We start from the raw sequence: 72,089 nt of genomic DNA, 5'->3' as shown, positions 1-72,089 counted from the left end.
ATCCTTTTAGATACATTAATTAATTCATGTTAAAGAATTATACTGGTGTGTAGTGAAGGATGGACTTTGGCATTTAGTTAGAGTCACATTCTGTAGAGAAGCAATGGTAGAAGTTTTTTAGTTATTCAGCAAATAAATGTTATTTTTAAAATTTTTTACAATTGTTTTATTTTTATAAACTTAATTAAAGAGTTAGTTTATTTATTTATTCAGCACATAACTCTTTTTTAATTGCTAGGTTGAAAAGATTAAGAATAGCTGCAAGTGATTTTAGTGGCATAAAGTTATTTATTATCCATCCGATCACCACTTTAAAAGGAAAAGTGTTAGTTTTTACCTCTCCAAATTTCAAATCCAATTGGTTAGTTAATGTGCTTTACCGGTCTTCTGGTCTATTTATTATTGGAAAATAGAATTGTTTTGTTTTACATTTGTTATGGAATTGGCTACATGTCTATTCCTGAAGCCTTCATGCCAGTTTAATTGTTTAAACTTACAACAAATTTTGGTTTCACAATCACTATCAGTGTAGTTGAAGCACTTTTTGAGCTATTTAAGTGCATAAGTAATTTGGTTGTTCATAAAGGACTAATAAGTAATGAACTATATAGCAAATTTATTTTTTTCCTAGTCTCAAATGTAGTTGTATTTATGACATTTATTTTGTGATCTTCATTTTGTTAAGATATATTAGGTGTGCTTTTTTATTTGTTGATATGAATGATCAAGGTGGGGTAGTTGTTTGTATAGGGTGGGTTTTTCCGATGATGATGTAGTGAGTGTAAAGTATTCCTGGAAGCATTGAAATTGGAGTAGAAGGTCTGCGTTTCCTATGTTAACATGTTACAATAAGTTTCTTTGTTAACAGTGTTGCATCAATTGGCCAGATTGTGACGGCAAGACTGGATATTATTGTTGCCTATGCAATTGTTGAAGTTCTTAGGAATCACAAGTGAGGGGATCCTCTAGAAGAAGCAGCTGCTGCCTATTAGGAAATAGATGAACAACATGAATCATGAGTCGATATCAACATCAACCAATCGTGAATCGGCGATGCTAGACCCGGAGGACGGGCTTTTGAATGAGGTATATGATAGGGTAGAACTTGCAGATTCGGATTATATTAGTTTTTTGTCATTCTGAAGATGAATAGTATAAGTTAATGTAAAATTGGGTGATCGTAGCATTGTTAATTGTTGTGCAGGAGACACTTTTTGACATGAGCATCTTAGGGGACGAAGCAGGGTTTCGAATATGACGCAGACAGACATAGAGCCTCAATCTGCTCAGGTACCAAGTCATGTCAACATTGAAGATGTGCTAAAGATGGAGTTCTGTACCCCTGGGGAAGCAAGAGAATTCTACACGAGTTATAGTAGGCTAAAAGGTTTTGCAATAAGGAAGAGTAAGAGGGTAAAAAATGCCAGAGGAGAGATTGTTCGATACAATTTTGTTTGCAACAGACAAGGGTTTAGGCACAAGAAGTGGTTAGATAAGCTGGATAGGAAAAGAGAGCACAAGCCTATAATGCGATGCGGGTGTGTAGCAGAGATGAGGATAAAGAAGAATCATACTAATAGAAAATGGTTTGTTTCACAGTTTATGGAAGATCATAACTACACCCTACTCTCTAAAAGGTTTATTGGATATCTGCCTTCACACAGGAATATGTCTGATGTAGAAATTGCTCAAATGAATAGCATGAGGCAAGTTGGGATAAGCATTCCAAAGATATACCAGTCATTTGCGATGCAAGTTGGGGGCTTTAACTTAGTAAGATTTACTAAGCAAGATATGCACAACGAGGTTCGAAAGCAACGTGCATTGCAGAACGGAGATGTAAATGCCGCACTGCATTTTTTCGATTATGCTGCCAGAAACGATGAGAAACTGTTTTGGAGGTATGAGGTAGCGGCTGGTTCTCGTATGTGTGACATTATATGGAGTGATGGTCGAAGCCAGGAAGATTATGAGGCGTTCGGTGATGTCCTCGCCTTTGATGCGACGTTTGGGAGGAACAAGTATAACCTTTCTATCATTGTTTTGTCCGAGGTTAATCACCATAATCAGACATGCGTGTTTGCAGCAGTAATGGTTTTATGTGAGTCACAGGATTCGTACAAATGGGTGCTGAGACGGTTTATGGAATGCATGCGGGGAAAGGCCCCGAAGGCAGTGATAACTGATGGGGATCCTTCTATGAGGCTAGCTATTATGCATGTTTTTCCAGATGCTCATCACAAACTTTGCGTGTGGCGCCTACTAAGGAATGCCACTGCTCATGTCTCACAACCATGTTTCACCCAATTATTCAAATAGTGCATGCTCGCTGACATAGAGGTTGATGAATTTGAAATGCAGTGGGAGGCGATGGTTGACGAGTGTGGTGTTCGAGAGGTTGAATGGGTGATGGACCTCTATAGAAAGAAGTTGTCATGGACCACCGCATACATATGGGGCAGAGGTAAATTACTTAGGTGAACCTTATGGAAACACCTATAACTCAACATGGAGAAATCATCCAAATTTCTCATGGAAGGATCAAAAGCCCCAACAAGGCTTTAATAATGGTGGAAGAAACAGGTTTAGCAATAGCAAACCTTTTCCATCATCAACTCAGCAACAGACAGAGAACTCTGAACAAAATGCTTCTAATTTAGCAAATCTAGTCTCTGATCTATCTAAGGCCACTGTAAGTTTCATGAATGAAACAAGGTCTTCCATTAGAAATCTGGAAGCACAAGTGGGCCAGCTGAGTAAAAGGATCACTGATATCCCTCCTAGTACTCTCCTAAGCAATACAGAAGAGAACCCAAAAGGAGAGTGCAAGGCCATTGACATAAGTGCCCTGGCCGAACCTGTGAGGAGAGGAGAGGACGTGAATCCCAAGGAGGAAGACCCCCTGGGACGTCCAGTGGTTAATAAGGAGCTTCCCTCTGAGGAACCAAAGGACTCTGAGGCTCATCTAGAGACCATAGAGATTCCATTGAACCTCCTTATGCCCTTCATGAGCTCTGATGAGTATTCCTCTTCTGAAGAGAATGAGGATGTCACTGAAGAGCAAACTGCCAAGTTTCTTGGTGCAATCATGAAGTTGAATGCCAAATTGTTTGGCATTGATACTTGGGAAGTTGAACCTCCCTTGTTCATCAATGAACTAAGTGATCTGGATCAACTGACATTGCTTCAGAAGAGACAGGATCCTGGAAAGTTCATAATACCCTGTACCATAGGCACCATGATCTTTAAGGCTCTGTGTGACCTTGGTTCAGGAATAAACCTCATGCCCCTCTCTGTAATAGAGAAACTGGGAATCTATGGGGTGCAAGCTGCTAAAATCTCACTGGAGATGGCAGACAGCTCAAGAAAATAGGCTTATGGACAAGTAGAAGATGTATTAGTAAAGGTTGAGGGCCTTTACATACCTACTGATTTCATAGTCCTGGATACTGGAAAGGAAGAGGATGAATCCATCATCCTAGGAAGACCTTTCCTGGCCACAGCAAGAGCTGTGATTAATGTTGACAGAGGTGAAATATTCCTTCACTGGAATGAGAACTCCCTTGTATTCAAATCTCAAGGATCTCCCTCTGCAACCATGGAGAGGAAGCAGGAAAAGCTTCTCTCCAAGCAGAGTCAACCAGAGCCCCCACAGTCAAACTCTAAGTTTGGTGTTGGGAGGCCACAACCAAACTCTAAGTTTGGTGTTGAACTCCCATATCCAAACTCTAAGTTTGGTGTTGGAGAGTCTCAACAAAGCTCTGCACATCTGTGAGGCTCCATGAGAGCCCACTGTCAAGCTATTGACATTAAAGAAGCGCTTGTTGGGAGGCAACCCAATGTTTATCTAACTCTATTATTATTATTTTTCATGTTTTCTTATGTTCATGATCATGTGGAGTCACAAAATAAATATAAAAATTGAAAACGGAATCAAAAACAGCAGAAGAAAAATCACACCCTGGAGGAGCATCTGTCTGGCGTTCAAACGCCAGAACAGAGCATAGTTCTGGCGCTGAACGCCCAGAACAAGCATGGTTCTGGCGTTCAACGCCAGAAATGGCAGCAAATGGGCGTTGAACGCCCAAAATGGGCACCAACCTGGCGCTGAACGCCCAGAGTTGTGTGCAAGGGCATTTTGCATGCCTAAATTGGTGCAGGGATGTAAATGCCTTGACACCTCAAGATCTGTGGACACCACAGGATCATCTCAGGATCTGTGAACCCCACAGGATCCCCACCTTACCTCCTCATAATCCTAGTTTTTATTTCCACATCTTCTTCTTCATCTATTCCTTCTTCTTTTGCTCGAGGGCGAGCAACATTCTAAGTTTAGTGTGGTAAAACAATTATGTAAAGGATCTATAGCTCAGTGGTAGAACATTTGACTGCAAATCAAGAGATCCCTGAGATACCTCAGGGGATACATTTTCTTCCACACAATTATTGAAAGCAACTAAGGGTGGAACATCAAGAGCACTCCATCATCCTTCATGAAATCAGAGAAGATCTAAAAGCAATGAAGGAGGAGCAGCAAAGACAAGGAAGAGACATAGAAGAGCTCAAGGACATCACCAAGGTGAACTCATTCCTTGTTCTTACTTTCTCTGTTTTTCTCGTTTTCTATCTGCTTATCTGTGTTTGTGTCTTCATTACATGATCATTAGTAGTTAGTAACTCTGTCTTAAAGATATGAATGTCCTATGAATCCATCACCTCTCTTAAATGAAAAATGTTTTAATTCAAAAGAACAAGAAGTACATGAGTTTCGGATTTATCCTTGAACTTAGTTTAATTATATTGATGTGGTGACAATGCTTCTTGTTTTCTGAATGTATGCTTGAACAGTGCATATGTCTTTTGAAGTTGTTGTTCAAGAATGTTAAATATGTTGGCTCTTGAAAGAATGATGACTAGGAGACATGTTATTTGATAATCTGAAAAATCATAAAAATGATTCTTGAAGTAAGAAAAAGCAGCAAAGAACAAAGCTTGCAGAAAAAAAAAATAGGAGAAAAAAAATAGAAAGAAAAAGAAAAAGCAAGCAGAAAAAGCCAATAACCCTTAAAACCAAAAGGCAAGGGCAAATAAAAAGGATCCCAAGGCTTTGAGCATCAGTGGATAGGAGGGCCTAAAGGAATAAAATCCTGGTCTAAGCGGCTAAACCAAGCTGTCCCTAACCATGTGCTTGTGGCGTGTAGGTGTCAAGTGAAAACTTGAGACTGAGCGGTTAAAGTCAAGGTCCAAAGCAAAAACAAAGAGTGTGCTTAAGAACCCTGGACACCTCTAATTGGGGACTTTAGCAAAGCTGAGTCACAATCTGAAAAGGTTCACCCAATTATGTGTCTATGGCATTTATGTATCCGGTGGTAATACTGGAAAACAAAGTGCTTAGGGCCACGGCCAAGACTCATAAAGAAGCTGTGTTCAAGAATCATCATATTGAACTAAGAGAGTCAATAACACTATTCAAAATCTGAAGTTCCTATAGATGCCAATCATTCTGAACCTCAATGGATAAAGTGAGATGCCAAAACTATTCAAGAGGCAAAAAGCTATAAGTCCCGCTCATATGATTGAAGCTATGTTTCACTGATAGTTTGGAATTTATAGTATATTCTCTTCTTTTTATCCTATTTGATTTTCAGTTGCTTGGGGACAAGCAACAATTTAAGTTTGGTGTTGTGATGAGCGGATAATTTATACGCTTTTTGACATTGTTTTTAGTATGTTTTTAGTAGGATCTAGTTACTTTTAGGGATGTTTTCATTAGTTTTTATGTTAAATTCACATTTCTGGACTTTACTATGAGTTTGTGTGTTTTTCTGTGATTTCAGGTATTTTCTGGCTGAAATTGAGGGACTTGAGCAGAAATCAGATTCAGAGGTTGAAAAAGGACCGCTGATGCTGTTGGATTCTGACCTCCCTGCACTCAAAGTGGATTTTCTGGAGCTACAGAATTAGAAATGGCGCGCTTCCAATTGCGTTGGAAAGTAGACATCCAGGGCTTTCCAGCAATATATAATAGTCCATACTTTGGCCAAGAATTGACGACGTAAACTGGCGTTCAACGCCAGCCTTCTGCCCAAATCTGGCGTCCAGCGCCAGAAAAGGATCCAAAACCAGAGTTGAACGCCCAAACTGGCACAGAAACTGGTGTTCAACTCCACAAATGGTCTCTGCATGTGCTACACTTAGGCTCAGCCCAAACACACACCAAGTGGGCCCCGGAAGTGGATTTATGCATCAATTACTTACTCATGTAAACCCTAGTAGCTAGTTTATTATAAATAGGACCTTTTACTATTGTATTAGGCATCCTGGATTGTATTTTGATCCTGTGATCTCGTTTTGGGGGCTGGCCATCTCGGCCATGCCTGGACCTTTCACTTATGTATTTTCATACGGTAGAGTTTCTACACTCCATAGATTAAGGTGTGGAGCTCTGCTGTTCCTCAAAGATTAATGCAAAGTACTACTGTTTTCTATTCAATTCTTCTTATTTCGCTTCTAAGATATCCATTCGCACCCAAGAACGTGATAAAGGTGATGATTATGTGTGACGCTCATCATCCTTCTCCCTTATGAACGCGTGTCTGACAAACACTTCTGTTCTACATGAATTAAGCTAGAATGAATATCTCTTAGATCTCCTAATCAGAATCTTCGTGGCGTAAGCTAGAATGATGGCGGCATTCAAGAGAATCCGGAAAGTCTAAACCTTGTCTGTGGTATTCCGAGTAGGATTCAATGATTGAATGACTGTGACGAGCTTCAAACTCGCGATTGTTGGGCGTTAGTGACAGACGCAAAAGGAGGGTGAATCCTATTCCAGCATGATCGAGAACCGACAGATGAATAGCCGTGCCGTGACAGGGTGCGTGAGCATATTATTCACTGAGAGGAGGGGATGTAGCCACTGACAACGGTGATGCCCTTGCATACAGCCAGCCATGGAAAGGAGTAAGACAGATTGGATGAAGATAGCAGGAAAGCAGAGGTTCAGGGGAACGAAAAGCATCCCCATTCACTTATCTGAACTTCCTACCAATGATTTACATAAGTATTTCTATCCCCACTCTATGTTTTATTTACATAATATATTGTAACCCATATGAGTCAACTTAACTGAGATTTACAAGGTGACCATAGCTTGCTTCATACCAACAATCTCCGTGGGATTCGACCCTTACTCACGTAAGGTATTACTTGGACGACCCAGTGCACTTGCTGGTTAGTTGTATCGAAGTTGTGACAATTATGAATTAAGATCAGAGCACCAAGCTCTGGAGCCATTACCAGGATTTGTTCGAGCCTGGAGATCACAATTTCGTGCACCAGGTACCCCGGTGCTTCAAACACAGTTCCCAGAGATTGAGAGGTCAACGACAACCCTGTATACCTGTGAACTTTTTTATAGATTTCGAGAGTCCCTAAAGTGGGCCGTTAGATTTTACATTGTCGACCACCAGGATTGTAAAAATGGATGTTGCTATGTGATACAGAAGTATCGCCGACCGGAGTCAACCTGACAAGTCTTGCACCAGCCGCATAATGGAACCTTTCAATGTAATTGCCGCATGATGGAGTCATATGGGATCCCTTGTGTTCACATAATTGTAGTTCAGGTTGGTATTGATATCGGTTCTTTGCCAGAGACTCTGGTCCTCAAAAGGTGGTGCAAAAATGTCAAGAACAATGTGACTTCTGTTAGACAAGTTACAGAAACGGGTGATGTTGCATCCCGGTACCGTAGCAGACTTGGTGCATTTGTAGACCAATGTAAGCGTTTTGCCAAGGTGGCTTGTCTAAGGGACGAGGACTACAAGGTCTTTAGTAAAAAAATGGCACGGGATGCTATCATGTTGGAGGTCAAGAATGGGTTGCGTGTGGCCCCAGATGTGAATCCACAGCTTAACGGTGATGGGGGTGGTGGGATAAATGATCTAGTCTGTGTCCGGACAAAAGGCACTGGCAGAGGAAACGATTCTCATGTTACAAAGGGACCAAAGAAGAGAAAATGCAGTGCCTGTAGAAAACTGGGTCATCGCCAAACTCGCTGCCCCAGTGCGCCTGCCCCGCGACAGGGATGTTGTGGATCGCTACCGGTTCTCGAGGGTTGCCAAGCTCAACCTCAAGTTAGAACCATATGCTGTGTGTCAGTTATAATTCATGTGATTTTTAGGGTGGTCATCATATTTTTCAAACTTTGAATGATTAATGATAACCTAATTAGGACATGCCATATGTGAGTAGATCCCAAAACAAGTAGCTGATAAAATGAAGTTGAACTTGATAAAATTGTTAAATTTAGGTAGATCTTCACAATTGGTCATAAAACAAATAGCATCATTATTTTATGAGGATGCAACATGTCAAACAGGGTAGAAGCATCATCAAAGTATAAATAGAACATGAGCCATTCACAAAGTAGGAGAAGCATAAATGTATAAATCTATGAATGTCAATATAGGCAATTCAAGCTCTTAGGGGTAGATGCATATGTTTTCTGTGAAATCAATTAATCGTATTGGGAGGATTCATTAATATTAGAAGTGGTTTCTTTTGTCAGATCTGGATCCACAAAGAATTCAAATCCATTAAGAAGTCAAATCCATTAGAATTTAAGTTGGAAACATTTTATTTACAACCGGACTTGCCTCTTTTTACTTTGTGCAGACGACACCGTCACAGACAACTCGACAAGAGAACTCGACTTTTTTTGCCTCTGAACTTGCTACAAGTTATGTAAGTGCCAATATTGTCCCGTAACTATTTATTGACTTATGACGCGCGTTTTGTTTAGATTTCCATCAGTAGGTTTGCTATTTGTGGGCAAGCACCCTAATCTTTACAAATATAAATGTAAATTGTAGCAGGAATTGCAGATGGGCGCGGGCACGAGGAAGAGGAAATTGAGGGTTGAACTTCTAAACACATTCCCGCAATTCATGTCATAAGAGGATAGCATAGATAGATAGACTTGTAACGGCTTTAATTATTCCTCTAAGTGTGGTGAATTATTTTTAAAGTTTACCTAGTGAGTGGCAAGCCACCAACCATGTTGTATAGTTGAAACTAGCACAAGAACACTTTGTTTGACTATGTTGGGTTGTTATGAAATATCCTCTTCTGGTAACAACTTTGTTTTGTTACATTGGCTTCTTAGTGTCCTATAACATGTGGGCGAATTTACAGAATTTTTTTTAAAACACCGTGTGTAATAATTAATAGGGTAAAGTATACTTTTTGTCTCTGAAGTTTGACAAAAGTTTCAAAAATACCCCTAAGTTTTATTTTGTTTCAATTTTGTCCCAAAAGTTTTTGATTTGCATCAAATATACCCTTGGTGGCTAATTTTTTAAAAAATTTAAGACCAATTCAACAATAATTTCATAAGAACAACCCTCAACACAAGTAAATCAAGCATCATTTTCATACATTATTGTTAGATTGGTCTTAAATTTTTTGAAAATTTAGCTGTCGGGGGTATATTTGATGCAAATCAAAAATTTTTGGGACAAAATTGAAACAAAATAAAACTTAAGGGTATTTTTGAAACTTTTACCAAACTTCAGGGACAAAAAATATACTTTACCCTAATTAATATGTTGCCTTGTTAGGTGATGCATAGCTTGCTCCTGTAGGGCAGCACGTAACCAAGAAAGAAACGATGGAGTAGTGGCAATATATCTTGACCAGTATATTGAGTATCAATATATCCTGGGCAGTACACAATCTCTTTGGGGCAAAACCTGATTAAAACACTCACCACACATGCAACTTTAAAAAAAAGTCGTTATGAGAAATGAAAAATTGATCATGCAAGCTGACTAATACATATTCATACATAGGAAAACCATTTACAACTGGACTTCCACCCGGATAATACAAGCTAAGTAGTTAGATATTAAAGTCTAGAATTAGCAATATATAACAGCAACAACTAACTTCAAAATATATGGACCTTGTTAATGGTTCCCACTTACATTCTTTAACAAGTCATAATGCAAGTTAACTATAACCGGTGCATACATAGTCAGACCATTTGCAACCCGGGTGGGTGCATATCCAATGTCGACCACCGGGATAATACAAGTAGAGTAAAAATACTAAAGTATGGAATTAGCAATATTTAACAGCAACGAGTAATTTCAAAATATTTGGGCCTTGTAAATGGTTCCCAATTTTATTCATATATAAGCATGTAAATAGAGTAGTAATTAAGGAAGGAACGAGAGACTACGGCACACCGTCTCTGCCTTGAGGTCCACAAGAGCCTTAAGCTCACTGTAGTCAGATGCGACAATCCTGATTGCTGTTTTCATCCTCAATGTGGCCTCATCACCCTGTGAAATATATATATATATATATATATATATATATATATATATATATAAATAGTTAAGTGGTAATATCATCAAGGCCAACTTAATTTGCATAAACCTATAACGATGACGGTGTTCTTACCAGGTTGCCTAGGATAGCTGGGGAGAATCAGCCATTGTGAGACATCCACCAGATGCACCATATTTCAGATTCATCTTTATCCAATGAAAATTGTCATAGCAATAAACGAGTGAGATAAAAGGCATACAATTTGCCACAATATTTAAAATTATGTTCCCAACAATTTGGTTTGTGGGGTGTAGTTTTAGATTGTATCAAGTCTAAAAAAGTGTGTACAAACTAATTATGTGAGAGAAAAATTGCGGAGGCATCATAAACTGACTTACGCGCCTAGCCTGCTAGGAATGCTCATGGGGTATTCAATGCGTCCCCAGGTGTTTGGATCTGGCGAACCATGTTTAAAGTTGGGCAGATTCGGCTCAAGTTTGAAAATGTTCTCGAGGACAGCCATCTGCTGTTCCCGTCACCATGGCAAGCATATAAAATTCAGAAGAAAGAGTTGCACGATAATTAAATATACTGTGTACAAAATGCCTTGTGGGTTACGTACTATAAGGCACATGTTGCGCTCACACCTGGGAACGGACTCCATGCTTGTGCAAACATCAAGGGCATAAACAGAAGGTCTCTTTACATCCATCAATAGCATTTACCAAGTCTCAGGTGGCTCGCAAATGGGTACAAAGACCTATTCAGGCGAGCAGCAAAATACAACATCAGTTAAAATATATCCATATTGTGTGTGAATGCCGGATCTCTAATAAGTTAATGATAAACTTGGAGCAATTATGGAGAGACGATAACTTGAATGTTTCTTACATGCTCAAGTTCTTGAGTTGGTGGCATCCAGCGTCTCGCATAGCTCTCTATTACATGTTCCATCAGAGTTTGGAACAAGATCTCAGCGGCAAATGCTGACGGAAAGAACCAGCAACGGGGCACAGGGTTTGCCTTGGCTTGAAGATAGGAAAGCATTGCAACAGTTTTGACGACCTACATATTTCAAGTGTCTTAGCTTTGAACTGCGAAATTTTTCAATCAAATACTATTGTTATTTAGGGGAGAGTATTAAGTCAAGTTCGAATGGTATTACATCAAAGTGGGGCATGCATTCGGGCCTAAGGGATAAGAACTTTCCGTGAGGCAGGGTTAGCTCGTAATGCTTAAATAAGTTCTCTGTTTCCCTGGAAAGACAACAAACATGAACAGGGATTTAGTTTGAATCCTGGAGATATAAGATCAAACCCGAAACAACTATTGAGTGTGTTCCAATTTTGCACATTGTAACCTCATTTCTTCATTTTTGGCAAATATATACGTCCCAAGGTGGCACTCGTCCCTAGTCAGACTCATATCGGCAATGGGCCTGAACCACATGGCAAAATTCTGCATCGAAAACATTTGAAGTGATTATCATAGAAACTACACAGTGTATCTGTATAATAAAGAGTTTGAACCCAACAGTGAAATGCAATCATCCATAGGGTTAATCACAGGGGTAATGTTACGTGACTTGCCTTAGGGATGTGGTAAATCGGGTTCTCCATGTTCGGCGCCAGAATGCGTCCCCGACCCCCCCTTTCAACACGCCAAAACAGCGGTCGTCTCTGCGGCACCGAGTTGGATTGGGTCTTGGGAGGGGAGCCCATGGATGCATCGTCAACGATGGTTGCAGCCACCTCTGCGCTCGACAACCGCGGCATCTTCGAACACCTCGGACTTGGCTCGGAAGAGGCATAGAGATCACAGAGCCGAGTTGTACTGTCGAAGTCCCCTCCAACCTTTGTTTTCTGAAAAAAAGAAAAAAACAAGATCAGCTAGTGTTCTGTTAGCAACCAGCATCGAATGCAGATGCCGAACAGGCAAAATTTTTCATTGGGTTATGTACATTCAAGGCATCATTGACGGGGGAACACTGACTCGAGAGGTTCCGATTGGAAAGGCTTCCTGGGTTGGGGTATTGCAAAGGTGCTGATTTAGGCCAAATAACATTTGGCCCACGGTGCCAAAAAAAATCATGGTTCACACAAATTAATAAAAAATTTTGTTTTTTGCATTCGGCTATTTACTAAAGGTCCAACAGATACTTATCACTCTTATTTGAGTTTGTAAGCGTGTTTTTAAATTCACATGTCATCAGCATCTATTTTTTTCGAGACATGGTATCAACATTTAATAGTTATTAGCAGACTACGAAAAAATAAATAGTAAATAGTAATAGTAAGTATCTTCTAACATAAGAAAATAATGATAATCTCATAACACCGTTAATAATAATTATTTTGTCTAATTAAAGATTAACACTAAGTGGATATTGATTCATAATTATATATATATAAATAATTGTCTTACTCATGAGATTTAATTAATTAAGTTTCGAACGTTCTACCAATGGGATTTATTTTATGGTAATTTACGTCTATTTATTTTTTTGGGTTATAATTTATGTCTATTTATATATACAAACAATAAAATCGGCCATAGTTTTTTCTTTCCTAAAGAAAAGCCCGGATATATTTAGAGGCATCACATTAAAAATATGGTATATGGGTATTTCCCAAGTGGGCCAACGCACGTCTAGCCCAAGGGTTTTGATTTAATCAGAGCCATCAAGGGAATGGTCATCAAAATTAGGCCAAGTCAAAATTCAAATCATGGACATAAAAGAAAAGGGGGTGTGGGAAATATATGTTACAGTGCGGACTATTAAATTTGAAAGGGGGCCTTGCTTTGATAAACAATGGGTTTACCTTACATCTGTTAAATCACTAAAGTCCCATAATACCAACTGCACTTTGAAAAAATTCATAAAAAATTTCTAGTTTATGGGTGCGTTGGTTTTTTTTTTTTTTTTTTTTTGCCTTTTTTTGGGTAGTCAAGCATGTGCGGCGGTTACAATGGGGTAACTTGCCTTTAAAGGATTTTTCATTGGATTTGAGGTTTACACCCCCGGTGCACAATAGAATCGTAGTGCTCATGGGCGCAGGTTTGATACGTCACCACACAAAGCTGCGTATACCTGGGCAGGGGATCATGTTTCAATTGCCGGTGAGCTTGTTATCCATGATCAACGCCATAATCTCAAAATTTTCTTATCTAGGAATAGAGATAATTATATTTATGCTTAGCAAAATATTATTCGAAAAGTTCACCTGTACAATAGCATTGCATGGTGTTAGTAGATCATCCTTCAACTCGTTCCACATTTTTGAAACCCCACGCGACCAGTGAAGGTTTGTTGGTGCTTCGGTCGGGATTAGTGTTGCACCGGTGGAGATAACGGGTGTTGAAGAAAGATGGTCAAGCAGCACGAGGTCATCCTCTGAACTCGAAGAATCCAGGACAACAACGTCCAGGCTCAAGTTTGTGATGGGGTCACCCAAGATTCCCTTACCTTTTTGTGAACTGGTTAGCTGATGGGTGAACATCAGACCAGGTGCTCCAATGTTGCTATTGTTTAAAACAACCGCATCAGCGGTGGCAACACATCCAGGAGTGTTTGGCGGCTGCGCTATTTTCTTGTCCATGGCTTCATCCTGGACTTAAACCTTAGGAATAGGTATCATCTGAAATGTCTCCTCCTTCTTACATAAAGTGGGTAGCATCATCTTGATATACACAATAAGAGCCTCCGTTCGGGCGGCCCGAACATCAAGCATTGCAACTGACTGCTCAATGGCCATCAAACGTGCTTCAATGCTCTGAAAGGGTAACAGCTCAAAAGTTCATGCCTTCATTTTATTAATTTAGATCAAAATAAAATCATTTCTTTTCGGGCAACAAAGGTTTCGGATCAAAAACCGACCTCGATCAGAGCTTGTGGGGGGGGAGGACTTATACGCAGAAGGCAGAATGAACTCTTCAACTAGAATGCCAGACTGCGATGCCACATTAAGGAGGGGCTACAGAAACAAAGGCCACGCATAAGCACTGGTTTTGATTGCTCAGGGTCACAAAACTATTGGCAGTGATAGAGATAGTTCAAAATACAAACTTACCACGTCCATGGTTAGGTCAAGATTCAAGGCGTTCGTGTCATGGTCATCATTTTTCCAGTTGGCTTCGTCCATGTTGCGAGGAGGTTGAAGCCTGAATCCATACATATGCAACGATCAGTTCCATCACCCAATTAGGCAAGTAAATTAAAAATATGAAACTCGCATCGGTGGATGTTCCCGCCACCCATTTTTTTTTAGGCAAGGTTATCAATGTCACGGAGGTTACTTACTCTGACGTCAGGCAAGGCTGCTCCGGATCGTTCCCGACAAAGTCCGACGCTTCCATTTGTGTTGTTGGACGTTCTACTATAGAGGAGGATGTGCAATAGAAATAGAAAGATATTTGGAAGCGAAGCCTTTTCGGCAGAATAGGGATCCTTTTTTCACTTAATTTCATTGCTTTTATAGAGACATAAGGTCCATCTGATGTGACCGATACTTTGGGTAATCATGATAATTTGCTGCCTTGGTAATCCACTGTAAGAGCATTAAATGCTTCCGTCTCAATGTGCCAAGGGTTTGAAACTAAATTTTGACAATGTTTGAGCAGGTCCTTGCATTGCCAAACTATATGACCAAACATCTTTATGGCATGCCTTTTTATAGACTCTAATGGCCGTGAAACACCTTTAGACCATGTTTGTTAAGGCTAAGTATTTTACCATGGATAGCAAAAAACAGTGGCAATAATAGCAAGAATAAATATTTTAGATTAGATAATAACAAAAAAAAATTGTTTCAAGTTATCTTAGATAATATCATAAAAATTCTGTCTCATGTTATTTGTAGTACTAATGTGAGCACTATTCTCGGCCTACAAATAGATGGAATACATAACTAAATTTAAATATATATAGACTCCAAATAAATTAGTGCAAAACTTTTGTGGCTTAGTAAGCTAGGGGGTCATCTAAAGTGAGAGTGTCTACATGAGATCATCTAAATTGAGTGTCTACAGTTGACCTTTATTGAAGGCTCAAAATTTTTTTACACTTATAGCTTTACTTTGACAAAGTTTACTAATCGAGCTCTTCCTTAGCATATTCAAATAGACTTCTTTGGACGACTATGTACGATTCATCATACTTATAAAGTTCTTTTATATTCACGGAACATAAACTTTAAATTCTGTGTTTAAACACTTCCAACAGGTAATGAAAATAATCTGTGATATGTTTTAAATATAATGTTAAATTTAGTTCTAATTTATATATATGGTTGTTTTTAGCATAAGAATAAAATTTTTAAATTTTACCAAAAGAATTTTTTGTAAGAATAAATAATTTGGATGAGTTAAATTTAAAAATTTTAAAATCACGTTTTTACAGAGACAATTTTTTAAAAAATAATTAAATTTTTTAAATAAACCAGTTGAATATTGTACTGTTAATATATTTTGTATTTAATTTGGCCCCTCTCCAATAAAATTTCTTGATCCGTCACGGGTTCAATAGCAGTTATCTTTACTTACTTAACAAATAGAATTTCTACTAACAATTTTTTAAGCATAATAGGTCCATAATAATCACCTCTATTAATTTTAAAAATAGTAAATTCAGAACTCTGTTATGCTACAGAATAATAATCATAAAAATAATCATCTACATAAAAATTAGAATATCCATCCGTATACCTACTAAAATTACCATCTTAAATTGACCATTAAAATAGAAGAAGAAAAAAAAGAATAAAGAGAAGAAACAACTACTGTGGTGAAAGATAGTTGTGCAGACTAGCCATGACAAAAGCGGCATTATTGTGATGCATGGTGCTCAAATCATCGAAGAAGCTAACCATGCTTGGATCCGAAAGAGAATAAGAGAATGGTGGTTTTCATTGGTGAGAAGAGGTTTGAAGGAATGCGAGAAAGCAAAGCCAGTTCAAATGCGAGCCGCGAAAACAGCAGCAACAACGTTAGGCTGAGCATCAGAAGCCGAGGCGCGTCGGACTGACTGGCAGAGGTGATGACGAGGGAGGTTCATTTCGTAGTGCTTGAACAGCACCTCGGCTATGCTGCGAGACACAGCAGTGTACAGAGGAGTCCGGTTAGTAACTGGATTGTGACAGTCAGCATGCCATAATACATGAAACCAACTAAGAGACTTGGTAAATCTCTTTACCTCAGCTCGTCATTATTCCCGAAAATATACGTTGCTAAGCGACATTCATCCATTCATAGGCCCATGTCAACTGGTGGCTTGAACCACATGTTGTATTGCTGGAAGAAAAAATTAGGTTATCCGGTTATTCTGCCGAAGACATGAAGTTTGTATCGAAACTGAAATGAGAAGGATAACAACTAGCCTGTGGTATGCGGTACACTACTGACCACCCCGAGGTGATCTTCAGATGAACGGACGCCTAGATTTAGGAGTCTCGTAGTGCCCCACTAGCACGTCCAGTGTTGGAGGTGGCGACGAAGTTATCCCAGCAATTTCGATGCCACCAAACCTTGGAATCTGAGGAGATCGTGAAGAGGACAGAGTTGGGGTGTACGGATCATACATGGGGTTGTCGAATCAGGTAAGCTTTCCCGAATTCGTAACTGCAGAAGCAAAGGAAATATGCTCATACTATGATTTTCAACAAGTGATGACAAGCCAATGATAACTGAAAAAATATTACGATATAATCACAATATTTTTTTCATCGTAATTTATAACTAAAAAATCACGACTTATCAACAACAAAATGTAAAAAACATCATAATGAGTAGGTTTACAGTGTCTTGGATCTTAAGCATACCTGAGAGTATCAGGGTATTTATCTAGGGTTGGAGTAGTTCCACTATTGATGGTTAATAGGCGCCCATTTAACTAGGGTTATAGAGATTTCTCTTCCAGAAGTGGGAACAGACATTAGGGGTTATTTATAACCATAGGTGTTTAAATCGGACCGAACTGAATGATTCAACTAGAAAATCGATGAATCGGACCCACTAGCAGTCCAGTCCGATAGTTGATTCGTACAAAGAAAAAAACTGAAACGAACCGATTAAACACAATGTGAACTGATAAAAACCAATTAAACTCGTTAGGAATCAGTTCAACCGAACCAGTTCCAATCTAAAATTTTCAAAAATTGCATGGCCTGGTTGAAACCCCTGTATTGAAGAAAACGAGAGTCCTTCCATGCTATATCAACGCTAAAAAAATAACTAGAATTTATTTTATTTGATATTTAATAATTATTAAATATAATTTCAATTATTAAAATTAATTAACAAAACCTAAATAAATTAAGTGTGGATTATTCTAAGCTAATAGTTTTCTGGGTACACTATATTTACAAAATTTCTGAAAACCCAAAAATCCTAAGGGTCATTACCAACATATGGAAACATAAATTCCACATGAGTCCTTCACGCCTCTTCGTATGCATCACATGGAGCAAATTTCTATCAAACCCACTCCAACCTACTGTTGCAGCGCATTAAATGCTACAATTTGCCCCTTCAAGAGGGGATTCGTGAATGTCATTCCTTCACCAAATGGAGTGAGACAATGGCGTGATGAGGTTTTACTTTGGGAAATACCAACTGTCAAGACTTCATCATTGCCACTCTCACGGGACGCATCAGCTGACAGGTTAGGCTAGGCTATGACATGATGGTGGTGCTAATCATCCAGGTGTATTAATTACACATATTCTACCACTCAAGCTACAAACCATCATCTTTAATCATCATCCTTGGGCAAACTTGAACAAACACTTCAGTTCTATACTTGTACAAGATGTCTCTGGTACGGGTTGAGAGATGGATCGGGAACTTGCGGGTTGAGGCGGATGCCGGATTATCTGACTGGAGCAATGGGGGGTGGTACCTGCAAAGACACTCCGACGCTCAAGTCAGAATGGATCTAAGAGGTATGAGGTGTGAGGGATGAATGAATACCTGGAGGGACCTGGGTCCTCTATTTATAGGTGGTGGTAGCTATCTTATCTTATCTTTGTTTGGCTAAGATAAGGAAGACGTTCGAACTCGAAAGTCGGTTAGGAGTTCTAGAGGGCCGGCTTTGGGTCCAATCCCAGGTCATGGGTCCACGGGTCAGATCCGTAACAGTTGCCCCCACAGCGGAAGAGCGAGCAAGGTCGGTCTGTCGCTGGGAGATGTGGTTCTGACCGTGAGCGAGGTCTTTAGTTTCTTCTCGGATAGTCGTTTGGTTGTTTGAGGGGAAGTCGGTATGTCGTCCCTGGCCTCGATGGTCGTGCCGAAGATTCGTCTGACCGTTTTGGTCCAACGTGACTCTTCCGTGTCTAATGCGTCTGTTGCGTTCTTCGAGGTGTGTTTTATTAGTTTCTTTTTCCAAAGGGGGCATTTAATGTGAAGGGATGTTTTTTAGATGTTTTTCCTTTATTGCCCCTACGTGCCTGCTTATTTTCTAGGGCTATTTGCATCTTTTTCTGCCCCTTTTGAAACCGTTTTGGCTTTCCTCCTTACTTCCTTCGTTCATTTCTTTTTACTTTCGTTCTCTCTTCTGAAGGAAACTCTTCTTTTCTCTGTGGCGTTTTTGGTGTTTCTTCGAGGTGGAACTTCTGTTTTTCAGTTTTTCCCAGACTCTCTTTCTGCATCACCAGGTTGGTGTTCTTCCTCTGTTTCCCGTGTTTTTATTTTCCTTTTGCATTTTTGTTCTGCTTAGTGTAGATTGGGATGGTGATGGTATTGCATGGTAGTAAGCAGTTTTCTTGGGATAGTGGGTTTTATGAGGGGATGAGCGCTACTGTGTAGTTGGTAGTGGGTAGTGATGTCTGTTTGGTTTCCTCCACCGTTTTTTGCCGCGAGGTTTGGTTGACGGTGGTGCTCATCACTGTTTTAGGTATGGCTCGTCGGAGGACTGAGGGTATGAGGGCTCCAGTGGCCCCGGCGGGGGGTGCCCCTTTCCTTTATTCGTGGGTCACTAGTGACGTATGGGGGACGCCGTCGCGGATGACGGAGGCGGACCTTCAGCGGCTCCGTGATCAGGGAGCTGTTTGTGGGGGTGGCGACGCCGAACGTCATTATGAGCTCTCTCTTTTTGGGGTTGATGAGAGGTTTTGTTATACCAACCTTGACTTGCCGACCGTTCCGGACTGGATGTGGGTGTACGAGGCGATGTTTATCCGACTCGGTGTTAGGCTCCCCTTTTCCCCTTTTGTTTAGCAGTTGTTGAGTCGGTGTTCCGTGGCCCGTCCCAGTTGCATCCGAATAGCTGGGCGGCGATACGGTCTTTCGAGCTTGTTTGCGAGTTTCTGGAGCTCTCTGCCTCGGTGAATGTCTTCCTTTTCCTCTTTTTGTGTACTCTTCCGACCAAGGAAGGGAAGCACAAGAAGGGGTATATGTCTTTTAGAGCTCAGCCCATCGCCGGGTCTTCGGTTTGTATGAAGATTCCTTTCATGGGTTTAAGAGCAGGTATTTTAAAGTCTGCCCTACGAAGGGGCATCATCCGTTCTGGCTGACGTTAGAAGGTGGGCGGCGGTTCCCCACATATTGGAATTTTGGGGCGGGGCCGTCCGTTCTTACTCGGGTGACGCAAGATTTCTTGACTGTGGAAGATCGGGATATCGCTCTTGTTCTGTGGCAGTTGTTTGGGGAGCATCCTCTTAATCCTCGGGACGTGATGGGTGACCCGGTTGCTTGTCGGGCCTATGTTGGTGTGTGAGCTTCTTTTTTTTTTTTGTTTCCGAGTTGGATACTTAGCTTTTTCCTTCTTTTTTCGCAGTTGAGATGGCTGGAGGTTTGACAACTCTTGCGAGGTTGAAGGCTCAGTTGTCCCAGGGGACTTCTTCCGGTGGTACTCCCTCCACTCCGATCTCGCGACCTAGTGATGAAACGAGAACTGTTTCTGAGGATTTCACGTTGACTGGAGGTGGGACCGAAGGGTCAGGTTGGGGTGTGACGGTTAACGACGATGTGGTTGAGGTGTCGCCGGATGGTGCTTCCCGTAAGCGAAAGCGGTTGGAGGAAGATGATAGTGAGAATTTGGCGGAAGGCGATGGTGCGGTTCCGTCGGTGATGGATCGTCGTTTCGACGCTCCGGCTTTCATCGACGAGTTCCTCATGCCCGGTACGGAGGATTTTTTCCGTGAATGCGATTTGACTTTCCAGGCTAAGTCTCTCTATCGTTCCCTTCTTCGTTCTGCTGTGATTGTCCGGAAGGCCGAGCCTGTAATGGCTCAGGTGGGCCTTTTGGACAAGAAGCTGCGTCAGTCTTAGGCCGAGATTGCGAAGTTGAAGGGGTTGCTTGCAGATGCCGAGTCGGTGAGGGAGCGGGCCATGAAGTCCTCCGAAGAGTCCGGGGCTGAGATCCTTCGTCTTTTCGAGGTTGAGACTTCTCTTTTGTCTCAACTTGGGGAGGAACGAAGGAAAGCGTCGGATGCTGAGTCTCGGGCGGCCGTGCTTTTGACCGACGTCGGTTCGCTGAAGGATGAGGTGGCCGGTTTGAAAGCGGAGGCCGTGGTTTTAAAAGAGGAGAAAGCCGTGTTGCTTGCCGATGTGAAGGAAGCTGTTGCTGCTACCGAAGAGACGATGAGAGCTCAAGCTTTAGTGTTGGTGCCTGGTGTGGACGTGTCTGTGATGGGAGCTTTCAAGACTGTCCGTGATGGCCAGATAGTCGACCTCGAGTAGTTGTGTTTGTGACTTTTGTTTTGGTTTGTATGCTTTTTGTGGATTTTTGGCCGTGTGGTCGTGTAATCGTGACTTGTGGTTTTGAACTTTGATTTACGTTGCTTGGGCCGTTCGGGCCTTTCTTGTATATTCCGTTTTAAGCCGTTCCTTTTAGTTTATTTGTTCCCTTTGTTTGGGTTTAGTGGACCGTTGCGAGGCCAATTTTTTGTGGATATCTGTATTTGAGGCCCGGGGGGTGATTGGTCCCCCGGTTTTTTCCCGTGTTTTTATTCTTTTCTTGGAAAAAGGAAAAATAGCTTGATGGAATTTATTGATGGTTTGGGCCTCGTTAAAACCCTCCGTTTATGGCGGGAAAGAGTACCCGAGATTAACACTTAAAAGTTTGCAAAAAATTGCTGTAAAGGAAATTAAGCAGGATAAAAAAAAAGGGGGGACAATATGTGAAAAGGCAAAGTTGAGGGATGACCAAGGGGGTCAGTCTAAGTGTGGTATCGTCGTAAGTTGGCGGCGTTCCATGTCCTCGGGATTTCCTTGCCGTTTAGCCGTTCGAGTTTGTATGCTCCCTTTCCGATTGCGGCCTTGATTCTGTATGGTCCTTCCCAATTAGGGGTGAGCTTTCCTTCCCCTGGGGTCGGGGCTCCGATGTTGTTTCGTCGTAGGACGAGGTCGTTTGGTGCAAATTCTCGTCGGATGACGCCGTGGTTGTACCTTAGACTGATTCTTTGTTTTAGGGCTAGCTCTCTGACTTTCTCTGGGCGTCGGGTTATGGCGGGAAGTCGGGTTGCCGTGTTGCCGTTTATTGGCGGCGACGACCTGGCTAACCTCCTCGTCGTTTATGTAGTCTCTGGCAACGTTTTGGATCTCGTGCATGGTCCACACTGGTTTGGTGGTGAGGTGTTTGCGGAAGTCTTCGTTCATGAGCCCGTTGGTTAAACAGAGGCTTGCAACGGAACCGTAAGTCCGTCAATCGTTAGGCATTCATCGTTGAAGCGGTCCAGGTATTTTCGTGTGGATTCGTCTTGTTTCTGTGTGACCCCTAGCAGGCTGATGGGGTGTTTGGCTTTGGTGATCCTAGTTGTAAACTGGGCCATGAACTTCCGCAAAATGTCGCCAAAACTGGTAATGGATCCGTTGGGGAGGGCGTTGAACCATTTGATTGCCGGTCCGGCTAGGGTTACGGGGAAGGCTCTGCATCGAACTGCATCAGGCGTTCCTTCTAGGTTCATCCTGGCTTCGAAAGCCGTTAGGTGTTCCTGGGAGTCTTTGGTTCCGTCGTACTTCATGTCCGTTGGTTTGTCGAAACATTTGGGTAGTTTTGCCTTCAGGATCCTCTCCGTGAAGGGAGTGGCTCCCATTATTGTGTGGTCATTTCTCGTACGCTTGGTTCCTTGGTATCGTCGGTCTTCGTCCGAGTCGTGTTGTCGACTTGGATCTCGGGAAGTGCTGCGGTTGTACCTTTTACTGTGTCGTCGTTCTGGCGACTTTTCATGTCTGGGGCCGCGCGAGGTGCTGTGATTGCTTCTCCCGTCGTGTTGTCGGGTTGGCGATCGGCCTCGGCGAGATTTTGACCTAGAGGTTGCGTGGCTTTTGTTTTTGGCGTTGTGCCTTTCCTTGGTGGCCACTCTGCCTTTGAGTTCCTGGACTCGAAGGCATAGGTCTTGGATTATCTGTGCAGCTTTGTCCCCCGTGTTTTCGGGGTGCCATGGTTCTGCGATGATGTGCTCGTTTTCCTTATTTGGAGTGGCGTGGTGGATGGTGCTTGCTATCCTTCCACGGTTAGTGACCTCCTGGTGTTCGGGGGTCGGGTTCCTTGTTCGAGAGTTATCCTGGCTTAAGGAGGTTTCTTCAGGTATGTCCTCCATTCTGGCTCAACCGGCGTAAAGTTTCCACAGATGACGCCAATGTACAAGATGTCTCTGGTACGGGTTGAGAGATGGATCGGGAACTTGCGGGTTGAGGCGGATGCCGGATTATCTGACTGGAGCAATGGGGGGTGGTACCTGCAAAGACACTCCGACGCTCAAGTCAGAATGGATCTAAGAGGTATGAGGTGTGAGGGATGAATGAATACTTGGAGGGACCTGGGTCCTCTATTTATAGGTGGTGGTAGCTATCTTATCTTATCTTTGTTTGGCTAAGATAAGGAAGACGTTCGAACTCGAAAGTCGGTTAGGAGTTCTAGAGGATCGGCTTTGGGCCTTCTAGAAGGGCGAGACGGGTTGGTCCCGGGTGGCCGGGTTTGGGTCCAATCCCGGATCATGGGTCCATGGGTCGGATCCGTAACAATACTAAAATCATGAGCATCTCACTAATAGCCATTTTAATTACTCTCAAAGGGCCACCATTAATTACTATATGAAACTTGCGGGTATTTTGTTTATTTTTTATAATCTAATTTTATTTACTTCATTTAGAATTTAAAATTCGTTAAAATTTGTGAATTGAGATTTAGATTATTTTGTATAAAATAAATGAGTTGATATGTAACATTGAGTAGCGAAATATTTCTTTTTTTTCAACTGTTTATTATATTTGAATTGAATTTTTCTTACTTGACACTTTTAGAAATTAGTTTTAAAGGCATATAATTTTATTTCATAGTAAAATAAGATAATATGAAAATTATATGTAATTTTAACAAGTATTTTGAACAACACAAAATAAAGAATTAAAAGCCTAGTAATCAATAAAATTAGTGCCATACCAGTCAGAGATATAAAAATACTAATAAATGCATAATCAATCAAAGAAATAGACAAAATTTAAATATGATAAAACAAGTAACGCTATTTTTCTCGAGACAAATAAGGAAAAAATTATTGCTGAAAATAGACCTGCACACTATATTACAGAAGTATGGAATAACATATTAAGTAATTAACTTTAAGAATATTACGAATGATTTTTATTATTTTTTGTGTTAATGTTGTCTTGTTATGTAATTTAGTTTTATTAAAAAAAAATTTTTTTGTTCTATCCAACAAAATTTAGAAGTATTTTTTATATATACATTTTTTTTTTAAAAAAAAAATTCTAAATACTACATAAGTTTTTATTAAAGAAATCTAACAAGTTAACAAATTAAAATATTATTCTCTAAAATGTCAATTCAAACTAAGTCTATAATAATTCTGATTAACAATAAATTTAGTGTGACATACGCGTAATTTACATAGATGAGTTGTGTCATTTATTTTATCTAATTGATTCGATTTAATTTTTTTACGACAAATTCATTGACATATATTATATCCAATTACGTTATACTATAGTATCTAAGCATGGAACTTAGTAGTCGAGACAATTAGGACATTATAAATTATTTTAATTTTAGCAACTCCAACGTCTATAATAGATCAGGCATATTAGATGTCTATTTGAATTATTATTTACAAATAAGATTTTTTATATAATTGATTTTACAAACTCAAATGTGATAAAAAGTGAATCAGTGTTAAAATAATTTATGTTTAATAATCGGTATAAAAATAAATTATAATAAAATAAATATTGTTCGAATTATATTATTTACAATTATATTAAAAGAATTACTAAAAAAGGACATAAATTTATATTATTCAAAATTATATTATTCTAACACTCTTTGATTACAAGTTCTTTTGAAAAAAATTTAAACTTATTTGTTGAAATTTAGTACTCTTTATGTTATAATTTTTTAGTACTCTTTTTTAGTACTCTTTCTTTATTTAAATATATCTTTTTTAATAAAATTTAAATTTAAAAAAATAACATCTTATAAAAAGATACGTATTAATATAACATGATTAAAACATTTATATAAATAAGAAATATTAAAAATTTTATCTAAAAAAGTACAATAATATATATGAGTGAACATTCAAAAAAAACTCTAATTTATTATTTATGGTGAATGAGAGTTTAAATCCGACCTCATATACGCGTTTAAAGAAAAATAGTCAACTAGACAAAAAAAAAAACTATGTCGTTCAAATAAATTAATTGTGTTTTTTATTCTTTTAACGCATTTGTCAAAAACGTCCTGATTCTACTTTTTTCAAACAATTTTACTCATCATTCAACTAACCCTTTTTAAAACTTAAAAAATAACTTTAAATTAAATAAAATCTAATTTCACTCAACTCTAGAATGTAGAATCTTCCGGTGAAAGTCTCTTTATATCATGGCCTGAGTTTTAATAAACCTATCTGTCAGAACCATCTTCACATCTCTCATATACTCACCCGAACAACAACAAACAACTCCATGCCCTTGTTGATTTAGACCAATCTCCTCCTGAACAACATCAGAACAACCAACCTGCTCGGGACCTGAAACGTAAAACACCTTGCCGAACCACCAACAACGATGGACGCCGAATTGAGAAAATTCACCTACTTCGTCATCACCAAAGGAAGGAACACGGGACTCTTCACTTCCTTCGACGAGGCCCGTGCTCAGGTCGTCGACTATCCAAACACCGAATACCAGGCCTTCAATTGCTAGGCCCTAGCCCTTGGTTTCTACACGGCGCGATTAAAGGTAATCGAGAAAGAGAAGGAGGCGCTTGATGAGATGACGCAGCTAATGGGCCAACCGGCGCCACCAAAATGCCCTTCGACCGTCGTCACCAAAAACGGCCGTCGGGCCCCTCTTTGTCGATGTAAGTCTTTCTTCACCTCAATACATACCACAGTCTGCTAAATTTACACCCTTTTCCAAGACATGCCTAATGCCTAACTTTTCAACTTTCACACAGGGATTAACTGCATCCCACCTAGTGAGGTTGCCTCTGGTGCCTATGCCGTCAACCTCAGCATGGAAGAATTGCTCCAGAAGGTTTGCTACGGCGCCTCCTTGCCACCACCTTCCTACTTCCGTATTGAGTTGGGTGTCCGTGACACAGGAGTCATGTATGCTTTCTCGGTCGTTCTCCCTGGAAACGTTCACGCCAAGGGAAGGTACAGCCCTCTTGACACGGATGCTAAGAAAGATGCTACTTACAACATGCTTCAAAAGGTCCTCCACATCACAGATCAAGAAATACGGGACTTTAACTACTTGAAAGCAAAGATGCTAGAGAGGGCCAACAATGCACTTTCTGAAGAGGTTCAATGTCTCGAGGAGAAGTGTCGTCTCCACGGCTACAACAGCAGTCTGGACAATGTATCGCCATAGTACTCTACCCACCCTTTATCCAATTCAGCTGCATTCCACAGATCAATCGTCACATCATTAGGAGGGCTTTTAATTAGTAACATTACCGGAAATATATTTCTATACTGCATGCTGATGTCCCTAATTGTTATGCTAAGCTTCCATGATCATCCAACTTGTGTAATCCACTTTATTATGAATGAATTCTATTATGATCCAACACTAATTTACTCAACACTCAAAATCAAGTTATAAAAATTTCACCCCACATGATACACCGATAACGACCCACGCCAAATTTCATGTCTCCATACGCCACACAACCACAAACTTTTATTTACAATTCCAACTTTCAACAATTTCTCTTTTACTATCACCTTTAGTTTCGACCACTAAATCTCATGTTATCTTTTACTATAATTTCACAACTATTTTCATTATGAAATTGGCACAACCCCAAACCACGAATCAAAAACTTTGAGGTAAAAAAATTAACACAATAACGTTTATTCATTTATTTAAAAAATATCACTTTACATTTTCTCAAATTACAACGAAAAAGTTACAATAGGAATTCAAAAGGAACCAAGTTGTATCAAACTTTTTCTTTTTTTCGAAACAATTACTATAAAAGATTGTTAACAAGATTTAATTATTAAAAAAGATGTTTAATACTAAAATTATTAACGACTAAATCTTTTTATAGTATTATAATATTTAAGAAAAAGGACCAACTCTTTTTATTATGAGACAAATATATCTTTAATTATTTTTTTATTATTTTTATTTTCTTTCTTTCTTCTAAAAGTTTTATAATTTTAATTAATTATCTATTTCTTATTTATTTTTAATTTTTGTTATCTTTTGTCTTTTTTTGTCAACGGATAAACATCACAAAAACAAAAAAAAAATAAATGAAATTAAATAAATAATAAAAAAATTACAAAAATTTTAGGAAAAATATAAATTATCAACATCAAAATTATAAAACATAAATAAAAGATAATTAAGGATATATTTATTTTTTATAAAAAAATCTGCTTTTTTTAAAAATATTATAAACAAATTCTGTCTCTATTAATAATTTTGATATTAATTAAATATCCTTTTTAACAATTAAATCGTTTTTAACGGTCTTTTTGAAAATTTTTTTGGGTCATACATCAAACTCTGCTTAAATATATTTATCCACAGGCTACAATAACAGAAATAATTTTTTTTTTTTTCATATGTACTTACTCTTCTTTTAATTGGCATTTTAAATAAATTCTCAGTTTACCTCCATCAACTCCAAAAAAAAAAATTATAACCACCTAACCCAAATTGATTCATTTAAAAAAAAAATACATAGCTTAAGCCAAAACTTGGATGAACTAAATTTCATTGATGGACATAAATTTTGTTTTTCGTTTTCATTCATACAGACAAATTTTTTTTTTCCTTACCCATGGACATAATTAATTAGCCTATTTCCCATGGTTTCAACCCAAAACTTTACAGATGGCCCATTGAGTCGGCTTGGCTACCGCTCTCTACATTCAACTCTGCTCGAAGTCATTGTGCTGTGCCCCTTCTTTTTCCAATGTTACCCACAATGGATATTTTCACATAACCTTACTCCGCAACGTCTTAGCCGGTGGAAAGTGCAACATATACCCTCCTACCTTAATATTCACAACAACCACCTTACCTAAGATCTGAACCATTTCAATATTTAACAATAAATCTCAATGCTGAACAAGATTAGAGAACTGAAATGCCAACAAAATACACAAACGTACTTAAAATGTTTCCTAAAATTTATACTAAAAGAATATTTAATTTTAGTGACATATTAATATATATATTTAAATATTATAAATAGTGAGAGATTAAAATATATTTATAAATTTATTAATAATGATTTTATCAATAGTTTAATAAAACAAAAAGAACCGTTATAAATCGTTTTAATTGTTTTAAAACTACACGGTACTATTTGTACTGATTAGAAATGAAGGAATAGTCACACCTATTGAGAATATATGTGACTCTGCTTGCTTTGCGCCTCTATTTTAGATTGCTTCTTGCTATGTATATCAAGGTTATCAGGATCGAATCGCTTTACTCACTTATTTTATTTATTAGTTTATTAGTCTAATAAGTTTAGTTGTGATTAATCAAAAAAATTATTTTAAAATAAATAATAAATAAATTATAAAACATCGACACAAAAAAATTAATAAATCATCAATATAATAAAAATTATAGAATATATTTATTGCTATAATATATAATTGTTTAATAGTTAATACATTGATAATTAATATATTTTGTCATCTATCATTGGCATTTCATTTTAATATTGAAGAGTGTTACACATATAAGTCATTTTGGTTTACAAATCATATAAGTTAGGATAAATTTAATAAAAAGCAAGTTCACTCATATAAGTCACTTCTTTTACCAAACAAGTACACATCCATAGTCATACCACACTAATACGAAGTTACTAGCTTTGCTTGTGCTTTAATTCTGGAACATTTTGTATCCCCTTCAAAAAGGCCTATATTATGCCAGATCCAAAAACTAGAGCTGTGACTGCGTTTTATCCTAAATAATCTTATTCAGTAATGTTAAAGTGAGACCAATGTCTTTCCCAAATATTTGTGCAGAAAATTGATGGCTCCAGAGTGGAGAAGGTGTTGGAAGCTGTTTCCATAGACTAATTTAAGTCATCAAAATTTTCACACACTAAATTAAAAATCAAATAATTCTTCGAAGAGGAATTTAAATATTAACTCAATTTTATTACTTCCTATTTTAAACTTTAGAGAAAATATTAAAATACAATTTTATCTATTTGTTCCCCAGAAATTCCCTACGGATTTCACTATGTTGTACACTATATCTCTTCCTCGCATTAGCTTCCTCATCTCTTTGTTCCAAATTCCAATCCTCCACCGTTAACTATGTTACCGCCCTTTCCACCACCATCATCTAACCGTTCACTTGCCCTACAGTGGTATATGTCACCTCCAACAGTTTTGTGGCCCCGCAAAGATGAGAACAAAAAGATCAATGCTCGTACATTGTAGAGTGTAGACCCTAAGACACCGACCAAAACAGAGCTAAAATTCCAAATTCACATGTGAACTTTTAAGTCAAGACCTCAAACTTGGCTTTACGGAATTCAAAAATACTATTCTTATATTAAACTAAAATCAACTGGTAATATATTTGTATATAAATATATATATGATTTAATTTATTTTTAATATATATTTATATTTTAACATATATTTTAGATTAATAATTGAGTTTAGTGGACACATAATATAATAGAAAAAAATTAAACTCCATGTCACACCACTCTTTATCTTTTGTTTGTTTTTTAACTAACCTTTCTAGCGAGATTAGCCTATTTAGTATTACGTTACCAAAAATTAGCTTCAAATTATGTCTCTAAAATTTCGGTAATACTAATTAGAATTTATTTTATTTAATATTTATTAATTATTATAACAATTAATAAATATTAAATAAGATAAATTTTCACTATTTTTAGTTAAGGTGAATTTTATGATGTAGAAAGAAAGATTCTTCTACATGTATATATTTGTGTTGTCAAAAGAATAGTGTGACAAGTGTTTGGAAAGAGAGTAAATAAAGAGACAAGATTTGACATGTTGCAAGTAAAATGTAGTTTATTTATCTTATGTAACATGTAAATGATGTATTGATTAAATAGGCTAATTATATTTATGTTAATTAATTATTAAAAATAATATTAGACCTTGTATGATTTTTTTTATTTTTGGATTTTTTGAATGTACGCTCTCTCTCTCTAAAAATATTAACTTTACACACAAAAATTTATTAATATTTATTTATTTTAATATATTTTTTTTATGACTTAGATATATCCAGTTTCACAAATATAAAAATATATTTACATATTTTAACCAACAAAAAAAAAAGCATATAACTTTACGTATTTACATACATTTAAATTAACGGTAATATTTATATATAATTAATTTAAATATTATATCAATATATCTGTCAATATTACTCTAGGTACATATAGATATTTATAAAAAAATATTATTCAAACACCACATATTCTTGACATCTTATAAAAATAGTTTGTTATTAATTATTTATATATTTAAATTTTTTTAATTAATAAAACAAAAAAAAATTATATTCAATTGTTTAAAAAATATTGATGTCAAAATAGCATTTGTAATACTGCCATTTTTATGGTGCAGAAAGAGAGAATATATATTTTGGGAGAGTTGATTTTTTTAAAGAATAAAAATTGTAATAAGAAATTTTGCTTTTTGTTATAAAGAAAAATTAAAAATAAATTTAATTTTAATGTAGTGTTAATATAAAATAATTTTATATTTACATCTAATAACGTAACACTACATTAACAAAAATAATTACTTTTTATAGACGGTGTGAATTGTCATCCAAAATACTAAATATAATTACACGACTATGTAAAACACATTTTACACTGTCAATCCATCAAAATTAAACTTACTAAAAATATGTGCACCTAAAATTTGTATAACACCAGACATATAGGAAAACATGGTAGACACAAAAAAAAATATAAGAAAACATAGTTATTTTTTGGTATTATATAGACGAGATATTGTTATTTTATTTGTATTAAAATATCTATTTACAGTTGTTTATAAAAAATAATTAAAAGAAAATTTTAAATACTAAAAAAAGAAAAAAAATTTAATAATTAATATTTAAAAAAATTGGCTAAAAAATTAAATTCTTCAAGTTATTATTAGAATATTTTAGATGCAACCTATTATTTATAATTAAATTATTAATTTTTTCCGATGAATAAACTATGTTATTGAGTGAATATTTAATATTTATTATTTTATTAAACGAAAAAAGTATGTCTGAACAAATTTAATAAAATTATATGATTAGTTTCTTTTTGAAGACATAAAAGTGTGTTGAAAAAAGATGATAATTTTTCTAATATATATTATACATTCATTAATTTAATTTAAAATAAATATTAATAAATTTTTGTGTGTAAAAAATAACTTTTCATATGATATTTATTATGTAAATAAAAATAATTAATTGAATTTTCTTTTTCAAGTAACATGAGTCGGAAGAAAAATTATTAACTTAGATGAAAAATTAATGAAAAAGAAAAATTCAATTAATTATTTTTCTTTCAACTCATGTTATTTGAAAAAGAAAATTCAATTAATTATTTTTATTTACATAATAAATATTATTTGAAAAATTAATTTTACACACAAAAATTTATTAATATTTATTTTAAATTAAATTAATGAATATATAATATATACTAAAAAGATTATCATCTTTCTTCAACACACTTCTATGCCCTCAAAGAGAAACTAATCATATAGTGCCTTTAAAGAGAAACTAATCATATAATTTTGTTAAATCTATTTAGATGACATACTTTTTTCGTTTAATAAAATAATAAATATTAAATATTCACTCAATAATATAGTTTATTCATTGTAAAAAATTAATAATTTAATTATAAATAATAGATTGCATCTAAAATATTCTAATAATAACTTGAAGTATTTAATTTTTTTTAGACAATTTTTTTTGAAATATTAATTATTAAAAGATTTTTTTTTTTAGTATTTAAAATTTTCTTTTAATTATCTTTTATAAACAACTGTAAATAGATATTTTAATGCAAACAAAATAACAATATATCGTCTATATAATACCGAAAAATAACTATATTTTCTTATATTTTTTTTGGTGTCTACCATGTTTTCCTATATGTCTGGTGTTATGAGTCACCAAAAAAAATATGTCTGGTGTTATACAAATTTTGGGTGCACATATTTTTAGTGAGTTTAATTTTGATGTATTGACAGTGTAAAATGTGTTTTACACAGTCATGTAATTATATTTGGTCTTTTGGATGACAATAAATACTGTCTATAAAAAGTAATTATTTTTGTTAATGTAGTGTTACGTTATTAGATATAAATATAAAATTATTTTATACTAACACTATATTAAAATTAAATTTATTTTTAATTTCCCTTTATAACAAAAAGCAAAATTTCTTATCACAATTTTCATTCTTAAAAAAAATCAACTCTCCCAAAATATATATTCTCTCTTTGCACCATAAAAATGGCAGTATTACAAATACTATTTTGACATCAATATTTTTTAAACAATTAAATATAAAATTTTTTTGTTTTATTAATTAAAAAAATTTAAATATATAAATAATTAATAACAAACTATTTTTATAAGATGTCAAGAATATGTGGTGTTTGAATAATATTTTTTTATAAATATCTATATATACCCAGAGTAATATTAACAGATATATTGATATAATATTTAAATTAAATATATATAAATATTACCGTTAATTTAAATGTATGTAAATACGTAAAGTTATATGTTTTTTTGTTAGTTAAAATGTGTAAATATATTTTTATATTTGTGAAACTGAATATATCTAAGTCATCAAAAAAGAAAAAAGGTATATATTAAATAAATAAATATTAATAAATTTTTGTGTGTAAAGTTAATATTTTTGGAGAAAGAGAGCGTACATTCAAAAGTCCAAAAATAAAAAAATCATACAAGGTCCAATATTATCTTTAATAATTAATTAACATAAATATAATTAGTCTATTTAATCAATACATCATTTCCATGTTACATAAGACAAAATACACTACATTTTACTTGCAACATGTCAAATCTTGTCTCTTCATTTACTCTCTTTCCAAACACTTGTCACACTACCTTTTTGACAACACAAACATACACATGTAGAAGAATCTTTCTTTCTACATCATAGAATTCACCTTTAGTTAATTCTTTTTTGTTATTAAATATTTTTGCTAAAATTTATTGTGGTTTTAGAAGTTTACTGAAAAAGTTAGATTTATTGCAGAATTTAGCAGCATTTGAGGTTGAATTTATGCGAGGGATCTCCAATTGAGACGAAACTTTTTTAGTTACAGAGCACTATATCTTAGAATTAAAATGGTATATCATTTATAAATTTTAGATATCATTTGGTTATTTCATGACAACAGTTATTACTAAAATGTCTAATGCTTTTAGATTTTGGTGAAAGTTTTAGGAATTGCTAGAGAATAAGTGAAGTAAATCTTTTTAATGATCCAAATTTTAAAACTGGCAAAAGATATAACATTAAAAAGTAATAAGATTTAGGGTTTATTTTACTTAATGTAAACCCAAATCAAACAATGTCATTTTAGTTTGTTTCAATTTTTTTATTATATCTCAAATTTATTTAAGTAAATAAAACTTCAATAAATCTTTGACTGAGTTCACGGCATCTCTTTGCTAACATAAACCAGAAGCATTAGTCGATTGCGAGCAACATCTGCGCAAATAAAAGTAAGATATTTTTTGTAGACAAAGTAAATAAATAAATAAGCCTTTAATTCTAAAAAATTAATAAATTATGATATTGAATTTGCAAATTTTTTTTTCTTGTGATTTTAGCCCAAACATTTCCAAAAATAATACCGTAAATGATATTTGTTTCTATAGTTATCTCTCACATAATGATCAAGTTCACATTTATTGTTTAAACTTTAAAAGTATAATAAATATCCATCTTCAAGTTGGTATTGCTATTTAGTTACAATAGATTTTCAATTTTGCGAATGTTAAAAGTGGTGACAGATTTTTGTGAATTGAATGAAGTATTTCGTAAGTCAATCATAATAAATAACCAGTCAACAATGGTAGGTAGTAACAACTTTTTCAATTTCTTAATCATTAGTATAATTCGAAACACAGATTGATTAATTATATAGAACATTATTGGGAATTAATAATTATTTAGTGCAGCTAGCCTTAGATATAGGCACTTACTAAAAGTAAAATAGTCCTTGAATGATATCAAATCGTTTTTATTCACAAATCTTCCCTAGCTTGTTCTACCATTCTGCCAAATGGTAAAAATTAATTGCTTAATCACTTTTTGACAGTAAATAAATATTGGGTAATATTAGGGAGATAAAAAAAATAGTCAGAAGACAATTAATGAATGCTAAATAAGCCAAGTTATGACTGTTTTTGACTGATTTTCTTTGCTTACCAAATATTTTCGATAAGAGTAATGCTAGATAGACAAAAAAACACAGTCAGAACTTGTCTTATTTAACATTAATTAATTATTGCAACAATTAATAAATGCTAAATAAGGCAAGTTATGGCTGTTTTTGGCTATTTTTCTTTGGCTACCAGATATTTTCGTTTCGAAACATTATAGTATGCAACTAGTATTCACATTTGAAACGATAGTTTTTATCGGGTAAAATTTAACAGAAATTTCGTTGAAAGAACTTGTATATAATTAATAGTAGTAATTCATTTTAAACACACACTCAAAAGAGTTGACCATTGACCCAAGACTTTTCCCTTTACCTTGTTTCTTCAACCATTACTCACTGAATCGTGAAAGTGCTGGTATATTCAATCTTTTTTTGATTCCATTATTTCCCCTTTCTCTCTTCCTTTTCAAGCTTCCTATATCCTAGTGGCAATGTTTCAAAATCCAAGGACATTAGCTTGTAAAATGAGATATATTGGATTAATTGTTTGTGTAATAGCAATCTGTATTGCAATTATCGCTCAGAAATTTGATGCAGAGATACCGGTAGAAGAAAATACTCCTCCTTCGTATCCAGAGGGATCATCACCAACTCATGACACGAAGTTTGATGTGTTCATCAGCTTCAGTGGCAAAGACATTCGGGAAGGTTTGCTCAGCCATCTCACCAAGGCATTACGGCAGAAACAAATCGTCACCTTCGTTGACACCAAGCTCGAGCAAGGCGGCGAAATCTCGCAAGAGCTTCTCCAAGCAATTGAAAAGTCGTTGATCTCGTTAGTTGTGTTCTCAGAGAACTATGCGTTCTCGACTTGGTGTTTGGATGAGCTGGTCAAGATTATGGAGTGTAGAAGAGAAAAAGGACAAATTGTTTTACCGGTTTTCTACAGAGTGGAACCGTCTCATGTGAGACATCAAAAGGGCGTTTTTTCTACTGCCTTTGCTCAACAAGAGAAAAGGTTTGGCAAGGAAAAGGCACAAACATGGAGATCTGCTTTTCAGGAAGCTGCTAATATTTCAGGCTTTCATTCAGCAAAATTCGGGTATCTAATCTTACTTTTTCTTTTTTACCAACAATATTTAGTAACCGAATCAAGAATGATGCAATAGTAGCAAAAAAACAGGTTATACCACTTAGAGAAAAAACCTTAGGATGATTTCACAATTTCCATTTATGCTTTGATGCCTTTTTCCCTTTTTTAACTAAGCCTAACCCTTAAACTACTGATTGGGAAAATAAAAATGGCATACTCAGTCCTAGTTAGATCACAAGTACAAATTTTTTGTTGTTGTTGTCGTGTTTGTTTGTTTGATTGTTTTGGATTTGGTTTTTTTTATTTTTTAAACCACAAATAAAGTTATTCCACTGCATATACTGCATACATTACAAAAAGAGAAATAAATTAATAGAGGAATGTTAATTATATTGCTACTCCCACTGCTTGACAAAAAGTCCACCAGTGATAACTTCCCCAGGCTTGCTTGTTCTGTAAGTTCCATCCGACTATTCTTGCTCATATATAATAGTTAGTGAAATATAAATAAATCTCTAACTAGAATTAAGCCTCATTTTAGTTTCTAAGATTGGTAAGTTGCACTTATTTAGCCTTTAAAGTTTCAATTGCTACAATTTAGTCTCCCCTATATATTACTTTTCTCGTAAATATGGTTGGTAAGAAAAGTAACATTCTCCTCATATGTGTATTCCGTGTTGTGCATTTATGCTTCTAAGATGATACATACACATATGTAATGTTACTTTTCTCACCAACCATATTTATGAATAGTAGTATAACGAGAATCAAGAATGATGTGATAGTAGCAAAGCTGGCTAAACCACTCAGAGAAAGAAAGTTAGGAAGGATGACTTCACAATTTCCACTTATGCTTTGATTCCTTTGTCCCTTTTTAACTAATCCTAAACCTTAAACTACGAATTGCAAATATGGGAATGACATATTTAATCCTAATTAGGTTCCAAGTACAAATTTGTTGTTGTCGTGTTTGTTTGTTTGGTTGATTTTTTTGTAAGTCACAAGTAAATGCATACATTACAAAAAAGAGAAATTAATTTGCGTGTGGTTTTGTGGAAAAAAATTATGTAAAGAGAGATTAAAAGGAAAAATTAAGAGTTAGTAAATTTGTGAGCAAAATATTTTTATTAATGATAAATAAATAATACAAATACTAAAAGTGTGAGATAATAGTAAAGAATAAGTGTTGAAATTTTTATTAACGTCTGAGGATGAATAAGAATTTTTAAAGAGGAAAAATTAAGGTAGAACTTACTATTAAGTGTTCTAAGTTGATACAAAATAAAAAACAATGAGAATAATTAGAAGAAAATGAGTGAAAAAAATAGTCTTACAAGATCTTAGAAAAACTTAATCAGAGAAGTGGGGTAAAACTTTTTTATAATCATATGTTTTCGACTTAGTAATAAACTATTTTGGAGGAAGAGTACATTGTTCAATGTTAACAATGTCGTTTATTCTTCTTTGCTCCCAAGACTAGTTACTAAATTGGGTAATTATCAAAAGGTGATTTTGAATATTTTCTCTTTGTTTTAAGTTTCTTTAGCCAAAATAGTAAAAGAAGTGAAGTTAATTTTCACAAGTTAATATCGCAATTCTAACAATGTTTTGAAAATTTTTTTAGAGAAATATTCTAAAAAAAAAAAAAAAGAAATATTCATGACACGTAACATTACTAAATGACATCTAACTTAATTTATTTCAAACTATATAATCTTTTTACATTTTAAATTTAATCAATCTACTTCGACTAATTTAATTTTCATTAAAAAAAAACTCAACTTGTTAGAATATTCTTTAGGAAAGTTCAACCTGTATTTCCATGTTTTGCACTTTTGTATTTGAATAAAGGAAAATATTAGATATTAAATCATCATTTTATAGGTCAAGATTAAGGAGAAAGAAAGAGAAATTTAAAAGAAAAAAAATATTGACTAAAAATTTTAATTTAGAATACTTTAAAAGAAAAATCATTTCAATAAATGAATACATAATTTAGACGTAGAGTTTTGTATCATTTTTAAAATTTTATTTATTTTCAAAGTTTAATTTGATTAATTTATTCCTCAATGATTAAAATAAATTTTAATTTTATCATTATCATTATTTCTTTTAATAATTAGTTGTTAGTGAAAAATTATATTTTTTTTAATTTTATCTCTATTATTATCATCACACCTATTCCTTTATGATAACTAAAAATTCTTAAATGAATTGATATCATTGATTAAACTTAATAATATATAATATATATCAATATTTTAATTATCATTTTTATATAAAAAAATATTTATATAAATAATTACCTTAAGATTAGATTATGATTATGACTAGAATTGAGGTAGGATAATATGCTTAAGAGTAAAATTGAAAAAGAAATTAACTAATTGTTATAAAAAATTAATGATAAAATAAAATTAAAATTTATTTTAAATATTAAAAATTAAATTAAATTAAAAATTAAAATAATATTTAAAATTTGTTTTTTATTTTGACTTTTTAAAATATTTTTAATTTAACAAGTCAAGAATTAATTTAATACAAATCTATTTAAGGATCAATCGCTCGCTATTTTATAAACCGCATTATTGTTAGACAGATCTATTTGTCCTTTACTGACTGTACAGATTGGGTCAACACTCCTGCTCCGATCTAGCTCTGCTTTTGATATAAAGCCCATTGGCAAAACTCGAAGAAGGTTCCGGCACCTTCTATTCTAAAATCATTTCAAAACATTTAACGCCGGTCACCTCCGCCATGGAGCTTCCGTGGCTTTCAACTCCATCGGTGTATCTGCTGTGGCCGCCTCTGATTGCTTCGTCAATTAGCTATGATAATGTTTGTTGAAGTTTGCACTTTTTTATCTGACGTTTGTTGCATAGGAATGATGCTGAGCTTATTGAAGAAATCATCCAATCAGTGAACGCTAGGTTGAAAAATATGCGCCAGTTTTCCTCAAAAGGACTCTTCGGAATTGCTAAATCAATTTCTCGTGTTGAATCATTGCTTCGCCAAGAGCCAGAGAGCGTCCGTGTGATTGGAATTTGGGGCATGGGTGGTTTCGGAAAGACAACCGTTGCAGAAGTAGTTTATAACCTACTTCGTGATGAATACGAAAGCGTTGTTTTTCTACGAAACGTAAGGGAAGTATCATTGAGACATGGAATTATTTACTTGAAGAATGAACTCTTTTCTAAACTCTTAGGCGAAAATCTTGAAATTGACACACAATATGGATTGCCTACTTATGTTGAGAGGAGAATTGGCCGCATGAAGGTTCTTATTGTTCTTGATGATGTTAATCAATCAGAGCAGTTTGAAATTCTAGTTGGAACCCCGCAAAGTTTTGGATCAGGTAGTAGAATTATTGTAACTACCAGAGATAGGCAAGTGCTTGCGAAATATGCTCATGCTAATGATACATACAAGGTTGAACCATTGGAATCTGATGAAGCACTTCAGCTTTTCAATTTGATTGCGTTTCAACAAAATGAAGTTGTTGAAAAGGAGTATCGTGTGTTAGCAGAGAGGGTGGTGGATCATGCCAAAGGGATTCCACTGGTTCTTAAGACTTTGGGTCATTTACTTCATGGAAAAGAAAAGTGGATATGGGAAAGTGAATTAGAGAAACTTGGGAAGATTCCGAATAAGAAGGTTTTTGATATGATGAGGCTGAGTTATGATGAGTTGGATCGCCAAGAGAAATCAATGCTTTTGGACATTGCATGCTTTTTTGATGGAATGAAGTTGAAAGTGAAGTACTTAGAGAGTTTGTTAAAGCATGGGAATTTTCCAGTTCCTGCAGCATTGAAAAGACTTGAAGATATATCTTTCATAACCATTTCTAAAGAGGATGTAGTGACAATGCATGATATTGTACAAGAAATGGCTTGGGAGATTGTTCGCCAAGAATCTATTGAAGACCCTGGTAACTATAGTCGAATTTGGAATCCTGAGGACATTTATCAAGTACTGAAAAATAATCAGGTAAATGTCAAACTTATGATGTATAGAACATTTTACTTCATTTTTTTGTTGGGTTTGCAAGAAGAATATTTGACTTCTCTGAGGTAAATGTTGCATTTCATTCTTTTGTTATGTGTTAAAATGAAAAATCTTTTAAAGACCAAAGTGTATATATTTAGTGAATTTCAACTTTCAAAAGTGTTAAAACAAGAATGCATACTTATTCTTCTTGTTGTTAACTATACTTTAAAACAGGGGAGTGAGGCCATTAGAAGCATAAACTTCAGCTATTCCAAAGCAACAGTTAGGGACATGCAGTTAAGTCCTCAAGTATTTTCTAAGATGAGTAAGCTGCGATTTCTTGACTTTTATGGGGAACAACACCTCTTACACTTTCCCGAGGGGCTTCAACAGTTGCCAAGTCGACTCAGATATCTTCGTTGGACTTATTACCCTCTCAAATCATTACCAAAGAAATTTTCTGCTGAGAAGCTAGTTATATTGGAACTACCTTATAGTCAAGTGGAAAAGCTTTGGTATGGGATCCAGGTAACTAACTCTGTCCATGTATGTTTATGTAATTATGTTAGTTATTAGAACTATTTGGAGAATGATGTTCACATACCACTTTTGCTCTTTTGCTTTATTGATAATTCTGTTGCTGATAAATAATGTGCAAAAATCATTTTCATATTTTTCGTGTTCAATTTATGAAGAGGATGCTACTGTAGCATGTATAATGGCCGTAGATAAATTAGCACAATATCGTTAGGAAAATGCTACTTGTACAATACAAAATCGGCCTTTGGTCAGCCTTTAATATTATTTAATTATTTTTTTAGAAAAACATATCCCTATTTTTTAGATACATATTTATAATTAAACTTAATTTAAATTTTAAAAACTTAAATTTCTCTAACTTCCTACCCACTCTTTAGTTATTGTTTCATTCTTTTTTTTTTTACGTTAGTTCATATAAAAAATACGGTTTTTTCTTCTTTCTTTTACATTGCATTCTTAAATGTGATAACACCACTCTCTTGTCTTGGAGCTCAACCAGAACGTCTTCATCGATGAAGTCAGAAAGCACCTTCTTCTTCTTTCATTATTATTATTATTATTTGCCCCTTTGTTTATATAATTGTACTCGTATTTAGTTTCGAAACGAAAGGAGTAATTGGCACACTTTAAATCTTTAAAATCTTAGGGCTTGCAAGTATTAAGGCTATTTCTTGTGGTTCCATTCTACTATATTTGTGTTCACAAAATATTTCCTTTTCCAATCCCAGCACACTGATAACAAACATAAAAAATATGATGTGGAAGACAAATCTAAATGGCTGTATAGTCATCTTCTTCAAGTGGAGCATCAGATAAAGCACAAATAAACATAATTGTCATTTAAAAATAAACATAATAATCTATTTTTATTTAATTGTAACACAGTTGATCTTATTTGGTTTTAATAATAGAGTTGTTACCAATAAAATAATTTATACTTAATTAGTTTGACTGAAGAAGCACAAAAAATCAAAAGTTTAAGTAAGAAGATGTAGATAGTATATTCATAAATTTTTTTTTAATTATATCACATCTAATAGTATGATATTATATACAAAATATTTTTAAAACACATCCAAAATCATAAAATTATAGAATTTAAATATGAACGTTAATAATACAATTAATCTTTTGATTTTTGTGTTAAGTATAAAATGCTACTAATATTTATTATTTAATTATTAGTTAGATTTTTTTAGTATAAATAGTATGAATAGCAATTGGAGGAATTGTAATGGTTGTGTGAAAAGTGAATTGAATTCTCTCCTCATTTGATTATGTATGGGAAATAGAAATATAACTTACCATATAATAGTGGAATCTGAGTGTTCAGGTATTTATGAACATGACTGGGAGTATGAGGAAATAATAGCAATTGAGAAGGAATGAGAGAATAGAATCATTGAAAACTAAAATTTAGAAAATGTATAGGGAACTTTTAGATTAGAATGGCTGGTGGTAGTGGGGAAGAGTGAAGTTGTGGTGGTGTTAAAACTTAAAAGTGGTGGTGGGAAGAAGAAAAATGAGATGAGAAAGAGAGATTATAAGTATAACGATAGAAAGGTAACATGTTTATTGTTTGTTTGTTTTGACACAAATTTTGAATGGACATGTTAGTACACAAATTTTGGATGAACAAGTATTTAGTGTTCCTCCAAAATGTTGAGATATAGAGACACAATCAATTGGACATAATTTTTTACACTTTTATTTTTTATTAATTTTTACACAATTAATTTTTATACTTTTATTCCTTATCAATTTTTTATGCTTTTATCCTTTATCAATTTTTTATATTTTTATCCGTTATTAATTTTTACAAAATATGAGCTTTTTCTAATTTTATTGTGTCTTATACTCTTATTCAATATTTTACTAAACACAATACATATACATTAATAATTTGTGACCATGTCTTTAATTTTATGTTTCTATGTCCGTGTCTCAAGTAAGACATAAACCAAAGGCTGCCTAAGAGCACCTATGCAATTTCACTAGCTGACACAATCATCTGTTGTTATTGGTACAGAATCTTGTGAATTTGAAGGTCCTTAAGGCTCCATATTCCTCACAGTTGAAGGAGTTTCCAGACTTATCAAAAGCCACCAATCTCGAGATATTGGATCTCAAATATTGTCTCCGCTTGACTCGTGTCCATCCATCTGTCTTCTCCCTCAACAAGCTTGAGACATTGGATCTAAGCTGGTGCTCTCAACTTGCCAGACTTGAAACTAATGCTCACTTGAAATCCCTTCGTTTTCTGAGCCTCTATCACTGCAAAAGATTGAACAAATTTTCAGTGATATCAGAAAACATGACAGAACTGGATTTGCGACACACATCCATCCGAGAATTGCCCTCATCCTTCGGATGCCAAAGCAAACTCGAAAAGCTTCATCTAGCAAACTCCGAAGTAAAGAAGATGCCTGATAGCATGAAGCTTCTCACAAGTCTGAAATATCTTGACATAAGTGATTGCAAGAATCTTCAAACTCTAAAGGAGCTTCCCCTCTCCATAGAAACATTAGATGCAGATAACTGCACATCATTGAAGGCTGTGTTTTTCCCAAATGCGAGTGAACAGCTGAAGGAAAACAAGAAAAAGGCTGTATTCTGGAACTGCTTGAAGTTGGAAAATAAATCTCTCCATGCTGTCACATTGAATGCTCATATCAACATGGTGAGATTTTCAAACCAATATTTGTCTGCAATAGAACATGACAATGTAGACAATTCTAATGAAGACCCTGAAGCCTCTTATGTTTATCCCGGGAGCGAAGTTCCAAAATGGCTTGACTATCAAACAAATATGGATCACCTTACTGTTAATCTCTCTTCAGCTCCATATGCACCCAAATTAGGCTTCATTTTATGCTTCATTGTTCCTGCAGTACCATCAGAGGGTTTTAGGCTGATGTTTACAATCAGTGGTGACGATCAAGAGGAAGACGATGTCAACGAAGTCAGGTTGTACGTGGACAGACCAAGGAAGGAGATTTCATGCGATCATGTGATTCTAATATACGACCAACGTTGTAGTAGCTTCCTAAATAACAGAGGTCAAAATCGAAGAATGTTTAACATCAAGGTCTCAGTTGTGTCACTATCCATGACATCAGAGTATGTGGCAGTGGAGTTGAAAGGGTTTGGAGTGCACCCAGTAAACCCATTAGAATATCCAAGTTTCATTAGTTTTATTAAAAGAATGGAACAGTTGGGTTATTATACTACTGCTGCTACTGTCAACCCGGTTTCACCATGGAATGGAATTAGGTCGTGGTTTGGAGCTCACAATTGGGGATGATATTCAGGGTATTTGTTATATATATGGTGTCATGTTAGGTTATTGTACGGACTTAATCTAAGCCCTACCATTAGGAGAGTAGTAGAAGAATATCCTCTCAATTTTTTTTAATAATTGAAAAAATAAAATATAATTTTTAACTTTTTAAAATTTTATCTTTTATGTTTTTTTTTTTATTTTATTTATAAAATTAATAATAAAATATTATATTTTACTTCTTCAATTATTAAAAACAATTGAAATGATTCATTTTCGAACACAAAAAATGTGTCTATCATGAAAAAACATTATATGAGATTCGAAATCCCATGTACCAAATTTTGGGCGGGAAAGTTGTATTTTTTGGATAAAAATGATAATTTAAAAGAATCAATAATAACAATAATAATAATAACTAGTATTTCATCTTGTTAGTTGTTTGTTTATACTTTTTTGATCGAAAGAAAAAGTTTAATTAGTTTTATTAAATTTATTATTTAGATTTTATATTTAAAAGTTTGTAATTAAGTTTAATAGTAAAAAAAATAAAACATTTTAATAATATTTCATTTTTAAATCCATTAAAGAGCGACTTAGATATTTTATCTAATGAGTAAAGTACCATTTGTACTCATAAAGGTTGAAAATGTTGACAGATTTACCTATAGAAAAAAATTACCATTTGTACTCATAAAACATGGGTTCTATATAACAAAATAATTCAAATACTAAAAAATCACGTAAAAATTTCAAATTACCCTTATCATCATTCGCATCATCTTTTCTCTCCCCACTAACCACTCCATCATCCTCATCTGCTCATTAACTTACCACCACCACCACCACTAACCCCATCTTTTCTCTCTCTCACCAATAATCAATTAATTTTCAAACAATTGTAGCAGCAATATTTTCAGCCGCGAGCCATCTCTCCTCCTCCGTGACAAATGTTGCGGCCTCTGTTTTTGTTTCTGCAGCTTCCAGCGTCAGCGACCACCGCTGCCGTCCTCCTTCCGCCGTGGCCACCCCTCCTTCTCTCCTTCCCCGTCTCACCCTCGCCGACCAGAAAATCTTCGCACCAGCCCCTGCTTCGCCACCGCTAGCAACCGTAGAGTCATAGTGTCCCCCCTCTCCTCTCTTCACCGCCAACCACCCTCACTTACCGTGGCTACTTTATCCTCATCATCGAACCAGTGCTGCCGACGGGCCACCGTGATTCTCTTTGCAAACCAAAACCGCGACAAGCTGTGTACCACCGAATCCTAATTCACTTCTCCTTCTCCTCTTCCCCTTCTTTTTTCCTCTTCAAGAACCAGAGACCTCTAAACCACCATCACAGTCTAAACCACCATCACAGTCCTGGCATCATTGCCGTCCACACTTCCAGCCGCGAACCACCATCGTCTCGACCATCTGCGATGAACCCGAGCCACCCTCACCGTCCCAGTCGTTCTTTCTCTCGGTCCAGACGACCACCCTCGAGCCACTCACCAATCTTACACCTCCTCCACTGAACCCTAACTCCGCCAAACCCTAACAGACCTAAAACAGAACAAGTCCCTCCCTCTCAGAATTTGACTCAGGTGTGGATTGCTCAATTCGTTTAATTCTCCACATAATATGTTTGAGTTTGACAATTGATTTGTTACAGGGGCATTAGGTGGTAGCATTCTATTCTGAGTTCAATGAAAAGTTGAAAACGATGATAATGAGGGTAATTTGGGATTTTTATGTGATTTTTTAGTGTTTGAATAATTTTATTGTATGAAACCCATGTTTTATGGGTACAAATGGTAATTTCTTTTTTTTATAGGTAGCTCTGTCAACGTTTTCAACCTTCATGGGTAAAAATGGTAGTTTACTCTTATCTAATATAAAATTCCAACTATAATATTTTAAACTGTAAAAATCTAAAGATTTTTTAAATAAATAATTTAATTATTTTATTTATCGAAATAAGTAATTTGTAGAGTGTTTGCGAATTTGTGTCTCCTTACACATCTCATTTATACTGTAAATGATTTGAGACTGGAGTATTTCTTTTACAGTATAAACGAGATAAGACACATTTGCAGTTGCACATATTATGTGTACACACATATTATGAAACGTCGCTTATCTCGTTTACACTGTAAATGAGATATGTAAGGAGCGTCGTCTATATACAAAACTCGTTGGCAGTGCCTCCAAGTGTCACTTTCAAGCCTTATATCGAAACTAAGCATGCTGTTGAGTTGGATATTGCATCACAAAAAGGAAATGAAGTATATAGAATTGCAAATTACAGAGCTTCTATTTAAGAAATTTGTCCAAACTACCAACAAAGGAGATGATAATTGTTGTTTATTTGCGTTTAGTTTTAAAATTGTCGTAGGATATTATCGTCCATTTTTTTTTCTAAATCACTATCTAATTACTTGGGAGTTCTCAGTTTCTTCTAGGTATACTTATTTTGTTGTATGCATGTTGATATTTTCAGTATTAGCTGAATATTCTGGGTAAATAGTTTCTGACAGTTTAGATGGAAAAGAGTCTAATTCAGAAGACAATTTAGATGATATCTCCTCCGTTGGAATTGACAGATCCATGCAGTTTGATCTCAATAAGGTTGCGGAAGAAGATAACGAAATTTTAGAAGACCAACAAAGACAAGATAATATACATGTTACGAAAAAGTACTTTAATCTGAACAAGAAGTCATGGTATAGGGATGACATATCAGATCCTGTAAGACGTGAAGGCCATAGATTCTTGACAGAGTATTTTTTGCCAGGTCAATACGATGTTGAAGAGAAATTTTGACCTTTTATTATAAGAGTTACGTTGATTCCCTTAATTTAATGGTTTGGATCGCAGTTTTACATATTTATCTACTTTTAGAATTTCTTGATTTTGGTTTAGTAAGGCATAACTTCGAAAAAGAATAACTTTAATTTATACTCGTTAGAACTTTATTTTAAGTTTATAAATTCAGACTATGAATTTTTTTTCTTTTATATTTGTGTTTGAATGCAAATTTAAATGATAATATGGTAAACGGAAAAATCTTATTGGTAAATTTGTTCACATGAGTTAACATATATAACTTATTTAACTTGTGAACTTTTTTACATAAAACAAATCTAGAAATAGTGTTACGAGTTTAAGTAACAATGATTTAAACATATGTAATTTTAAAAAGTAGTGTTAAACGCATTTTGCACCGGTTGAAAGAAAAACACTGCAAAATGTAAATTAATAATTCACCCCAAGTTATATATCGCGGCGGTTCTAGAAAAATCGCTGCTAAATATAAAACTAATTGCAACCCCACTCTTAATCGCCGCGATATGCGCCGCAATTATTCATATAAAACCGTCGCAAAATTTCCACCACGATCTGCAGGAATTGTTGTGGTGTTCAGCGAACATTTTCTTTTCTTTTCTTTTCTTTTCTCTTTGTTTCTTCTTTTTTGAGTTTTTGTCCCAAGTGTGAAGTTAGTGTCTCTATGTATGTATGTATGTGTAGTAGCTTCGATAAAAAAGATCTCCTCTTCTGAGAACACCACATGACGTCAATGATCATAAAGACGAGAAGAAGATCACAAATTTTAAAGACAATTTAGGTCCTGGCAGTTGCATGCGTTCGTGGATAATCTCGATTTAGACGCGGACAGTTGCTGCTAGCGCTAGTTTTCATTGCAATGTTGAAGAATAAGAAGATGAGACTCTATCTACAAAAAAAAAAATAAAAAAAAATTATTTGTAAAAATATTAAATATTAAAGAATATTTAATAAAATTAAACAAATAAATTTATATTTAATTTATACCGTTAGATATAATAATAAAATAATCTAACAGTTTAAATTAAAAGTCAGATAAAAAAATTAATATTAGTCCCAAAAATAATTAGAACCAATAAATTAGTCCCTAATATTTATACCAAAAACGTCGTTGTATAGGTTGGCATTTTGCTAACGTCGTTATCTATTTTGGCATTTTGCTAAGGGAATGATATTTAGCAGGTATTTTCCTTAGAGACTTGAATCTTTATTATTTCATAGATTATACTATTTTAGTAGTTAGTATGAAGAAACTTTGACTACTCATTGCAGAAAGCTATACGAAAATGTAAGAATAAAGAATTGCGCCACCCTTTCATCACTACAATTTAAAATGCCATTGTGTTTCCCCGTGTATGTATATAATATATAACTTATATGTTATAAATAAAGGTTAAGTATTTTTTCGTCTCTAAGATTTGGAGTTAAAATTAAAATTATTTTTAGTCTAATTTCAATTAATTGTGAGAAGGAATAAGTAATGAATATGTGTGGTTTGTTGGGATGTGCCGAGGCGGTATTACCTGTCAAATACTTAGAAATTTCTCTTGGCGCTAATTTTTAGTTGGTGAAGACCTAGAAACCAATTATAGACAAGGTAGAAGACAAGCTGAACCTATGGAAAGCTAGATTTCTCAACAAAGCGGGTAAGTTGGTCCTAATAAAATCTGTTCTTAATAGTCTGCCGGTCTACTACTTGAGCCTGTATAAGATGCCAAAAGCGATTGCAAAAAAGTTAATTGGACTTCAGAGAAGATTCTTGTGGAGTAAAGAAGATGGAAATAATCGTATACCACTCGTGAAATGGGAGGTAGTTCAAACTCCAAAAAAGCTAGGAGGCTTGGGGGTGGGAGATGTTCTACTTAGAAATGCATCGCTCCTATTCAAGTGGTGGTGGCGCTTCTTAAAGGAGGAATGCCCGTTGTGGAAGAAGGTTGTATGTTCTTGTAATCAATTGGACTCAACTGTAATGTTGTCCAGCCAAACTTTGCCATCAAGAAGGGGTCCATGGAAAGATATTTGCCAGCTTAATATTAAGGAATAACAGGTAAGAGACATGACGATAAGTGGTTTGTCTATGGAAGTGGAAAACGGCAGGATAACTCGTTTTTGAGAGGATACTTGGGTACAAGGTGGCTCTTTGAAAGATAGTTTTCCGAGACTCTTCTCTGTTTCAAATCAACAAGGTTTCGTAATAGGGGACTGTGGGTTTTGGGATGGGTTAGAGTGGGTATGGAACTTCCAATGGAGGAGAGAACTTTTCCAATGGGAGTTAGAGTTGCTCAATCAGCTTCATGATAGGTTACAGGTTGTAAGATTATCGAGTGATAGAGAGGACTCAATTGTATGGAAATTTGACAAAAAAGGTATTTTTTCTACTAATTCTTTTATGCAAGTGATACAGAAAGAGACCTTTTCAGAGGATATCACGAGCTACAGTTTCACTAGTTCGATTTGGAGAGGCTTGGTTCCTCTAAGAGTTGAACTATTTGCATGGTTTGTTTTAGTAGGCTGGGTCAACACAAAGGAGAGGCTGAGTAGACTGGACATTATCAATCATAATGACAATATATGTGTATTGTGTAAAAAGGATATAGAATTTGTACATCATTTATTTGTTGCCTGTGAGTTTACGTGGCAGGTGTGGTGTGCTTGGTTGAAGTATGCTGATAGAGTTTGGGTCATTCCAGGGTCCGTTAAAGAGTTCTTCGAGAATTGGACTGGAGTAGCAGGTGAAAAGCTGGAGCAAAAGAAATAGCTATTAGACTTCTTTGCGGTTATCTGGAACACTTGATTGGAGCGGAACAGACGAGTATTTGAGAGATCAGAGACAAGTGTTGAAGGTGTACAGATTATGTCATTTTCGAGTATAGGGAATGGTGTGGAGTTGATCCATTTGGTTGTTGATGGCAATGCCGGAGATGACAACGGATTATACTTGTTATTTGTGTTTATGTCTTGTTTTTAGTGTCCCTAGATCTTTATTGCTCCACTTCATTGTGTTGAGCTCCCTCTGTTAAAAATTTTTTTTTTAGTTTTTTTTATTAAAATCATCCTCAACATTAAAAAATATTATAAAATTATCATTTTCTTAATTTTTTGACTAAAATACCCTTAACCTCAAACTCTTCTTCATCTTCTACCTCTGTTTAACTTATCCACTCTTCACCTCAAATTCCCAATTTCAGAAACCCTTCATTTCACCAAATCCTTCCTCTATTTTTCTTTCCACAACAATCACAGCTCGCTCTCCCACCACGCCACTCACCTCCGCCCCCTAGTCGTCGTCGTCGTATTGAAGAACATTGAAGAGCTCAGCATCAAGATCACCGATCTCACCCTACCCCCTCTCTCTCTTTCTTTCTCTCTTATTTTCTGAGTCCGTCGCCGCCGTGAAGGTCCGTCAACTCAATCGCGCTTGTTATCGTCACTAAAGACTGCAGCCTTTGATGGTACAGTTTCAATAACGTCTCGAAGAAAGCCGAAACTCAGATCCAAGCATCCCTTCAAACTTGGCCCCTCTCTCTCTCGTCGTTCCCTTCTTCTCAGGTCGACAACGATAACGATGGTCTTGCTCGTCGCCAACATCGTCTTGCTCAACCTCTTCTCCTTCTTCAATTCCTCTCTTTCTCTCTCGCTCTCTCCCCTTCTGTGTTTTGATTCTCTCTATTCTACTTCTTCGAAGGCACATGCATTAGGCATCAAATCCGGTTGTTTCTAGGAGGACTTCAACAAGAGTAAAGTCATTAGCTTTAGTGCTTCATGGGTGAGGGAAAGTGGTTGTTGGGTATTCTGAAGAAGTTTTTTTTAAGGGGAAGTGCTCCATCGGCTTCTAGTGACTTCTATGTTTTGTTGTTGTAGAAAAAAATATTATGTTTTTAGTTTGTCTTGTTATAAAGTACAGAAAAAAATATTGTATTTTGTGGTTTGTTGTTGTTGCAGGCTCTGTATTTTGTTATTTCCTGGATTTCAGCAAAATCTTTGCTCTATTTTTTTCATTTTACTTAATTTTCTGGATTTTAATTTGTTCTTTATTCTTTTATTTTTTCTAGTTTTCTTTTTTATTTTTTGTATCATTTTCCTTTTAATTTACTTTCTTTGTCTCTGTTGTTGTTGTTGATTTTGGATAGAATAAAGGTTAGACTTGTGATAATTTTGTTGCAGTAAGAGAATTAAGGACAAAGACAGCGGTGTGATGGAAGTGAGAGGAGTGTTGAGGGTGGGGAGTAAATGGCAGAGGTAGAAAATGGAAGGTGGGAGGAGTGTTATGGTTAGAGGTTAGTGATGAGGAAGAGTAGGAGTCTGGGAGAAAGAGATATAGAAAGAGGTTCATGATGAAAAAGGGGGGTTGGGGGTTAGTGATGAGGAAAAGGATTTTTTTTAAGGAAAAAATCGTCTAAAAAATATTGTTTATGGATAAAATGATGATTTTATAACATTTTGTAACGTTGAGGATGATTTTAATAAGAAAAAAAAAAGTCGAGAACGATTTTGATTTTGACTCAAGACCTTAAGAACGAAAAAAGTACTTAACTCTATAAATAACAATGATACGAAGTGTATATCAAAATTAGTTATTAATATCAAACATATATTAAAATATAAAATATATATTAAAAATAAATTAAATTATATATAAATATATAATAATTAATTTTAAAAGTTAATTCTAATATATAAATAATATTTAATAATTATAATATTGGTTAATAATAATAATAATAATAATAATAATAATAATAATAATAATAATAATAATAATAATAAAAGAATTGCTTTTATGCTAGAAATGTTTGTATAGCAGTCTAGCCATGACTACCCTTTTAAACCTAAAAAATGAAAAAGAAGTTTTCCATCAGAGAAAATTAAAAACAGAATATCAAAACTAAAATTAAATATCTTAAGTTGTTGATATAGTTATATTAAAATTTTGCTTAAATGTTATGAACTTTTATTGCTACATGCTAGAAGCATCAAATGACACTTTTATAGTTCTTTTATGTAATATCAAATAAAGAAATATTTATATATTTAATTAAGATAAAATTATTAATATTGTTATTCATCTTTTTTGTCCAATATTGAAGGAGAAAAAATTAAGTGAGTCCCATCCATCTTTTTTCCACCATTTATTTATTCTTTTACAAGCTTTCACCTCAACCAAATAATAAAAAAATAGCCATTTTCCTCTCAAGTCTCAAGTTCCTTCTATTCCCACTCTTTCCTTGCATTTTCTTCTCAAAGGAACAGACCCTTTCTTAAGTTTGGGATGAGAGGCCTACATTAAAAAAAGAAGCGTAGTCGTTAGCATAAATCAAAAAATAAAAATATAAGAAAAGAAGAGGAAGAAGAAGTGTAGTTTGGCGTCTTCCCCATGTGTGAATATATAGAATAACTTCAATTCGGTTGACTTATTTCTTGCAACACTATTTGCAGAGTTCAATCAAGCTTCTATCGTCCACTACAAACCCATCATCAAAAGGGTAAAAGACGATTCCGGGTAAGTAGTAATACTATTGTTCCAAAGTCTTTCAGTTTCATCATTATTCATCTTTGGGTTAAAACTTAAAAGTTAACTACAAGAAGATTTAAATTAAAGAGTGTAGGAAAACGATGGTTATATGAGCAAAAGTTTAATCTGATCTCTATCATCATCAGTCCCTAAGTATCGATGGAATTTGATATATTTCAATGTTTTTTCTAGTGCAGTGATTTCTTCATTACACAATTATTTCAAACCAAAAGCAGTATTTATTTGCCTTAATTTGGATTCGTAGGATATATGATCTATGTTATCTAAGAAATTAAAATTGTTAAAAATAGTATTAAAAAAAAATTGGTGCAAAAGAATTGATCTTGAGAGAAAGATAGACAGTTGATAAAATAGTCAAAGTAGGATATTGCAATTTATAGATGTTTTGAATTTACTCATAAATGAATTATTTTGTCAAGATATTATTTTTTGTTGTTTTTTATGATGTCTAAAAATTAATAATTAATTGCTAAAAATGTTAAATCATATGGCACATGCATAAAATTCAAAATAAAATTAATACTTAATTCACCATAAAATTGATCTTTCTTCTTTTTTTTTTTTTTTTTTTGATACATATACTTCAGAGTTCAATCCTATGGCACATGCATCTTTTTCCCGAGTATCTCAGATGGCATATGTTATATTTGTGTGTCTCTTGCTTATTCTGAAACCGAAGGGTGTGGCTTCTTCTTCCGAAAATGCCCTTAAGATAAAGTATGATGTCTTTGTTAGCTTCAGAGGCCCGGACATCCGACGAGGTTTCCTTAGTCATTTGGTTGACGCGCTTTCTAGAAAGAAAATTAACGGCTTTGTAGATGATAAAATTGAGGTAGGAGATGAAATACCAAAATCACTGATTAGAGCAATCAAGGCATCATTAATTTCACTAGTTATATTTTCACCAAACTATTCTTCTTCACGCTGGTGTTTGGAGGAACTTGCAAAAATAGTTGAGTGCAGAGAAAAAGAAGGCCAGTTTGTGCTACCAGTTTTTCTTGACGTAGATCCCTCAGATGTGCGGCATCAAAGAGGATCCTACGGAGACGCATTTATTAAACATGAGAAGAAATATGACTTGGTCAAGGTTCAACGTTGGAGAACTGCTTTACAAAGAGCTGCTAATTTATCTGGATTACATTCAACAAAATACAGGTATGTCATTTTTTATTTTTCTTGAGGGAAAGATTTCAAATACATTCATTTTTCATTTTTTTTAAATCAAACAAAATAAAAAAAATTCATTTCTAAAGTAAACTACCATTTCTACCCACAAAAGTTGAAAACGCTGACATATTTATCCATAGAAAAAGGAAATTATCATTTGTACCCATGAAATATAGATTTCGCATAACAAAATTATCCAAACACTAAAAAATTACCTAAAATCTTTAAATTACCATTATCTTCACCACCACAACACCTCCTTCACCCAATCACATTTCTAACCCTAACCCTCTTCACCCAGCCACCACCCCTCTTTTCCTTTCTAATCTCAAATCCCACCACTACCCTCTTCATCCAGCCACCGCCCGAAGAGGAGATGCGAGCCAGAACTAAGGAAGGGGGAGCTGTCGCCGCCATCGCCCCTTGCTGTTGTCGGCTCCGTCACATCTGTCGCCGCCATTGATTGAGTCTGTCGCTGGTCTGGAAGGAAGAGAGCGCGCAAGAGATCGGAGAAGGAGGAGAGGGCGACGGCGCCGGTGGGTGTCACTGCCACCATCGTCGTCGACGCTGTTCAGTGAGGGAGGAAGAACCGTTTTTTCTCTTTGTTGTTGTTGCTGCTGCTTTATATGAAGAAGATGATGATGGAGGTTGTTGTCATTGTTGTTGCTGCTGCTTTATGTGAAAAAGATGATCATGGAGGTATAGTGGTGGTGGTGGTGATGGTAGTGATGAAGGAAATGAGATGGTGGTAGAATTTGAGATTAGAAAGGAAAAGAAGGGTGGTGGCTGGATGAAGAGGATTAGGGTTAGAAAGGTGATTGGGTGAAGGAGGTAGTGTGGTGGTGAAGATAAGGGTAATTTAGGGATTTTAGGTAATTTTTTAGTGTTTGAATAATTTTGTTATGCAAAATCCATATTTTATAGGTACAAATGATAATTTCCTTTTTCTATGGGTAGATATGTCAGCATTTTCAACTTTCGTGGGTATAAATAGTAGTTTACTCTTCATTTATAAATTAAATCATTTTACTTTTATTTTTTCCCAACTTGAAACACACTGTGTGATTTATTTTAGACTTTTTATAACAGTTGTTCATAGATTATTAGTTAGAGTTATTATTAGGGATGTCAATGGGGTAGGACGGGGGCGGGAGATGCCTCCCTGCTCCTCATTCCCGCCCTCAGATTTGCTCCACATCCCCGTCCCCATTTCCCGCCGTAGGAGAATATTGCTCCCATCCCCATTCCCTACGGGGCCCCATTCCCCGCGGGGACCCCATTCCCCATCTACATAATAATTCTAACTAATTATTAATTTCCATATGAATAGAGCTACAAGTATCTATCTTATACAAAAACTGCAAGATTTTATACAAAAAGTCTAAATGACACGATGGTGACTTCTTTCGAAATAACGCAATGGGGGGACGCAACGACGAGCCAAAGGAAAAAGCAGTGGACGAGGTGGGAGACGCGGCAACAGAGAGGAGAATAGACACGACGGCAGAGTTACAAAAAGGAACGCCGCAAATAGAAATTACGACGTGGTAAGGGTGATGACACGGTGAGGTGTGACGATGCGGTGAGAAGGGTGACAAGGAGGTGGCTGCAGAGAGGTTGAATGGAGTATGGACAACTTTAGGGATCTCTGAATTGAAGAGGGGTTATGCAAATAAAGATTAGGAGTTTTGGGTTTCTATATATATGTGTGTGTGAGAAATGACTAAAAAACATATATGAGAAATAAACTATTAAGGATAATTCAAGGAATTCATAAATTTCGGGCAATAGCGGGGACGGGGCGGGGATCCCCGCTCGGGTCCCCGCGCCTGCTTCGGGAGAATTTTGTCCCCTACCCCCATCCCCACGAAAAAAATTCTCCACAATCGGATCTCCATTCGGGGCAGTCCCCGCAGGAATCCCCGCGTCTCAGAAAATTTTGCCATCCCTAATTATTATTATTAAAAAAAGATTATTTTTTAATAAATACATTAGCTTTTTTCCTTACCGTATTTCCCAACTTAATAGTTTAAGCACTAAAACGGTCACGGATCGAAATACTATTTAATAATTTGTCACTAATTAATAAATTGCTACATGTACAAGATGCAATTCAAATCCTAAATATTTATGTAAACTGATCAGTAAATTAATCATTAGATTAATCGAAATTGATTAATAAATACACTAGCTAACTTCTACTCTTAGACATAATAAAAATTGAAAATTGTTAGGCGTCTAACCATTTTTTAAACCAAATTTTTAACCAATTTTTTGCGCACTTCTTCTTTTTCGTACACAGGTGAGTACTTCTTCTGCTTCTTCTTTTGTGCCCTTCTTTCTTTAACATTGTTATCATCGTCGCTGCCACCACCGTTGTCTTCTTTTTTATGTTGTTGTTATTTAATTTTTTTTTCTTATTTTTTTCCTCATCCTCTTATATTATCATAATGTTCTACCTCGTTATCATCTTCTTCTTCTCGTATAAAAATTCAAAAAACTATAGCACATATAAATTGTGTTCTATATGCAAAAATTTATATATTGTATTAATAAAATCAGCACAACGCATAAATTTTGGTGTACAAAAATCTTAGTACATAACATAGAAATTTTTGGAAGACTACATACCCAAACCATTGACTCATCCAACTAACAAAATATATTTTTGGCAAAAATTTTTGTATTATGCGCCAAAATTTATATGCTATATGCAAATATTTGTGTTATATTTGTATATTGTACCAATAAAATATGTATAACACATAAATTTTAGTGTGTAACATAAAAATTTTGGTGCATAACATAAAAATTTTAATGTGCAGTACATAAATTTTTTGAGGACTACATACTAGGATTATTGACTCATCCAACTAATAAAATACATTTGCAATAAAAATTTGTGTTATATACAAAAATTTGTATACTACATCGATAATGTTGTATTATGTACAAAATTTTTTGTGCTATACTTTAAAAATTTATGTGTGCCACATTAAAGTGCAAAAAAGTAAAAATAATAACATATGCATGCATTTTTTTAAGGAAAAATATAGGTAGACAATAAAAATACTAAATAATGTGAAGTTGGATGTTCATTTCACTATGTATACAGATGATTATTTTAATATTAAAATTTAGGTAAATAATTTAAAAGTGTAGTGTATTTTTATTTGATTAGTAGTTGTTCATATTGTTCAAAAAAATTATTGTTTACCTAGCACTCTCCTTTTTTTAATTAGTCTTGCACCAACTTATTTGAAGTTAATTACAAAAACAGTTATATATATAACATTACTCATAAAAAATTTATCATACTATTTATTTAAATTCATATATAATATAATCCTAAATGTACACAATAATTAAATAATTACTATCGAGTAAATAGTAAAAATAATCTCTCAAAATTTATCCATTAATTGAGCCGATCCTTTAAATTTTCATGAATTTCATTTTCCCATATGTAAAATCAAAACTATCAATCCCTACTTTGTTGGTCTGATCCTTTGCAATTTTAAGGATTTTACTCTTACATTTAAGTTTTTTATCTGATATAACATATAATTAATAAAGGAAAAAAATATATACTTTATGACATCCCTTTATATCCAAAATTACTAAGGCAAAAAACTCTGAAAATATTGTCATTCAATACATCTTCCTTGTTTTTTAGGAATGACTATGGGCTCCTTGAAGCAATCATCAAACATCTGATAAAGAGATTGAATCATGAGCAGAAATATATCTCAAGAGGGCTTATTGGAATTGGCAAATCAATTGCACTCTTAGAGTCAGAATTGAATCCGGAGTTAGGAGACGTGCGTGCTTTGGGAATTTGGGGAATGGGGGGCTTGGGTAAGACAACTCTTGCATGGGAAGTGTTTAACAGCGTAAACTCACAGTACGAAGGTTCTTGTTTTCTGGGAAATGTAAGGGAAAGTTCAGCCAGGGAAGGAATATTTTCTTTGAAGAGCAAACTTTATTCTGAACTCATAGGTGAACCAGACTTAAAAATTGATAGCTCAAATGGATTGCCCCCTTTTCTTGAGAAAAGACTTGGTCGAATGAAGGTAATCATTGTTCTAGACGATGTCAATGATTTTCGGCAACTGAAAATACTATTTGGAACAAGGGAACAATTTGGACCAGGTAGTAGAATCATTGTAACATCCAGAGATAAGCAAGTGCTCCATACAGAAGTTGATTTTATCTACGAAGTTAAGCCATTACAAGTTGATGAGGCGCTTCGACTTTTCAATTCGATTGCCTTCAAACATGAACATCGTGATCTTGAGATGGAATTTCATGAGCAATCAAAAAAGGTGATCGAGTATGCCAAAGGTGTTCCATTAGTCCTTGAAGTTCTGGGACACCATGTCCATGGAAAAGGGAAAGAAATATGGGAAAGCCTGTTAGAGAAGCTTAAAAATATGCCAGACAAAGAGGTCCATAATGTGATGAAACTCAGTTATGATGATCTTGATCGCCATGAGAAAAAGATATTCTTGGATATTGCTTGTTTTTTTAAATGGTTACATGTGACAGAGGATTATATAAAACTACTTTTGAAGGATGAGATCAATTCTGTGGCTTTTGTGTTAGAAAGGTTAAAAGATAAAGCCCTCATAACTGTTTCTGAAAGAACTATTGTATCGATGCATGACATTATTCAAGAAACAGCATACGAGATTGTTCGTCAAGAATCTATTGAAGACCCTGGAAAACGAAGCCGATTATGGGGTTCTAATGACATTTATCAAGTGCTAAGAGGTGATAAGGTATATGTCATAATTTGGGTCGGATTCTTTATGGTAATGTTTTTTATTTCTAACATTTTTTAAAATTATTTCTAATATTTAATTTACTAAATTTCATTCTCAATATTTAAAATAAATTTCAATTTTCACCTTTAATGTCCTTGTAAAACTAAATTGAGGAGAAAAAAGCTAAATCGAAAGAAAGTTTACATCTTATCTTATTTTATGTTATCTTAAATCAATTTAGCTTTTCCAGTGTCATTTTTAATTTTTCATTGTTTATTTAAGAGGTCAATTTCCTTTGAGAGTAGGGCATATTGTATAAGAGTAATATTAGGAAAAATTTTGATAAGGATTGAATTAAATGTGATAAGGATAGCATTAAAATTTATTTCAAAAGTTAAGAATAAAATTAAGAATTTAATTTTAATGCATTGACAATGTAAAATAATTTTATACGTATATTTAATTACGTAATGTCATATCAATAAAAATAACTACTTTTCACATTAACTACGTAAATAATTATCGAAAAGAACAGATGTGATTATAAAATTGTATAAAATACTTGACATTATAAGTGCATCAAAACTAAACTCTAAAATTAAATTAAATTATATATTAGAAACTAAAGCATACTTTATTTGTCAAATATTTTTCTTTCTTTCAGAAAAAGGTAAAAATTATTTTTATAAAATTCTAAAGATATTTGTGATAACATTTTTTAGAAAATAATTTTGATAAAATTTGAAAACAAATTCTTTAAGTTTAAAAAAGCAATATATAACTTTTAAAAGAAATATAAAAAAATTGACTCTAGAAAATGTGATTTCGATGGGGACCTGACATTTTTGTAACCAGCAATTTGTGAACCAAGCAGTGACCGGACAAAGATTACGGTTTTGGATTACTATTGTAAAGAAGAAAACAATGTTGGTCGATTATTAACCGAAAAAAGTTTATTACCGATTTTTCCTAAGAAGAATAGGTGTGTAAATGTATATATTACCAAAAGGCAAACTTTTTCTTTTCCAATAAAAAGTTTGTTTCGAAAAAATTGTTACTTTTTTTTATGGGAAAAAAATTGTTACTTTTTAAAAAGCCGAATATATTCTAAAGTTAATTTTAAAGAGGATTTTATTTTTTGAATGATATATGGTATAAAATATTTGCAATATTTGTAGGGGAGTGAAGCCATTAGAAGCATCTCCGCCAAGTTGCCATTGCTTAATAAGAAGCTGCAGCTAAGCCCTCAAGTATTTGCAAAGATGAGCAACCTACACTTTTTGGAACTTTTAGCTCCTTACACGTGTCCTTCTTATTTCCCACAAGATCAGATGAGTTTGTATTTTCCTGAAGGGCTTGAGTCTTTGCCTAATGAACTAAGGTTTCTTCTTTGGATGCACTACCCTATGGAAGCCTTGCCAACTCAGTTTTCGGCTGAAAATCTTCAAATACTCTCCTTGCCCGTTAACCGAGTGAAAAAACTTTGGCATCAAGAGCAGGTAACAAGCAAACATGCTAGTCTTTTATAATTTCAAATCCATGGATAGAAACATAGCCAAATAAGGTTTTATTAACATGAATGTCCTTATATTTTCATCCAAATTTACAATGAACTTTTTTGAATTTCAAATTTCTACAGTATATATTCTGTATTTAATCATTCTCACTTTATATTTATACAATGAATTATCAAGTATAAAAATTAAGAATAAATTAAACTTATATTTCTATGATTAAAAGTTTAGAATCTATCATGAATGAACGAAATTAATTTTTTAATTTTAAATAATAAATGATGCTAGATAACCAATAACTTTTTTGAATGAACAACTACCAATTAAATCAAAACACACTACACTTCTAAATTATTTACATAAATCTTAATATTAGAATAACTATACGCACACCTAGTGAAATAAACATCCAATATATTCATTATTCACATTGTTTAGTATTTTCATTATTTACCTATACTTTTTCATAATAAAAATATCAAAACATTAATTTCATTCATTAATGCAACAGTCAATATTCCAAACTTTGAGAAAACTCCAAAATAGCCCTGACAATTACCTCAAAAGACAACAAGGTCCTTGACAAAAAAAAAAAACTTCAATCCGGTCCCTGACAATTACCTCGAAAGGACAACGAGGTTCCTGTGAAAAAAAATCAATGTTGATTTTTTTGGCACAGGGGCTAATCAGTCCCAAAAAAAAATATCAGGGATCGGATTAGATATTTTTTTTTGGAGGCCTCGTTGTCCTTTCGAGATAATTGTCAGGATCAGATGTGGTATTCACTCTTTAAATTTACATATATATACTAGTTTCTCTATGCATAAAATCTTGTATTTTATGATTCTATCATCACGACAAAGAAAAAGAATAAAACAAAAGTAAAACTCAAATCAATTTAAAAAAAAAAATTAGTTGAATATTTTAGTTTTCAAAAAAAATTTAACTATTAAATTAACTCTCTACTTTTTTTTGTTAAATAAATTAGTCTTCATCATTATTTGATAAAGAATTAAAGACATAAAAGTCTCTAAAAGTTTTTTAAAGTTTCAAATCAGTTCTTATATGTAGACGAGTAATTTAATATGAAGAATGATTTATCTACAAAATAAATTTAAAGATTAACTTTGTAATTAAATTTGTTGGAGTCTAAAATATTTGACAAAATAATTTTAAGAATTAATTTGGAATATTACATAAAACATAAAAGGTAAATTCGGTTTTATTCACTAAAATTTAGAGTAAATCTTAATTTCATATCGGATGTTTAAAATATTATATTTTTTTTCTAACTAAAATAAAAAAAAATTTCTAAAAAATACCATTTTTCTATTATTGTTGTTTACTACTTAATCACTTATTCTTTTATCAAGTTTATTCTTAGATCACTATTGATACTCCTTTGACTATTATAATTATAATAATTGTGATAGTTAAAAAAAATTAATTTTGACAAAAAAATAAAAAAGTATGATAATATAAAGCTTTTAAGACAAAATAAATATTTTAAATATTAAAAATAAAATTAGAACTTTGTTAAATGTTTAAAACTAAATATTTTTGGTAAAAATAAAATATATACACTACTTTTTTCTCATTGTACAAGAGTAAGATGTGACGTGAGTAAAAACATGTGCACTGTTCCACTAACATATTAGCAATATATTAGAATAAAAAAAAATAGCAATACATTATACAGTCAGGACAGTGGATATTCATGAAATATCTCATCCATTGTTAAATATTTCAATAATGTTTGAAAAAAAAGTTTAAAATAATCTAAATTTATTTTAAGAAAAGTATAGATAGACAATAAAAATATTAAATAATGTGAACAATGGATATATCAAATGTTCAATTTACTATATGTGTGGATAGTTATCCTAATATTAAGATTTATGTGGGTAATTTGGAGGTGTATACTTTATTGGGTCAATTTTAGATTCTATTGTTTAATAAAAGTTATTGTCTACCTAGCAAAGGATAATGACTTTTGTGAATAATCTACTTAAATTATCTACTTAAATCTTAATATTAAGATAACTATCTACACATATAATGAATTCAACATCCGATATACTCATTATACATATTGTTTAGTATACTTTTCCATATTTTAACTGTAGTTTAAATTAGAGATTTAGTTGAAAACTTTTTCACAATGAAGGAACTCGATTAGAAATTTTTTAAATACGAGTAACTAAAAAATAGAGTGAAACTATGTATGTAATGATTACTGATGAAATCTTCATTTGTTAAGTGTTACAGAATCTTCGAAGTTTAAAGAGAGTTAGCCTTCTATGTTCCAATCAATTAACAGAGTCACCAGACTTTTCAAATGCAACAAATCTTGAAGTGCTTAATCTCGGTTGGAGTTCAAAGTTGATTCACGTACATCCATCTGTTTTCTTTAGAGGCTCACACTTGTACCTTGCACTGCTTTTACAGCCTATCATCTGCTCTCTCTATCTCGATGGCTGCACAGCACTGAAGGAATTTTCTGTTATTTCAATGAATATGGTAAAGCTGTATTTAGATCACACAGGGATCAAACAACTGCCTGCATCTATTGGAATTCAAAGCAAACTTGAAGTGCTAAGTGTAGCAAACAGTACTATTGAGTACTTGCCTGAAAGCATTAAGCACCTCTTGAGGCTGAGAAGCTTAAATTTAAGGGATTGCAGGGAGCTTCAAACTCTACCGGAGCTTCCCCCTAACATCGAAGACCTAAATGTTGAAGGTTGCATATCACTGAAGACCGTGTTGTTCCCTGTGACTGTAGCTGAACAAATGAAGGAAGAAAGGAAAAAGGTCGCATTATGGAATTGTGTGGCATTGGATCAACACTCTCTTGAGGCTATTGGCTTGAATGCACAAATCAACATCTTGAAATTTGCACATCAACATTTGTCCAGACTTGAAAGTGACAGTTACCAAGATTATGATGCTGATGGAGCCACCTATGTGTATCCGGGAAGCAGAATTCCGAAGTGGTTGTTGCACAGAACAATTGGCGATCACATAACCATTGATGTCCCATTTGGTCTGCCTTCCAATCAGTTAGGCTTCATTTTTGCTTTCATTGTTCCGAAAGTTGCATCTGAAGGTTTGTTTTTAAACTTTAGCCTCAGTGTGGGTGATGATGAGGATGAAGGGAACAGTATCAAGTTGCGCTTGCCTAGGCCAGGTCAAGAAATTGCATCGGACCACGTGTATCTGATGTATGACGTGGCATGCTCTAACTACCTAAGTAGTAAAGCCAAATCTCAGGCACAGTTTAAAATTAAGGTTAGTGTGGCATCAGAGTACACGCCGTTGCTATTGAAAGGATTGGGGGTCAGCCTTGTCATTGTGGCAGAATATCAGAGTTTCGTTCAACAAATGAAATGGCTTGACACAACTTCAATAACAAGAGAAACGGATTCATATAATTGTGAACTTCGATATCAGAATTGTTCTCTTGAATTTGGGAAATTCTATGGTACCCAGTGCTTATTTCAACAACATGTGCACGCGCTTGGAGCAGGCCAAGGAGGGGTGTATTAGTTAAGTGTTTGAAATAGAGTGAAGTTGGATCAGTGTATTATAAATTTAAATTTTGTAGCAAATAGAAAAGGTAATTTGGATGAAGGAATAATTTAGATGAATAGTTGAAAAAAATTAATAGAATTTATTATTGATAGGTTAAAAAAAGAGTATAAAAATATTTTAATAACTTAATATGTTTTTCACTTATTTAATTACAATGAATTTTATGATAGTCTATCTATAAGCATTATACATCACATGTAACTTAAAATTTTTAGATAATTCTTTCGATATACTTTTTAGATATTATTTTAGTAAATATTTCTAATAATTACTTTATATACTTATTTAATTTTTAAATTTTTACATCATAATATCTAAATACTTATACTTTTTAAACAAAGCCACGAGAATTTTAGAGATTTATGCAAAAGTGAAGCATAATTAATAGCGTGTCACTTATGCAGTGTTCCGGCATAATTAATAGCGTGTCACTTATGCAGTGTTCCGACAACAACCGAATGTTTAGTAAAGGCGCAACTTCTTCTTTCTTTTTTTTTTTTCTTTTTTTTTTTCAAGCAGTTGTTTCAGCAAAACGGAGCATCTACTTACTTTGTTAGTGAACATCTAAGAGAGCAGAAACTAACTTTCTGAATTTGACATTTGGAGCAATAAAAGGAGCAGAAACTTCTGCAAATAGTCCTTTTATTTTGTGTTTACTTATTCCATTGCCATTGTTTTTACCTTTTGCTGTTGATTGCATAACTGGTTTTACGAAGATAGTCAATGATCACATTTGATAACAAATTCAATAGAGCTTAGCTTACATAAGAAGGTTTTTAAGAACCTTGGGTACAAGCTCCATAATAGTTTACTAAAGGATTTGGATCCTCTAAAGGGATTTGGATCCTCTAAAGTTTGAATTTCACTTTAGAGAGGAAAGTGTGATCTCTCACCATTGACTAAATATTGGTGCTATTTATGTGGAGTGTTAGGCTTGTGTGTTAAAGCCTTAAAGGTGGGTGTCTAAGGACTTGTAATTTAATAATTCTTGGGTAGACTCTATTATTTTTAATATATAATTTTTTTTTTATGGTTGCACCAAACGGTAATATTAGAAAGACAAAAAACAACCAGTCTAATCAATCTAAACAGGTATATTAAATAAAGTTAAAAATAATAAATTTTGACAGTTTTTAGTTAATATTTTTTATTATTAAACATTTTCGATTACCTTTCTAACAACATATTGAACATGATCCTTCATTTAACTAATTAATCCAAAATATTTATTTGCACATGGTAAAAAAAATATGTAGAATTAGTGATTTTGCCCGTAATGTTACGGGAATATAAAATTTGTAAAGTTACATCAATTTTATTCTAATATTATAGATTATGATAGAAAAAATTATAATATTAAACTATTTTTATAAAATAATCATAGGAGGCAAAAATTTCCGTCAACTAAAAAGATCAGGGTCTCTATAAATAAAAAAATCAAATAATAATTTTTTTTAGTTATTATTTTCATGTGAAAGAGTTTAATTTTTTATTAACAATTAATTTTAACATTCACTATCTAAAATTTAAAAGATTTTAATTTGTATATTTTTACATTTGATTAGATGTTAAGTCTGTTATACAAATAAAAATAATTAATTTTCATACTTATTATTTAAAAATATTTTTTTCTCTCTATATATGTAAAAATATAACTAGATATTAGTTTAAAAAAATTTATATTGATAATTATAAGATTGACTCATAATTGAATCTTGATTTTAATTATTAATTACAATATTAGTATTCTTTCTAAATGATATATGATAAATATTTAAAAGAAGAGAAGTAAAAATATAAATTAGAAAGATAAGAGGTCAATATCTAAAACTAAATAAAAAAACTAAAAAAATTACATATAATAATATATTTTTTCATGTGAATAATATTATGGGATTATTTTTAATTATATTTAATTATAAATTTAATATATTTTTTTATAATTTTATGAATTTATTTGAATTATATTATTTTATTAATTTTAGTTTTTCTAGAATAGAAAAGTTGTAACACCATACCATACAGAGCTTTACGCTAAGTCGTAAATCAATAGTGGCGAGGCATTACGACACCTAAAAAAATACATACATAATATTTAAAGAAATGATATAACTAGGAGCTTGTGAAAAAAAATTTAAACAATTGAAAGTTGTTAAATACACTCGAACCACATTAATGCAAGTGATCACCATATACAAAAGCAAAATATATATATATATATATATATATATATATATATATATATATATATATATATATATATATATATAAGATTTTGAATAATTTACATAATAAGTACTAGCTTCAATCTGCGAAGAAAATGCCAGTTAGAATATTATAAAACTCACAAGTGTACAAAAGAATATCATGTGTTTTTAAATTACAAACTTCTAAGAGGAAATATACAATGACATGTTCAAAAGTGGAGAAAAGTACTAAGTATTGAAGGTTGTAGAAGGCTTAGAGAAGGGAGGTTGAATCTATGACTTTCTTTCGCTTTAATGAAATAATCCTTTTAAAACAAGCTTTCAGTCTGAATTTGTTTGAACTCAGCAGCGAAAATTTATGAGACAATTTCATTTTGTCTCATGAATATCAGAAAATAGAACAAAGAAGAAACGAGAGAAGCTGACACCATCATGTATCCTGGTTCAGTTGCCTTGTGCAATGCAACCTACATCCAGTCTCCACCATAACAGTGATGAAATTTCCACTATAGTTAAAGTATTACATACACCAATTCCACAAAATTGACACAGTCATTCCACTCTCAAGTTCTAACCTAACTTGACTTGGCTATACTAATACCTAACTCTTCACTCTTAGTGCTTACCCAACTAAGAAAGGGATACCTCACTGGTACAAGATACAAGACACAAAACCAACCTAAAGAAATCTGAAATCACTCTAGGCTTTTCACTCAACTGTTTCACTTAGCCTTTTAACTCTCATTGGCTTTTACTTGAGCTCTCTCTTTATGCCTTTTCACACTCAAGAAATTATAGAAAGATAAACATTAAAAAGAAAAATACAATCTGTAAAACATGAAGGAGATTAATGCTTCAACAGCCTTTTTGTTATGTGATGAATCAGATTTGCTTGCCTATGATTTAGTTCCTCATTCTGGCAGAATGCTCCTTTAATTAGGAAATACTGTCCAAGTTGATGAACTTCTTCAGAGAACTCTTCTCAGAACATAAACCTCAAAATGCTGGTTCTTTTTCCTTGTCTTCAGAATAATGAACAAATTTTCTTTTGTATCTCCTTGCATGTTATTGAGTTGCTCTCTCCTAAGTTAACTTCTTGAGCTGTGTGCTACCAACTTACTACATCACTTTTTCAGTTAATCCCTAAATTAGAAATTTAGGTCTGACTTTCTCTTACTTGACCGAAAGCCTCAGAGAAGCATTTAAGAACAGTATTTCAATGGCAATCCCACATCTGAACCCTTGAGATACTACTTTGTCCCCAAGAAACAAATTTGACCATTGATTTACAGCAGTGGTGAACAGAGATCACTTTCTTCATTTATCTCAATTTAGAGTAGCAGAGAATTTGAGAAGAAGAGAAGAAAATTGGATGCATGCAAAGGGAAATAAATCACCTTTAGCTTCAGACTTAGCTTGATATGGTTTAATTTTTGGTGATTAGACTTTTGCTTTTTGGATTGAGCTTTCTCTTTCTTTCTTCTTCGATGAATGGCTTAGGGACAAAGTTCTCTCTATCTTCTCTGAGTTCTGACCGAATGAAAAAGGTGAACGTTGCTTTAGTGGAAGCAATTTGGAGGGATTGGCTTGAGAAATGAATTCGGGCTTGGGTTGGTTCTTTTCTAGTTCGGCCCATTTGAATTCCTTGCTTTGTTTTCTTTAGGCTTCCATTGTTTTGACAGCCCACCAGCAGATTCATTTTATTTCATATTAGGTTGCTGTTATGTTTGCTTATTATGACCTGCATCAGTGAATCAAAAATAATCAACACTAATTAGGTTTTCCCAATAAAATAATGTTTGTCATCATCAATTAATTTAGTTAATTATTTAACTCAACAAGTATCAAAATAAACTCAAAGGAGTCTTCTTCGCTTCACCAACGAGTCCCGCACTCTCAACGAGATGCATCTCGTCTTGTATCTAAAAAACAGAAATTTTCACAAAAGGTGAGAACCCGAATATTCCCAGTAGGGTAATAGTTTCAAATAGAGATTATGAGAAGATACATGAACCGCTAGATAATCCTAATCTCCGCCTTCACAGAAGTTAAAGCCTAGGGTTTTAACTAATCCCAACAGGATTAAATCACTAAGTCTCATTTCTGTCACTACCTCTAGTCGCAATCATTTCCAACATGATCTCAGATTCTCAGCATTACTCCCAGTATCCAATTATTCAATCCAGTATTCAATTTAGTAATTTCAATTACAAATATTAATCAACACGGGGTTAATTTACTAAATTTAACATATTCTAAACCACCACTGATCTCATTCATTCTCATAATCATAATCATTAACAATCCCAAGTCTCATGTCTCAATAGTGGAATCATATACAAACAATAAACAATATAATATAAACACAATTAGAGAACAATTATAGCAAGTATTACAGTTAGTAGTTAAACATAAATATACAGTTAGACAAACCAAACAATATGCACACTCAAACAATAGCAAACAAATGCACATGATGCATGCATGTCCTACTGGCCATGAGCTCACGTATTAGTTAAACTACCAGACTCAGCATATCCGGTAGCTAACCCAGACATAATCTCTCTGTCGTGCATCCCCAGGAGGAACAATAAGAAGGGAATCCTCAACCTTCTGGTAGGGAATCCTCAACCATCCACCATCTCACTGGAGGCAGCGCTATTTGAGATATAGTGTCTGCCACACTTCACAATCAGAAAGAGAATGTGATGTAATGATAGGGAATCCTCAACCTAACTCTTTCATACCACAGTCAGAAATTGAATCGAAAGAAATCCTCAACCTTCTATCCGATTTTTCGATGTAACAAGAGAGAGAATTCTCAACCCCGCTTGTCCACCACAACAAGAGAGGGAATCCTCAATCTTAGCTTGTCTATCCATGAACAGGATCAAACCACCGTCCTTACCGTAAGCGTGACGAACCACCATCCCCATAACATCAATCATAATCTCGTTTCAATCATAATCACAATCATATATAATCATTTCTCAATCAAACCTCATTAGGTTCACATGTAGTATAAGGATAATCATTCTCAAACCGTGAGCAGGATAAAACTATCGTCTTTACCATAGTTGGGGGTTAAACCGAAGGGAATTCTAAACCTTCTGTCCAATTCTCCGATACAACAAGAGAGGAAATCATCAACTCAACTTGTCCATCGCAACACAAGAAAAAAAATCCTCAACCTCAACTTGCCTATTCGCGAGCAGGACAAAGTCACCGTCCTTACCGTAGAAAACTAAAACCCGTTCTTGCCAATCAATAATCATTATTGATCAAACCCATTATTATAATCAAACTTATCATTAATCATAAGCGCTATTATATGTCTCAATAACAATTTTCATCCTAATTCCTAAGCCTCATATGAATCCTCACTTTTTGATCTAAGTCTCTAATCAATTCAATTCAATCCTAGTCGTAATCTTAACCAGCCTCATAAAGCATAACTCATCATAATCCCCATTCACTTATATAAATGTGTAACGGGAGAGAATCCTTAACCTCCTCAATTTATGAGCGGGATTAAACCACCATTCTCACATCATTCCGCAACTACGAACAAGCGTTAAATCAATACGGAAGCAGGACAAAACCCACAACCTTGGCTCGCAAGCTGGACAAATCTTCTTCCTTGCCAAAACAGTCATTCAGACCACAATCAATCATAGTCATTGACTTTAATCAATTTCATAATTTTATAATATTCATTAACCCCAGTTCCTCATCAATTTATCCACAGAGTAAGTGGGATCAAACCACAACCATTTCATCTTATCCACTTAACCTGGAGCAAGTGGAACGGAGTCACGATCTTTGCATCTTACCCAGATACATGTTTAAAATCTTAACTCGGAGCAAGTGGAACGGAGTCACGACCCTTGCATCTTACCCAGTCAATTAATTAATTCAAGTTATCATATCACTTTTCAGTGTATTCAAGGCTTAATTATAGTTATTCAACTCCATATGGAGGCTTAAGAGGGTTACAACCTCGCCGGAAAGGCAGAATAGTCAAAAGCAGAGTTTTTCAAGAAAATAGGGAGTGTGTGCAAGCGTGCAATTTTTCTTGCTGTGCGTATGCACCACCCTGTGCATATGCATAGGCATACACAACGCCTCTGTCTAGTACGCACGCACGCTTCTGTGCACGTGCACACCAGCCAATTTTTCTGGTTTTCTGCAGCATCTGAAATTTCAATTTTTAACACCAGTTTTTAAATGTTCATAACTTTTGCTACAAAAATTGTTTTCTCTCTGTTCTTGAACGGTTTTAAAGCTCTCATCACTAGTTTTAATTTAAGATAAGTTTCACTCAATTCCAAACTCCGAGCGCTAAGTTATGATCCGTCAAAATTGGTCAAAAACCACTTTTTACCTAAATTCTACATAAGGTTCATTTTGCTATTTTCTCAATTTATTTCCTTTAAAAACCAACACAAACCGACCTTTACACACCCTCTACACTCAATCATCAATCCTCAATCATATTCTCCTTATTAATACCATCACACCCTCATCAATCAACAATTCAGATGGTTAATTTGGAGGTGTAGTGTACTTTTATTTAATTGGTGGTTGTTCATGTTGTTCAAGATGATCATTGTTTATTTAGCACTCTCCTTTATAAAATTATAGCAGCAATTAAAGAAAACAATTTAATATAAGACCCTTTAGAAAAAGGGCAAAATGAAACATATATATATATACTGTGTTTAACTTGCATATTACAAGATAGATGAAATCAAACATGAAGCACCGTGCTGGTCCCTTGCCTCAAAGAGTGCTGAAACTATAAACTTCAACATTGGTTTTGCATGTCATTTTTATTCGAAGTTAAGTCGCATGCACTGAACAAGAGCCTTAGCTATACTGGACATGTAGCATACTTCTAACTTCTTAGTCTAAGCATCAGCAAGGTATTCTAATATGCTTCAAGGTTCAAGCACACCAACTGCTAAGACCCCATATATGGGCAATTTTATGTTAGAATAAAGAGTAAAGACTTAATTTGACTCTGTTTATTTTTACGAAAAATAATACAATTTTTTACTAAAATGAATAACAGTTTGGCCCCTAACATTATTATTTTGAGACAATATAAATCTTCTATTAAAAAATACGACAAATGTTAACAGAAAATTAGATATTGATTTTGTAGTAGTTTTATGTGTAATCTGTGCAAATTTTAAATACCAATGAAGTTTTTTTAACAATAGAATCAACTAACATCATTTTCATTTTTATCATTATAATTTCTATTGTTATTAATTTTATTGTGTAACTATACTTTATCATCATCATCATTTTCTCTATCACTATCAATATTACCATTCTCTTCTTTTATTTCTTATGCAACGCTGCTATTTTTTCTTTTTAAAAAGATTTCATACTATAATTACTTTTTTAAGCTTTTTTTTATAACATCATTTCTAGCCATAGTCTTTTCTTATTACACTACCTCAGTAAAAGAATTTTCAATAATAAACGATTTAATAATTTTGGGAATCGGGTTTTAAATCCCATATATTACAAACGAAATTATCACAAAATCAATTCTTGTTAATATTTGATAAACAAATTTTTTAAACTGAAAATTTATATTATTTCAAAATAATAATGTTGGGAGGCTAACGTGTCCCTTTTTTTAAGACATCACATTGTCTTTTATAAAAATAGACAAAAACAGAATTGAGTCTTTACTCTAAAATGAATAAGATGATGAGGGAACTAGGTATAAATGGATTGACAAAAAAGGATTTTAATTTAGTCCTAGGTTGAGTGTGCTTGTCTAGTCATTTAATGTAAACTAGATTTAGACTTGTGCATTGCCAAAAAATAAAATAGATATATACCGTATTATTTAATATTATATAATTAAAATTTTATACTTTGACTTTAAATAAAATTATAAAAATACTCCATTCAAATTTATTTATTTGATTTTATATTATTATCTTTATTTTTGTTCTCTAAGTAGTCATTTTTATTATTTATTTTTTTAGATTATATTTAAGTATTATAGTACAAATATAAAATTATTAGATAAAATATAATTTTAAATATAATATTCTATTAGTCAAAAATTCAAAATTAATATTCAATTTTCTAATTTTATTTTTTATGACTCATAGTAATACTATGTATTTTTAATAATATTACAACTAAATGATATTAAAAAGTATAAATGGTTAAAAGAAAAAAGAAGTAATATATGGATGATATAATTAATGAATATAATTAGACTAAAAAAAGAAAAACTAAAAAGAAATTGTAAAAGTACATAATATATAATTGAAATTAATATTCAATTTTTTAATTTTATTTTTCATGATTCACAATAGTACTATATATTTTTAACATATTACAACTAAATGATATTAAAAATATAAATTGTTGAAAAAAAATAATATATAAATAATATAACTAATGAATACAATGAGACTAAACATTAAAAAAAGAAAACTAAAAAATTGTAAAAGTCTAGTGTTTTAGGAATCTATAACAAACTAAAAAAAAAAAAATAAGTTGTGGTCATGAACCGAATTCTTCAAATACTTGCACAAAATATTAGTAAGAATGGAAGAAAAAAAAAATAAGAGACATGATATTATGTGAAAAAAAAAAAAGATAAAGAGGCATGAAGTGAGTGTTGATTTCTGTAGAAAACATAAGAAGATATAAGTATGATGAATTATGTTTTATTACTCAATTTATATCTATTAAAGAGAAATAACATTACCGCGACGGATTAGTCCTTGACCTGCCGGGTTGGGGGATACCGTGGGAAACCAAAAAAAAAAAAAAGAGAAATAACATTAATATTGAAAGCATATATTATCCTATATAAAAGTAAATAGTAAGAGAATATAGAAAATATAGAGTAACTTAAAGAAAAATAAATGACATAAAAGTAAGAAGGAAAATGAAAAAAATTTTAAGTTGTAATTCTATATAATAATCATAAGAAAGAGCGAGTATAAAAAAAGATGAATTATGTTTATACTTAATAGAGAGAAATAATATTAACATTAAAGATATATAGTATCCTATATAAAAATAAAGAATAGGAGAATATAAAAATTATAGAATAACTTAAAGAAAAATAAATTTGATGAATAAGAATAAAAATGAAAAAAAAAATCCTAAACTATAATAACAAGACATATGAGAAGTAGAAATAAAAATTTAAAAATAATTCAATTAGAAACAAAAGGATTAAAAAATAATTCAATTAGATAAATAGTGAGCAAATTATACTAATTAACTACTTATTCTGACGTAGCATAATCTTAAAAAGTTAGAAGACTAAGAATGCATTAAAACACTACTTTCAGCTCTGTTTTAAAT

The 72,089-nt window shown here is 33.7% G+C and overlaps 4 protein-coding genes across 5 annotated transcripts; 3 read left to right on the top strand and 1 right to left on the bottom strand.

Annotated features, from left to right (window-relative positions):
* Window positions 1-1,254: 1,254 nt before the first annotated feature.
* Window positions 1,255-8,338, top strand: LOC112778035 (protein FAR1-RELATED SEQUENCE 5-like). Its single transcript, XM_025822405.1, has 4 exons — window positions 1,255-2,220; window positions 2,320-2,464; window positions 7,624-8,138; window positions 8,315-8,338. Exons 1-4 carry the CDS (start codon window positions 1,255-1,257, stop codon window positions 8,336-8,338), a joined length of 1,650 nt encoding a protein of 549 aa, XP_025678190.1.
* Window positions 8,339-9,923: 1,585 nt separating this feature from the next.
* Window positions 9,924-12,391, bottom strand: LOC112777596 (uncharacterized). The gene is made up of 8 exons (XM_025821979.2): window positions 12,299-12,391; window positions 11,928-12,200; window positions 11,699-11,796; window positions 11,504-11,594; window positions 11,230-11,403; window positions 10,737-11,098; window positions 10,471-10,544; window positions 9,924-10,349 (listed from the first exon to the last, which is right to left on the bottom strand). Exons 2-6 carry the CDS (start codon window positions 12,111-12,113, stop codon window positions 11,060-11,062), a joined length of 588 nt encoding a protein of 195 aa, XP_025677764.1. The 5' UTR covers window positions 12,114-12,200; window positions 12,299-12,391; the 3' UTR covers window positions 9,924-10,349; window positions 10,471-10,544; window positions 10,737-11,059.
* Window positions 12,392-34,470: 22,079 nt separating this feature from the next.
* LOC112777135 (putative disease resistance protein At4g11170) lies at window positions 34,471-43,303 on the top strand. 2 transcript variants are annotated; one of them, XM_025821425.2, is made up of 4 exons: window positions 34,471-35,331; window positions 38,205-39,309; window positions 39,544-39,837; window positions 41,879-43,303. In XM_025821425.2, exons 1-4 carry the CDS (start codon window positions 34,721-34,723, stop codon window positions 43,151-43,153), a joined length of 3,285 nt encoding a protein of 1,094 aa, XP_025677210.1. In that variant the 5' UTR covers window positions 34,471-34,720; the 3' UTR covers window positions 43,154-43,303. The 2 variants fall into 2 exon arrangements, with proteins under 2 accessions (XP_025677210.1, XP_025677211.1); XM_025821426.2 differs by having other exon boundaries at window positions 34,591-35,331; window positions 41,924-43,303.
* Window positions 43,304-51,117: 7,814 nt separating this feature from the next.
* LOC112779922 (TMV resistance protein N) lies at window positions 51,118-62,698 on the top strand. The gene is made up of 5 exons (XM_072228885.1): window positions 51,118-51,455; window positions 52,076-52,643; window positions 56,332-57,436; window positions 58,600-58,920; window positions 61,204-62,698. Exons 2-5 carry the CDS (start codon window positions 52,087-52,089, stop codon window positions 62,479-62,481), a joined length of 3,261 nt encoding a protein of 1,086 aa, XP_072084986.1. The 5' UTR covers window positions 51,118-51,455; window positions 52,076-52,086; the 3' UTR covers window positions 62,482-62,698.
* Window positions 62,699-72,089: the final 9,391 nt, after the last annotated feature.

The sequence above is a fragment of the Arachis hypogaea genome, chromosome 19 (assembly GCF_003086295.3).
Source record: "Arachis hypogaea cultivar Tifrunner chromosome 19, arahy.Tifrunner.gnm2.J5K5, whole genome shotgun sequence".
NCBI classification, from domain to species: domain Eukaryota; kingdom Viridiplantae; phylum Streptophyta; class Magnoliopsida; order Fabales; family Fabaceae; genus Arachis; species Arachis hypogaea.
This window is presented reverse-complemented; position numbering and strand designations above follow the sequence as displayed.

Coding starts and splice junctions, on each gene's coding strand:
- LOC112778035 (XM_025822405.1), top strand. CDS start 1,255: ATGACGCAGACAGACATAGAGCCTCAATCTGCTCAGGTACCAAGTCAT. Junction 2,465..7,623: donor CGCATACATATGGGGCAGAG/GTAAATTACTTA, acceptor ACATAATTGTAG/TTCAGGTTGGTATTGATATC. Junction 8,139..8,314: donor GTTGCCAAGCTCAACCTCAA/GTTAGAACCATA, acceptor TGTTAAATTTAG/GTAGATCTTCACAATTGGTC.
- LOC112777596 (XM_025821979.2), bottom strand. CDS start 12,113: ATGCCGCGGTTGTCGAGCGCAGAGGTGGCTGCAACCATCGTTGACGAT. Junction 11,797..11,927: donor CGATTTACCACATCCCTAAG/GCAAGTCACGTA, acceptor TTTTCGATGCAG/AATTTTGCCATGTGGTTCAG. Junction 11,099..11,229: donor CAACTCAAGAACTTGAGCAT/GTAAGAAACATT, acceptor TCGCCTGAATAG/GTCTTTGTACCCATTTGCGA.
- LOC112777135 (XM_025821425.2), top strand. CDS start 34,721: ATGTTTCAAAATCCAAGGACATTAGCTTGTAAAATGAGATATATTGGA. Junction 39,310..39,543: donor AAGTACTGAAAAATAATCAG/GTAAATGTCAAA, acceptor ACTTTAAAACAG/GGGAGTGAGGCCATTAGAAG. Junction 39,838..41,878: donor AGCTTTGGTATGGGATCCAG/GTAACTAACTCT, acceptor TTATTGGTACAG/AATCTTGTGAATTTGAAGGT.
- LOC112779922 (XM_072228885.1), top strand. CDS start 52,087: ATGGCACATGCATCTTTTTCCCGAGTATCTCAGATGGCATATGTTATA. Junction 57,437..58,599: donor AAGTGCTAAGAGGTGATAAG/GTATATGTCATA, acceptor CAATATTTGTAG/GGGAGTGAAGCCATTAGAAG. Junction 58,921..61,203: donor AACTTTGGCATCAAGAGCAG/GTAACAAGCAAA, acceptor TAAGTGTTACAG/AATCTTCGAAGTTTAAAGAG.